Below are 72,089 nucleotides of genomic sequence, written 5' to 3'. Positions count from 1 at the left end.
AATACATTAATAATACCACATACACATTTTTTCCCTTCAAACCTTTCCCAATTTTGAAAAACCATACCACATAACCAGTTGCTGGTGGACAAGGCCACTTTATCCCCAAAGGTCTTTTCTCATGTTCATGGCCAGTAGCCAGATTGTCCAGGTCATGACCTTATGACATGACCCGGACAATCTGGCCACTGCCCATGGCCACAGGCTATACCTCAGACACCAAAGGCAAATCACTATTTTGTGTACCTACATTATGACACTTGTCAAAACACAGACACATTTGCAAAACCATGCTTTCAGGTCCTTGCCAATGCTCCTTAAATGTGTTGGAAATCCGCCCAACTTTTATTTTTTCAAAAGTGTCAAAATGTATGTACATACAATAGTCATATAACTTCTCCCACACTTGACAAAATCCATTCAGAAATTGCACAAACATTCAAGGATGGGTCCCTAACCTTTCTGAAAACACTTTTCCACATTTGTCAAACAGCAACACAGTTATAAGCCATCTAAAAATGTTCAGACCCCCCTCTAATTTAGCCCCATCTTGACAAAATCCCACCAAACTTTGCTAACACATTTACATCTAGATCAAAAATCCTTTTGCAAACTTGTGTGCAGATTCGTCAAAGAGCCCCATATTTATTAGCCTTTGCAATATTTTGAGACCCCTTCCAATATTGCCCATTCTTTCAAACTCCCCAACAAACTTTGCAAAAACATTTATATCTAGATCTAAAATCTTTTTTCAACTGTTATTTTGACTCTATCAAACAAAAAAGGAAACAAAAATGGTAGGGAGATATCGTGGTTTCTGAATAACGAAAAACTGCAGGTTCAGTCAGCCATGATATAGCTGGGTTTTCCCATCTTTAATAAGAATAACCAATGTAGGTATCGAGAACACCTTCTGTTGAAAAGTACACCATTAACAGCACAATTGAAAAAAATCGACAACAAATTTGGGACATTTTCAATAACCCCCTTACTTTATTATTTCAAGCCAAAAGTGACCCCGAAAATGGTCTATGGGGTAGAAATCTTTCCTGGTAGTGCAACAGCCGAAATCTCTAAAATTGAGTCCAAAATGCTAAAAGCAATTATCTACTGGCTTCCTAAATCTGTTCCTATTGAAGCATTGCACTGTGAGCTGGGATTAATCACGTGGAACTTTTGGGCACAGTGGCGTAAGTTATCCCTCTATAGAAGATGAATTTATGACTCTGGGGACAATTTATATAGAATTTTGGAAAGTGGCCTTAAGACTGGTAACTCAGGTCTCGACCACCTGTTGAAATTGGTGGCCTGGAGTAACGAAATTCTGCTGAATTTGGGGGTTGTAAGTGAGACCCTGATAAACAATCCAGTGCATGTTAAAAAGTTATTACAATATGCAGATTGGTCTAACACCATAGCTAAAGTGGTTAGCTCGAAGCTGTTTTGTCATTTAGTTAGTCGGGTTTTCCGGAATGAGATTATGCGATTTCGCATTGATGTTTACCTTACGGGTGAAATCCTAGAAATACGGTCTGGAAAACGACAGAGAGGATCAATTAAAACTGAGTTTCTGTGTAGGTTCTGTCATCATTCTAAAGAAAAGAAACATTACTTAATCTTTTCTTAGAATGTAAGTCTTTAATGACTGAATGGATTGAGTATTTCTTAAAATGTGTAAACTCTATTGAGTGGGTTATTTCTGATATGCTGTGGTGGGAAATGTTGCATGGTTCTGGGATGTCGCTAAAGATATTAGTATCTTAAGTTTTGTAAAGGTTTGCGTACAAACCAAAAACAAACAAAAAATAAATAAAAAAACATCTTTTATCAACATTTTGTGCAGATTCCTCAAATGGCACCACATTTATAAGCCTTTAAAATATTTGTGTACCCACCTCTAATTTTGTTCCCTCTTGACAAAACAGCACCACACTTTTCAAAACCATTTGGAATCAGGTCTAGAATGAAATAAAAAGAATTCATGCAGTTTCATTGAGTGGCGCCAAAGTTATAAGCCATCCAAAAACAGCTTTTCACCAACCCTGTAAAGCACAAATAAGCATAAATGCCCCTGAACATCTAAGATGATCGGGGACATCAAAGGACTGCACCGAACATCCAGACTGTTTTCAGACTTCGGAGTTGAAAAACACCAGTTTTGTGGCTTCTTATGGCCATCATCCCTCATCTCCCCAGAGATGGTTTAATTAGTTTGGCAAGTGCAATGTTGTGTTTTTTAATATGTTTTTACCGCAATGTTCGTGGACAAAGGGTGCTGTCCACGAATCCAACATGGCAGACATTCCCAAAAATCGGACACACCTCACCTTTTTTATTGACCAATCAGTGTGCACGTCATGTACCTCACGTCAGACCCTGGACCAACCGGAGGCCCGTCCGCACATCAAACAGGGAAGTTAGTCTGTGGACCGAACCCAGATATCACTCATTTATTTTGCCCTAGGTTTTGGTCATCGGACGTATTTACACCAAATTTACAAAAACATGCTTTCAGGACCACGCAGCCGCTCCTGCCACAAATTTGGTGAAAACCTGTCCAGCGATTTGGGCTGTAGGCGTGAGCACATTTGTTTTTCGTATGCGTCTATGGAAAAAAACACACATTTTGAGACCACCCCTATAACTATGCCCCCCTTGACGAAACCTCATCAAACTTCACAGGATCGATCTGATGCAGGCATATACTTTTTTGCCATGTTTTGTAAGGATTCGTTAGGGGGGGCGAAGTTATAAGCCACCCAAAAGGGCTCTTCCTATGGGTTGAGCAACTTAACCATAACTACAAGGCCACTACTGTAGGCCCTGTAATATATGGTAAAGCATGGGCTGGCTGCTAGTCATGGTATCCATTGATGTAGCTATGGCAAATCTGAACAGGTTCCTTTGCTACACTTTGAACATTGCAAGCATAATGAGAAGTTAGAGAAGTACAAGCTAACAACATGCTAGTTTTTATCTGACTGCTCTCTGATTTGTATGCTAATCTCAAGCATTGAAAACCACAGATTTCTTACTCATGTGCTTCCATGTGTGTTCCATTTCATATTAAACTAAAGGCCGTTTCAGCAGATTTCTTTTCATTATTCATAGTCAACTATTTGCCAGATTTTGTAGATATTCATTATATTTACATACATTCAAATGAACATGATCATATGTTTAATTGATAGCACAGTGCGATTCATTAGGATACTTATGCCCCAAATAGTCATCCAAATATTGGGACATGGCTGCTTGACCACAGATATGCAAGGCAATTAGAAGACATTCAAGGGGAAACCAAAGCTTTCTGAGCATGGTGAGTGATTATGATCACAGAGCCTGAAGAGTGCATTACCAAACAAAGGAAGCAAGGCATTTTTGGTGTGAAACAGTTTTAGAAAAACCTGTCAGGAATCTCAGAAGAGGTAATGTATTAAAGAGTAAGCATACATGTCCTGCTTTCTATATGCTGCCACCACACAGCAAGAAAGTGCATGTGTTTTTGTTGCATCTATTGGAGGGCTGTCAAAGGTTCTTTATTGTATGGAATGCATCAATCACTGCCTGATCCTTCCTCTTTTAAATGAATCTAGTATGGGGTCTGTGTCCTTTCTCCCTACTTCATAAATGGCACAATGAAAGGGGATGCAATACGTTTTCTATAGTGTGCATAAATAAAGCACCCCCCTTGAGATGAGATGTCTCCAGTGTAGGATGTTGTGATGAATTGCCATCTTGGATGGGGCAGACACCATGGCTTTATTTTTTAATTTGTATTACATATGAAATTTGCAGGTAATTCCATCTTAGAAAGGGTGGTCTGTTAAGCATACCTCCCCTTTCATTAAGCTCCATGCCAAAAGCTTAGTGACAAATGTGCCCTGCTGCATCCATCACCTGATCAGTGGTGTCTGCTCTATAGTGGCACAGAGCAGGTTGAGGGGTGGCAGGTGCACTTTTGACAGCTGCTGTGGCATCAAACTCAGTTCCACTATGAAGGCTGCATTTACGTCTTCATTTCCAAAACCTTCATCATTGTGATACGGTTTATAGTCATTCCATCGACAGCCAAAGCATCTAATGCCATACCATCTAAAAAAAAGCATCTAACGAAAAGCATTTAATGCTTTTTTTTTAATGGGGGGTCCCCCCAACCATCCTTTTTTTAACCTGTAAAACCCATTTTTATTCAACTAAACCCTTTACCATCTAGAAAAATGCATTAGATGCTTTTTTTTAGATGCTTTTTATCCGATGGTTTAGCTGTCGATGCTTTGGTTGTCAATGCAATGACCGGATACCAGTTCACATTCGTTTTAAAGCCACATATGATTTTTTACATACCCTTGTTAACACCGAGAGCCCAGACCAGACTGTCCCTTCTCAGCTAGCAGGACAAGAGATTTTGCATGATGGATTTCCCTCTGGCGCGGGTGTAGAAGCTTTGACTTTTTAAAATGGTATTAAACCGATACAATGATACCTGTAATTCCATAACGGCAAGGGAACTCTGCTAATCAGAATTCCCTTTCATAAGATCCACATCAACAGCATAGAGTACACGTGTGCCCTGCTGGATCAGTAGCCTGATCTGCAGTGCCTGCTCTCCAGTTGCACAGACCAGGTTCAGAGCTCACAGGTTCACATTTGGCAGGTGCTGTGACATTCAAGTCACTTCAGCTCTGTGAGTCCAGCTCAGCTTTGAAAAGATGATGTTTTTTCCCCCAGCCAGACTGGCCTTGCTGCTGCTTGCAAGACTGAAACCCTGGAGGGGGCAGGGGGCGTCACCTTTCTTTTCCTTTGTGGTGGTGGGTAAGAGCCCCCTCAGAGACATATCCATTCCATGGAAAGCTGTACTGGTAAAAGGAAACAAAGTGCACACTCATTAACAAAAGGAGTACCCTCACACTAGAGTGCCACATACTAAACTGGCCTTTGATACTATTGAGAAGGGAAGGGGGCAGAATTAGTGTAGACAGATGAATCTGAGACCAGCTGGAGGAGGGTTCTACAGTATTGTTTCTCTCTGCCTCTCACTTTCTTTCCTATCCCCTCGGTGGCAACGGTTAGGATTAGAGACAGACTGTGCATAATGATAGGTCAGCCAAAATATAAGTGCAACTAACCTTAATTTCATTATCATGGTATGTTTTTAATCATAGCGATGTGGCTTACAATAGACATAGTACAGGGCATTGGAACAGACTACCTGCACAAGTTTTATAAGAGGGTGTGTCTCGCACAAGGCAATAAGGTTAAAAAGACTGAATTGCTGAGAAAGCTCAGAACATTACTGGGTGCTGGGGGGGGATTGTTCATTTTAGTGGGAGACTCCCAAAACGTCCAGAGTGCAAGGAGGTATGTCAGTTGGTGGCTACCAAGGACAACCTAGTTGTCACATCCACAATCATCTGATGAGGTGAGTAAACAATTTGAGGCATTTACACATCAGTCCTTTGAGTGTTGGTGTCAGGTAACATTGACAAAACCCAGGGCATATCTAATTCAGACATATGTGAGAATACCCTTGAATAGTTAGATGGAGTCACACATGTGTTTACGGGACATAATTGACACTAAGACTGTGGAACCTGATAAGGCTGCAGGCTGGCACATGAACACTCAAGTCCAGAAAAAAAGTTAAGGCTCATGCACTCAAATCAGATGTAACTGATCATTGGAACCACAAGGAAGGAAAAGGACAGATGTTTATACCTTTTATCCAAGAAAGGCCCTCAAAAACACAGAGTAAGACCCCAGACCCATGCTAGGTCAACTCCTACCAGAAAGCAGTGTGTGGACACTACAAGCACTGGGGCACCCATAGACTCTACAACCAGGCATTGTATTTGGTTTGGAGATTTCAAGAAGTGTGACCTGGCTTGCAAAGAGAAGCCCAAGCAGTCCATTTTGGCTCTTGGTCCCCTGGAAAAGGAGGCCAGAGTCAGTGTGGGCATCTTAGCAGATGAAGTTGCACTAGACCTGTAAATTGACAACGGTTCCCTCACTCTGAGTGGGAATGGTACCGGGACCTTTGAGGAGGCCCCAGTTCGCAACAAGAATCAGATATTTCTGGGCTGTGTCTCAGGCAACGGGTACAAATCTTCCACCTCATGTGGTGCTGCTGCTAGTGTCACAGCTGTCAGACAACTGGTGAAGGTAGGGCAGTACACCAAAAGAGCAAACCTGGATGTAAGAGGGTTTAATAGTCTTAAGTACAGTATCTTTGGCATAGTAGGGCATGTTTGGAGGGGTGAAACCTCTCTGGACTGTGTTGCAGTGAAGAACTACATGCCAGTAGGGTCCCTGACCTATAGATAGTCACATGAGTTACAGGAGCCAAAGCATTGAGAGCGGCAAAGGAGAGAGCACTTGAGGGTTGTGCCCCCGAGGCTTCATTAGCCAGAGGACTCAAGGGACCAGAGTCCCCGGTAGATCCCCATCCAAGCATGAAGTACCTTGAGGTGCCTATTCTTGCATTAGAGGGCCCTTTGGCCACAGAGTTGACTATTGTGTTAGCACCAGATCCATGGATCTCTGGATCGCCTGCCTGCATACAAAATGAACCAGAAATGGTGGACAGGGTAGTTTTTAGCGTCAAGGGTAATCCAGGACTGAGTGTGTGTTCTTCAGCTAGATTTTCAATTTAGGATGACTGTTGGAAGGAAAAGGAGAACTGTTCCACTCTGACAGGTCTGCTGAGGCAGACTCCTGGGCAGGTACACAGTGGATTTTATGAACCACTCTAATGCAGGGAACAGGCACAGAAGGAAAGCCCTGGCCTATTACAAAGACAGGAGGATTCACAGTTAGAAATGTGAGAGGCAGGGTGCACTGCAACATTCCAATCCAGACCAGAAGTCCCTAGAGGTGCCTACTCTGCAAGAGAGGACCCAGGAGCAACGTAGGTGACTGTGTTAGCACTGACTTCAGTGATCTCAGGTTTGCCTACTGGCATAGAAAAGGAAGCTGAGATGGTGGTGGATAGTGAACCATCACAACTGAATATTCTGTCAGAACTGAGTGAGTTGTCTTCAGTTGGAGCCCCAAGGTAGGCTGACTTTTGCAGTATACAGAGAATCTGTCCCACCCTGCATGTCTGCTGAGGCAAACAGAAGAACAGACATAGGACAGATGTCTTGAACCACTCTAAAAAGTGGAAGAAGAGCGGAACAAAAGCCCAGACCTCTTCCAAAACTAGGAACAGGTATACAGTGAAAGCCTTGACCAGTTCAATGTCAAGGAGCACAAGAAGTCTGGAGAAGGGCACAACCAGGATTTGGTTGTTCACCCAGGTTTTAGGATGTGGATCCTTACACCCTTGCTGGTCACCTAGATGTGACTGGGATATCTGACAGCGTATCTGATCATTTTTCCAAACCCTGGTTGGATTTCACGATAGAAACTGTGCAGTCTGTCCAGTCATAGAAACTGTGCAGCCTGTCCAGTCTTACAAACCGTGCAGCCTGTCCACTCTTGCTTAGACACTGAGAGGGCAGCAGAGGCACACCAGACCTCCTTAAATTCAGGAACTGTGGATGGGTGGTCTTGAAGGAGGAAAGATAAATTCACTTAAGTGGGTTCCTCCCAGGGTGTCATAGCTGACAGGGGACCCCATATCATATATGTGGCTGTGCAGATACTACCAAAAATTCACCAGGCCTCTGCATGCCAAACTCCTTTGCAAAGCTGAAAAGCTGGCTTGCACAAGGCATCACTTCTAGGGCTCCCACACTATGGACAGGTAAACAAAAGACAGACAGGGACATGTAAAAATGGAATTTGAGTAGAATTGATGCTGCTGAGCTCAGAAGTTTCTGATTAGTCCATTGCCATCTTTCAAAGGAGGCTGATCGGACCAGAGAGCAATTGGGCCATAGTTGAGAAGAATCCAGAGCTTGGGCATTGTGCCATCTCTGTACAGAGATTTAAAATGGATATGCTGCCTGGATCTCAAAATGCTAGTGAAGATTGCACCCAGATATTTTCTCACCTTGTGGATGAGCCTTGCCCTTAGAAGGGTGGTTCTTAACCTTTCAAACATCTTGGGAAGGACACTCTGCTAATCATTCATCCCTTTAATGACCTCCATGTTTAAAACAGAGTGAACACCAGTGCCCTGCTTGATCAGTAGCCTGATCTGCAGTGCCATCTCTCCAGTGGCACAGACCAGGTTCAGAGGTCACAGGTGTCCATTTAACAGCTGCTGTGACAGCCATGTCACTTCAACTCAGAGGCTGCATTTACACTCTGTGCCTCTGTTCCAAAACTACATAGTCATGAGTACTTATTATTCTAGTTGCAGGACAATCTTTAAATATAAATCCCATTTTATAGCATGGTGAATAGTAATTCCTATAACTATAAGAAACCACATCAGTTATAGCACATATGTGTCAGCCCTTTCAGACCAGAACAAATGTGAAAGGATTATGTGTAATCCCACAATCTAGGATGACATTGCTGCTGCTAGCAAGAGTGGGCCTTGGGGTTGTCCATCATTTTTCCTTTGTGAGGGCAAGTAACACCCTCCTCATAGAAACATCCACTCCACTGGAAGTTATCCTGAGAACAGGAGTCAAAGGACACACCAATTCATAAAGGATGTAGCCTCACACCAGTGTGCTGCATACCCAAAATGTGTTGATTCTATTTCACTTCCGTAGAACAAAGCACTTTTGGTGTGATGTCAGAAGACAAAGTTCACTTGCTCTAAGAAGAGAGATTGGAACCATTAAGTAGGCTAGCTTTAGTCCAATAACCTGGGGGCTTTTAGGACCACTGCTAGATAAACACCTATATATTGCCCATACTTCAGCCAAAACTGTGGGCTTTGTCAGTGCTTGGTAATCTTGCTGATACATACATCGTAGGGAAAGCTCAATTTCTCAGTGCATAGGGATGGTTTCCCCACATAACAATGAACTTCCTTTTGAGTCAAAGGATTGCAAAACTAAAGACCAAGATGGCATGTCCCACATGTAGGACAATTATTATGCATGCGTGTCCTAAAATGCGACTGTTCATGTACAAGTATAATTACTGTCCCTGACCATCAGCAATTATATTATACAATGTGCTCCATTGAATGTACATGTTTAATTTAAGCCCATGTAAGTCAGCTATTTGCTCCCTTCTCTTTCTTCTTTTGAACACAGTGGGCCTCATTACGACCCTGGCGGAGTGGGATACCGCCAGCGGTAATCGCGGCGGACCCGTCCGCCCTACTACGAGTTCCCTTAGCGCCATGGAGGTTTTCTCTGCCTGGTTTTACCGGGCGGAGAAAACCATGGCGCTAAGGGACCTCGTTGTTAATTACGCCGCCGTACTTTACGGCGGCGTAATTAACTCCTTCCCCACTCCCATTATACCCTATGGGGCAAGAATGGGAATGGGGAAGGGTAAAATGGGGATTGGGGATTTACCGCTCCGCCAAGGTCGGCATGGGGTGGTAAATCCGCCAACCCCCATGGCGCTATCGGCGGCTTTCCGCCATGCTCCGCGGTGCATTTTGCACCGCGAATTCCGCCAGGGTCGTAATGAGGGCCAGTGACCTCTGACAGTATTTTAAAAGGTACTGGTTTTACGTCTCTTTTTCACTCTCCAAGGTAAACACATGTATAATCGTGAGACCCATTGTCAGGAGAACAAGATAGACGCTAGAAATTCTTAACATGAAGCTGTTAGAAATAATCCAGACATATCTAATGAGCGTGCTGAAATTACAAACAGCTTGACTTTTCTGCACATCACTAATTAAAAAAGGTGTTGGTTACAAGGACCTTCGCGACGCAAAGGGTGGTTTCGCAGCCGGAAAAAAATACCCCATCGTGAACAGTGGCATCGCAGTTTACATTAAAATGAGATGAAATATAGAAATGTGGATTGATTATTCTTCTCTTCACTCATCGCAGGGATATTCTGATTAAAGAAATATATGATAGCAAATTAAGCGTGCCATTAGAATATATAAATTATGAATAAAAACGAATTTACGATTCCCAGAGCACCAGCATTTATGCATCTCTTTCCCCAAGGAAACATGCTGAACATATTGCATTTTCTAATTATCACATTATTCAGAACACAACACAGAAATGTTCACAGAAAAGTGTGTTATGGGTTTATAGAACGATTTTTCTTGTGAGGAGAACTGGGTTCCCTATTTTCATATCAAAGTTTTTTTAAATGCAATTTGAGATAGCAATTTTAAATACACCCTATTTTAAAAGCTGCTCAATGCTAACCTAACGGTAAGCATTGGTAGGAGCAAAACAAAATGGGGCTTGATGGAGACTCTTGATCTCAGAGTTAGGGGTAGGCAAACCACTTTTGCCAACACTGGTCCCACTCAAGTACGGTGAAGTTGAACGTTTTCCGAAAACCTTTGAGGTCAACCAGGGAAACAACTCGAAGTAGGGCCCTGTGAGAAAGGGCTACTGACATCCACCACAGGGCCCTATAATATGCCCTATGGACCTACTGCAGCCCGACATGTCATTTGGGACATGGCAGGATCCGGTGGGAACTTTTGCTCTGTTTCCACGGGACCAGTGTGGGGTGTAGGGGATTCCTTGGGCACTTTAAGGAGATGTAAGGACATGGGTATTAACTGCAAAAGTGTGCCATTCAGTATGCATATGCGACGAGTCAAACATGAAACTGCTTTAGCAAACTGGATCCAATAGTGGGTTCATGCTGCTGATTTTATTCTGAAATGTTAATGATACATGGCCTCCATATTGCCCATTACCTGGTAATCGATCTTGCTTGTTGTAACTTAAGCCCCCCAAGCTCCCTGGGCTTGCGCTGTGTCAGATGTTAGGAACACGTGGCAAACACCATGTGATGCTTCTAATAAAAGCACCGCCCGGCTCCCAGTGTGTCAATCAATTACCATCTGACCCTGCCTCTGTGTGCATTACTGCAGCGCTGCACCAGCCCCAAACTCGGGTCAGAGGGCCTTCAACAACGTGGGCTGGCACACCATCCCCCCATAATAACTGGTGACGAAGTTTGGATGAAGCGCCTCGCCGATCACAAACAACAAGGGCTCGACCTGCTCCCGCCATGCTGCCTAAGAAAGAGCCTCCCGCCTGGGAGGAGGAAGTGTTGCAGCCCCTGCCACCACCGTAGTGTGGTCATAAGACCTTCCGGTTTGAACAAGAAGTCTGCCAAATGGGGGGGAGTGGGAGGTGTAGGAACGGGTGCTGCCACCGCCGCTGTGATCAAAATAAAGCTCCTGACAGGGGGAGAGTGGTGCTCCGCGTGCTGCCACACAGGTGTATGCATAATTCCCACCAGGGGGAAGCGAGAACAAGCAGCCTCTGCAGCTGCATTTAAATTGTTGTTCCACGCAAGGGGAAGAAAAGAAATGGAAAGAGCACTCCATGGCCACCAGTTGTCCCAGCCGACACCTGGCTCTCGCTTTCCGGGAAGGGAGACGGTCCTCAGGGAGTGGGACACAGATGGATGTAACACGTTATCCCCTTTCCTTTAACACCTTTTTCCCATCCTCTCACGTAGGACATTCTAAACCTGTGCCCTCCCTTCTAACTCTAGCACGTTCGCACAACACAAAAGACAACGGACTAAAACCAGAACTGTTTATCTGACATAACCCAATACAAGGGTCAGGTAATTGATCAGAATCACACACATGTGAAGGCCCTTTCCCTTCCCCACAGGGATAAATGTTGGAGCCAGATAGCACAGTACGAGCAAGGCGAACATGGTAGACAGCAAGACAAGACGGCTAAGCAGGCGCAGCAGTTCAAACGAAGGAGAAAGGCAGCAGGAATCGATAGTGCGGTGAGGAGGGAAGTGACCTTGCCCTTTTCATCCCAGATCCATGGAACCTTCGTGGAAGAGAGCCTAAGACCACAAACAATTGCAACAGTGTCTTGTAGCAGATGCCAACCGTACATGGGACAAGCCTACGCTAATAAACAGGAGCAAGGGAGGCTCATGTGACCACGGTACTTGCCTTGATTCCGATGTAGAATAAAAGCCAAGCAGTTCATCACAGCCTGTGAGTCGAGGGGAAAATCGATAAGAATTAGAAGTGTTGAATGAGAAGTGCAAAGTGGCAAGTTTGAACCAAGATCAATGAACTCTGTAAAGAAATGTAACACGTTTTAATGGGATGACAGCAGCAGAGGGAAATCGGCACCACGTGGGTGGTATCTCAAGAGACTCTGGTCGATCCCCATTGGAGCGAAACTACATATACCAGAACGCTGTAGGAGGGCCAGCAAAATAGGTCAAAGTGGTCATACAGAGGGTCAAGTGAAATTCCTGTACAATCGAAATACTCTGATCTTCAAATTAAGTGAAAGAAAGGGAAGTGAATCCCACAGTAAGAAGAAACAAGGGAAGTGAATTTTCCAAGAGGTACTAAGCCTTAATTCCCAAGAAACAGTGTGTTTGGAACTATTTAAAGAGACATTACCATTGGTGGAATACGATACAAGAAGGGTCAACGCCCAGGGGAGGGTGACCCATGGGTGAAGCCATCACCTTATGAGAAACTGTAATAAATAAGTGAGAAGGGTCAGCGCCCAGAAGAAGGGGATCAAGGGGTGAGGTATTGTCACCCTAACAAACTTTTCATTTATTAAAGGAACTTTTGTTTTTGTTATTTGAACACATCAGGCCCAAAGGCAAGAGACTTTCTAAGGAAATGAGAGTTGGCCATTGACGGTCCTGAGAACTGCCATTGGAACTGTCACCTCGTGCTGGAGTAGCTTGAGACTGTACTGCCCTCCAAGCTCCCATCTTACCACATTTCCAAAACATGGGGAAGGGAGACCCAGGCCAACCGCATCCTGATATATTATTTGAGAACACTTATTTTCTTGAAAACTATCCCTCACCCTTGTTTTGTATTAGTTGTGAGCTTTGGCAATAGGTTTCCTGGTATAGGCCTTTTTTATTTTGACACAACACCACTAGCACTCGCTCCATCTTAGATTTAGGTTTAGAGTAGGCGTTTTCCAACCTGCACACAGCATTCATTGTTTTATCAATACTCTTGAACTGTGATTGCTTGGGTCTTACTTGTTGTCACAATGAGTTCCTCACATATGGTGACAGAGTGGGATGTGACTCAATTTAAACTAATTGGGAACCCTACAATTTCAAAAGCTTAGTTAAAGAGCCTCCAACCCTTCCATTGCCACCAATGAATCAATAGGGTTTGATATCTCTAGCAGTAGGGAAGCTATTATTCCCCCTGGGAAAATAGGAATGATTCCTATGGATTTTGTTTTGAATCCCCCTCCGGGGTGTTACACCCAATTAGCCCCAAAATCTGGCTTACCGTTAAAGTTTGGGATAGACATCGTAGCGGGCGTTATTGATCCGGACTTCAAGGAGAGATGAAGGTTCTCTTACAGAACCATGGCGACGTCCATTTTGAGGTACGTCGGGGAGACCAAATTGCACAAGGAATTTTGGAGGGAGCTCTGTTCCCTCAATTCCAAGAAAATGTACCAGATGAAACGAACAGAGGTAACTTAGGCTTTGGAGAAGCAGATAAATCCCCTACCATTGAAGAAAGGAAAGAGAGGAACCCACCATCTATTTAGACCTAGCCTTTGCCCAGAGAAATGATCCAGCCCTCGCTGAAGCTTTTTTACAAGCCATTCCTGAAGAAGAAGGCCTAGAGATGGGATGTCCCTTTTTCTTCTTAAAACTAGGATTACTTTACAGAAAAGAAACCTACACTGAAGGGTTAATACAAACTCAACTAGTAATACCAAAAATTCACAGAAAGGTTGTGCTAAAAAATCACACATTCCCATCTTACGGGAGGACATTTGGGTCAAGCTAGAACCCAGGCGCATATTAGTGGAAAATTTTACTGGCCAGGTATCTACGCTGACATCAAAACTTTCATACAAACATACAAGACATGTCAAAAGACCAACCCGCACGTTCCATTACCTGCCGCTCTGAACCCGTTGCCAATTACAGAAGTCCCCTTTTCACAAATTGGCATGGACATAATAGGACCTCTGGAAACCGGGCAACTAGTATGTCCTGGTGATGGTGGCTTATGCAACCTGATACCCAGAGGAATTCCCAATGTGAAATAATACCACTCAGCAAATCTTGAAACATCTTCTAACGTATTTCTCTAGGGTTGGCTTTCCCAAGGAAATACTAACCGATCAAAGATTACATTTTATGAGTAAGCTTATGGCCGAAGTCAAAGAGCTACTCCATATTACCACCTTGCGAACTTCTGTGTACCATCCCCAAACCGATGGTGTAGTAGGGACATTCAATAAGACCTTGAAACTAATTCTATGAAAATTGGTAGACAAAGAGTGAAGGACAGGAACTGATTGATCCCCTGGGCACCATTTGCATTGAGACAAATACCCCAAGCTTCCACATGGTTCTTTCCCTTTGAGCTACTCTATGGATGAGAATGGAAAGATGTTCTAGACATGCTCTGAGAAAACTGGGAAGAACGTGAGGAGGCCCTTATTCCAATATCCTAAACCACCACTAGAATGCGCGAACTCATGAAATTAGTTTGGGATTTAGTTTGGGAAGGGCCCAAAACCAGCAAAAGGCCAGTTATAAAAAAAACTACATTTACAATATTTTTCTATCAGACAGAAAGTAATAGTCCTTTTACCCACCTCAGAAAACAAACTTGTCTCCAAGTGGCACAGACCTTATTAGATAATAGAAAGAATGGGAACGACCATGTATAAAATAGCTCAGAAAAGAGTTTAAAGAAAACCCATCAGCCACCCATGCCAAAGTTCTAGTCTGCCTGGTTCCCGAAGAGATAGATAACTTTGACTTAATTTTATCCAAGTTATCTAGCCAACAACGAGAAGATCTAAAGGATGTAATAGTCTCATTCCCTGATGTATTCTCAAAGAAACCAGGAAGAGTGCAAGGTACATATCATTACATTCGAACACCTAAAGGCAAAGTAGTTAAACCTTATTGTCTGCCAGAGGCATGTCAACAGGTAGATATTCAGGAAGTTAACAACGTGTTGAAGGCTAATATCATTGCACCCTCCTCGAGTCCATGGTCCTCTCCTACTCTCCTATCATGTTGGTCACTAAACCCGACCGGTCCTGGAGATTCTGCATCGACTTCTGTCAAGTCAATGCCCTATTTGACTTTGATGCCTATCCCATGACACGCATCGATGATGAAATTGATAAAATAGGAACAGCCACCTAGCTATCTACCCTAGATTTAACAAAGGGGTACTCGTAAGTCCCCATATATGGGCCAGATAAGAAAAAAACTGTGTTTTTAACACTCCTAGGGGTATTCCAGTTAAAAGACCTCCATTTTGGCCTACAAAGTGCACCAGCTACGTTCCAACATCTTATGGATAACATCCTACAACCCTATTCAGAGTTTTGTGGAGCTTACATTGGTGATTTTGTCATTTATAGTAAGACCTGGGAAGACCATTTCTTCCATCTGTATGCCATCATGAAAGTCCCTAGGAATTCTGGTCTAACTGCAAATCCAGCTAAATGCAGATTAGGCCAATCGGCCGTGAAATAATCTGGGTTCTTCATAGGAAACAGAACTGTACAGCCCCAACATGAAAAAGTAAAAGGCGTCTTGGATACTCCAACTCCCAAGAGCACAAGAGACCTTAGAGCCTTCCTTTGGTTAAAATATCATTACCGTAGGTTTATCCCCAACTATTTGGATAAAATGACATGGTTGGTTGAAAGATAAACTTAAAAATGCTGAACCCCAGACACTTCAAGGAGCGAGGACAAGGTTCAGCAGGCTTACTGTGGACCAATCCCCTGTGACACTTTGACTTTATATGGAAGATCAGCCCTATCATTTGATTCATTTTAGGGTGCTCTTCTGTGGAATTATGCTCGGAATAGTGTCTATTCCAAAGTCCTCTGTCATAGAGGTGAAGACAGAAGGCTCCAATCCAGTGGTAAGCTATGCTTTTTACCATTCACAAGGCACATTTGGGATGAAGTGTCTGTGTGGATATGGCCTACTTCAACTGAGGCCCCGCCACTGAAGGGGACTGAACTCCTGAAATTGCCCTCTACAAACCTTTCTGGTTAGGAAGGGCAGAAGATAGGACATCTCTTGCCCCTGGTCTCCCAGCATAATAGAACTTGAGGAACAACCCTAGAGCCTGCCTTGATCAGCTTCTGAGCAAAACCAAACCAGACCTCGTCTGTCTGTCACAAGATTTATTGTGCCACATGCCCTTGCTGCTTGGATCATATTGCTTGTTTTTCTTTTCTGAGCCACTGATTGTTTGGAAATTGTTTACTGTCTCCTCCATGTCAGATTCATTACACCCTGGGACATTTCCTGAGCTGGACAAGAATATCATTATGGCAGTAGTAGCCAATGACCTTGTGCATACTCTTTCGTCTAATGAGCAAGAAACTACACTACGGACATTGGAGATGCGGACTCTGATGCAATTCCTGAGGAAGCTTCTGCCCAAGCGTTGCACAGGGTGTGGGGGACAGCTAGCATTACAACTGCAGAAAATATGGAACAGTTAGTCTTGTTTGCCTTGCATCAAGATGTCGAACATTTAGAAATGTAGATGAATACTTCCCAATTTTGGAGCTCATTTCCAGTGGTATAGTCTGAGTAACATCTGACACAGTAGAGAAACACAGGTGTCCACACACTAGTGGAACACTCCCATCCCCTGCTCACCTATTTGTGTTGTGAACCAATCAAAATGTAATTTGTCTCTCACTTATATTCGAAAAGAAATAATGGCAAAAGATAAAATTTTTCTTAAAACAATCTATAATAGAGGTTTCCATCTATTGGTATATGTAGTCATACAAATGTTGTTTTGTTCGCATTTATATAGCGCACAACAGTCCGAGGACATGGAGGCACTTGTTACAGTACAATGCTTAGTTACAGAGTCATGTATCATACATATATTACATAATAAACAGTTCGAGCTGGGATACAATATATATACAAGTTTATAATGTAGTTATATTACATTTGGGTTTATATTACAATATACATGACAGGAATAGGGTAGGAAGTTGTGTTACTCGTTGAGGAAGGTGGTCTTGAGGATTTTGCAGAAGACAAATGTCATCAAAATTGACACATTATACTATCATTTCTCCAATATCCAGAATAGCATTGAACAATTCAGTCTTAGAGCAGATATAATTTGAATGCAGATGGAAATAGTTTTCTTCATTTGTCAGAGTTTGCTCCACGCGTTTCGGGAAAGTGTCATCCCTTCATCAGGAGCTGTTTATTCAAATTCCTTCCTTTCTATTCCATTTATTGTCAATGTCATCTATACAAAGAAAAATATTTCTATCAAAATTCACTTTCTTATACATATTGCTCAATAATTCTACCATGATTCTTATATTGATAATCACCTGGATGCGTTTTCTTCTAGGATTTTCAAAGGGTTGTCTTATGCAACAGGTGTCTCCCTCCAAGCATAACGATATACCTTTATTTAATTCAAACTGACCCTTTAACTGTATTATTGCCTAAAAGATGTGTTTGCACTGATAATCATGGAAGTCTTAATTAAATACCTGTTTCTTGCTGTAAGTGGTTTCCCTCTGATCCTGCCACTCGATATCTATGTTATTGCCACGTGTATCAGAGGGTGCTGTCTGGTGCCCTTCGATCAAACCACCCGCGGGTAAACCTCTTATAGGTAAAATAAATGTAAAATGTAAAAGAGGCCTTTTAATGAACTCCATAAGTGTGCATTAGATTCCCCATTAGCCAATGGTTCATCACCTCGTTTTCGAACCTGCTTACCAGTTGCTGTGAACAGAACCAGCTGATGCATACAAGGTCGACGAGCCGGTCTCACAGGTACTCGTGGAGACCAGGGAAATACAAATTCACCAAGTTATGTTCGGGGAGGCACCCACAAAGCACCATTGGTGGTTTCAAATTGCCCTTTGGCGGGTGGGTCTGGGAAGAGGGTGAAAGGGCAATCCAGGTGGAGCCAATCAGAAGGTGAGTTTTGGTGTTCCTGAAAGGCATCAAGTATACTGTGTCCTCAATTATGTCCACAGGGCCCCTCATTGGTCAGATGCCGTGTCAATGTTTCCCTTTGCACCAGCTCAGGAGTTCTCGTGTTTTTCCTATGTGTGTGGACCAATGGCAGATTAATAAAGTTGCAGAGGTCAGCACAATTCTGTAGTTTCTTTTAGAAATTAATTCAGTGGTGAAGTGGGAAGTGATATAGCACCATAAGGGCAGGTGATGAGCCAGGAGATGGCAGGTCTTTTTGCTCCAATCATTTCTAACTAACCTATGTCTAGCTATAGGGCACTGATGTGACCCTACCAATCAGCTTCATGGGACACTCGATCACTCAAAACACTAAGTGTAACTTTTTCTCACTATTCAAACTTTGTATGCGCTGTATAAAATATTTGACAGCAGTGGGTGGTTTTATCAGTTCTCATCAATCCGTTCTGTTCCACTGTGCTTTCCCTGCTGTAATAAGCAGCGTTTCTTCTTGCCTGGTGTATACTACTTTTTTGATTCCTTCTGGTAAATTACTGATTACATGCTCATATAGCATAATAACTTCATATACCTTTCATTGGGCCTCATCACGAGTTAGGCTGTATCCCGCTTGGGATACTGCCCAACTTTATTTGTGTTAGCGCCCACCCATCTGGCAGTATTACTGCCGGATCACGGGTTGGGCAGTTGCCATTACTCCTCATTCCCCATTGGGTTCATTGCATACAGTGGGGAATTGTTGGCGCCAAGTACCACGCAGTATTACCACCAGCAGTATTTGCAGTGAAAATGGGAATTTTTCCTCTCAACTTTATCCTGTAGATTGAGCTGGGTGCACCCCCGAATCTGATGGGTGGACGACTGACTGCTAAAACATCAAAGAAATCGGTCCTGAAGAAGATGACATAAAAAATAAGTAATTGAAACCGGTCAACCAGAGATTTTTTTTAGCAGATGTCTCCAAATTAAGATCAAATAACTATCATTACCGACCAGTGCCTATATGACACGATAAAGGGCCCATACGCATTAATCATGCCTGTTCCAATCACTACTTGAAAAATGCAATAATGGTTATTGTGAATTTAAGAGGTTGATATAAAATAAACAATTGATACATAAAGTATTAAGGTTAATACCTACCGAGAAAGGTTTTTATCTCGCGTCCCTCTCAATTTTTATGAATCTAAGTCCATGGTAAAGTCAGGCACACTTTACGGAGGGTTAATAAATTATACGGTCCTATACCACGTGCAAATAGTCCCACGTTACTCCACTATACCGTGGCTAAACTATTGGAATACTCATCCCACCTTGTCTTTTTAATAAAAATAGCACGTTCATTGTAGTACTAGTGCAATACTTGTTCTCCTTCCTATCCCCTTTAGATAGGCATTGCACCAGCACAACCCTGGGTGAGAACATCACAGAGGGACAGAGTGTTCTTCCGACCAGGGTGAGATGCAGGGAACTCAATAATAGATGTAACTAAATTGTGCTAAAAATTGGCTCTGTAACTTTTTTCTTGTTTTGTGTGATACTGTGAACTGTATATAGCAGGAAAGTCAAAAATCCCCATACGAGGTGGCAAAACAAATAACCTTTGTCCCTGTGTAGTTTGTATGCTTTGTGCAGTGAAAACTTTCACTGCTGGGATCATAATAACTGTAAGTGTATAATAGGAGCGACTTTCCCGCTGTGAAAAAACTTTTGGTCACACCAAGTGGCTCTCCTCTGCCCATGTATGGGGTATACGCCATATCAAACAGACATCATCTTGAACAATCAAGAGAGCAAGACTTGCCTCCACTCTCTTAACAGACTATGGCAGACAAGAACTATCTAGCATATGCAGAGTAACTGGTGGAAGGGATCTTGTCTAATCCCACCCTTTTGGGCATTAATATACCTGGGCAAAATGTAACCAAGGTAGACGAATGGAATGAGGTTGAGGTCATAAGGAAGAAACTAATAAGGGCAGAACTCACAATGGTTTAATCGTCCTCATTGAGCCTAGGATCTTTTTAGAACACCTACAGTTCCGCAAGGACTGGTCGTGCATTGCTAATAAATGCACACGCTACTGGTTGGTATTGATTATCAACACCGCCAAATTGATATCAGAGAACCTTGTACAGGAACTGGAACTCAAACTAACATCCATTAAAGACCAATTGGATTTACATCTATATAAAACAAAATTGGCTGCTTTGAATGCAACTTTAAAAGAATTTAAGGATATGAATACCTTAAGAAAAATCACAAGACTCAAGAAGGACTTGACATCTTTCGAACGTAGCAAAGTTTACCCATATACAACGGAGGACTACTTTACACCAGAAGCAAGGCAGGCCAGAAGAGATGCCTACTTACAGAACACACAAAGTGGCAAGTGGCAATAGATCCTTCAGAAGCACAAGGTCAGGCTCTTCAAATAATTCAAGCACGGGGTCCGACGATGATGCAAGACCAGCAGCAGCAGGTCGGTTTTACCACCCAAGACAATAAGTGCGCTCAGCGCTCAGTCAAATCCCAGCAATTTTGGTGGGGTTGGCAACTAACAAGCAGAACAAAATGTTTTAGGCCAGGCAGCAACAATCAAGGCAGGCCGAGGTGGCAGACCTTTTCCCCCAGAATAACACAAAGCAAAGGACAGAGCCTGCTCCAACCAACCTTTCCTTAATTATGAACTTCTCAAAACATATACTGACACCACCCGAAGAACATATATTGAAAAAAGGATTCTATAACAAGACGGAGGCGAGCATTATGCTTAACTCTTTAATTTGCCACCAACACAGCAATTCAACATTTTTAATAAACTTTTTCAAAACAAATGTTTCTTTCTGCTTTCAGTAAAAGAAATCTTTAGTTTAAAAGTTTGTTTCTCTTTCCAGAGGCTCTATATCGATCTCCTACAAAACCCAAGAGCCTCCTTGTAAACAGTAGTCCTTCCTCCACCAATCGGGTGCCTGACTCCCCTATAAGGACTCCCCGCACAAGGTTCCATCCTTTTTCTTTTTGCTGCCAACATACGAGATAACTGCTTATTTTCTCTAAGAAATGTGACTCTAAAGAGCTAATTTCGTTTCTGAATTCGATTAAAACGGCTATATTGAACGTTAGTGCGCAGCGTATTTATATATAAAAAAAATATATATATCTAGTTTTTATTATATTTCTTCCATGATTGAGTGCTCTTGCGAGTGTATCTATAAAACGACGCCATTGCACCCACTCCAAATCGTATTAAAACGGCTCGGAAGAGTCGCGCTACGAATAGAACTAACCGGAACTTCGGGAGACTGTGGAGGCGGAGGCGGAGCCGCGGGCGCTCTCGCCTGTGAGAGGCATCCGGCCCGCTCCACAGCGTGTCGCACGGCAGGCGTGCGCTAGGACCCTGGGGAAGCGGGAGGTCTCGAGCCTTCCCGTCTTCCCCAGAGCCCCTCCGGCATTCGTATTACGATCGCAAGCGAGAGGAGAAAAGCTGCGTGGAGTGCCCTCTGACAAAAAAATACTTTCTGTCACAGAGCACGTGCGATTACAGCTGCAAGTAGCAGTCAAAAAAAAAAAAAGGAAACTCTTACGTGACTCCAGAAGGCCTGCAGTCTTACAGCTGCCTCATTTTGTGAGCCTGATCTTCTCAGTCGACAAAGAGAACGTTAGCTCTGCTAACTAAAGGAAATTATGGCTCATTATGAAGGGGAACATTCTACAACTCCTGAGTATACAGAGGAAGAGTGGGAGGAGGAACCTTCTCTTCAAGAATCTGACCTGTCTCTCAGTTTAAAAAAAGTTTTGGGTGAATCCCTTTCACTAGCAGTTTCGGAAGGAGTACAACCTATTGCTCAGAGACTTGACATGCTTGAAGCATGGATATTACAAAAAGAGCAGGAATCCCCTAGGAAAAAGAGGGCGCTTAGCCCAGGCGAAGGCCCGTCGACTGGACACCCTCATAGTGGGGTTGAGCAGGGGTGTAAGGCTCGGAAGAGCAAAGTCTCTTTGACCCTCTCGAGCAAAGAAAGGAGGGTTGACCAGGGCCCCCACAAGACAGACGACCCCGTCGCAAGATTGAAAAAGGCCTTCCTGGAAAAGTCAGCAGAATGTCTGCCCAGACCCCCTGCCCCAGGGGTGAATAATTTAGGGGACATAGGCGAGGGCTACTCGCCCGACGATGAAGGAGGGGAAGAGGATGACCTTCCAGGGCACCCCGCAGCAGGAGAGGAGACTCTAGATCAAGAGGAGGACACGACGATATGTTTGATCTGGAGGCCATTAGGCATCCAAAATCATCTGAGTGGATACCTTCCCCGAAAGTGGTGCTCTACATGGCGCAACATATACGCAAACCACTTGAGAGAGAAGTAAGATCTCCCAGCGTGGAGAGGGTGCCAAGACAAGGTACTGGATTTAGCGGGTCCACTTGCGAAAATTATGGATCTGGCTGAGAAAGCCAAGAACACTCGGACCCCCATAGATCCTCTGGTCCTAGCAAACTGGGCGCAAAGAGCCATGTGCTTCTTGGGTAATGCCAACTGTGCCCTCTCTTCTGAGAGGAGAAGAGGAGTGCTCCTAAAAATTGACTCAAAACTAAGCGACTTAGCGTCGTATGAAGCAGGGCAAGGAGCAAAAGGTCTGCTTTTCGGTGAAGCATTTGCGAAGGAAATGTCGCAATTCATGGGAACCTATTCAGCCCTCGAGAAAGCGCAGAGCTCCATTAAAAGAATCTTTCCCGGAAGAGTTTTTGCCGGGACCGGACGACAAAGGGGCCGAGCGTCCGGTCGATATTCCTATCATCGCAGGCCCCAAGGCCACAGAGCACAATAATGGGAGGGAAGACAACAAGATGCCTTCTTCCCCTCCAGGACAAGGTTTCCGAGAGGTCGCAGGCAAAGAGGATCCTACAGACATGCAGGCACCACTGGTGGTGAGTACCTCGAGTGTGCAAGTGGGGGGCAGGACCCTACAATTTCTAGACGCTTGGCGCGCATTATCCAGTGATGCTTGGGTTTTAGAAGCCGTAGAAGGCTTGCGCATAGACTTTTTAGGCGACCCCTTTCAATGCCAAGAGCCACATGCGATACACCTATCAGTGCAGGAAGCAGCACTTCTTCAGAGCGGGCTAGTGAAGCTTCTCCAGAAAGGTGCGATAGAACGCGAGACGCAGTCTTCCCCTGGGTTTATAAGCAATATGTTCCTCGTCCACAGGAAAGAAAAAGTCTGTCCAGTTATCAATCTAAAAAACCTTAACGAATGGCTAAAGTACAATCACTTCAAGATGGAGGGAATCCATCTTCTCAGAGACTTGTTGCGTGAAAGAGATTGGCTAGCACGTCTGGACCTGAAAGACGCGTATCTTACAGTGCCTATAGCAGAAGCCCATCGCAGGTACCTACGCTTCCGCTGGAACAAGGAAGTGTGGTATTTCAAATGCCTTCCTTTTGGTCTTGCCTCAGCCCCATGGGCCTTCACCAAACTGATGAGGCCAGTAGCTGTGGCCATAAGAGAAAGAGGTATTCGGATCATAATTTATCTAGATGATATTCTGATCCTAAACCAGAACAAATGATCTCTAGTCAACGATGTGCGTTGGGTTTTCATCTTACTATCTTCGCTGGGATTCCTGGTGAACCTCAACAAGTCTCAATTACAGCCAGTTCAAAGAATAGAATTCCTGGGGTTTATCATAGACACAGTGAAAGCAACACTGGAACTCCCGAACCAGAAAGTGAGAGCGATAAAGACAGAGATCAAGACAGTCATAACGAAGAAGATCATCTCACTTCGATACCTAGCCAGAATAGTAGGGCTTCTGGGAGCTTCCATTCAGGCCATCTTCCCGGGCCCCCTACATTACAGAGCCCTTCAGAGACTCAAGACCAGACACTTGCAAGGAGGTCTGGGCTACCATCAATTGATAACCTTAGACAGCGAAGCAATCTCAGAGCTTCACTGGTGGCTGCAAAACATGGAAGCCTGGAACAGTCGCGCCATCTTCAGCGACGGGCCAGAGCTCATAATAGAATCCGACGCAAGAAGAGCAGGGTGGGGAGCAAGATGTGGTCAGTTAGAGACCGGAGGAAAATGGTCAGAGGACGAATTACATCTGCACATAAACTGCCTCGAGCTACTAGCAGGCTCGTTCGCGGTTCAGTCCTTCACCAAGGACAGAGTCAAGTACTCCGTACTGTTGAAGATGGACAACGTCTCTGCAGTATGATACATAAACAAACTGGGTGGTACCAGATCGAGAATGCTTACTGAACTAGCGAAATACTTCTGGCACTATTGCCTTCAGCATCAGATAACAGTAGTGGCAGAATATCTTCCGGGAGCTCAGAACGACGTAGCAGACTGGAACTCTCGATACCTGACAGATTCCAGCGACTGGAAACTGCTTCCCCAAGTCTTTCACAAATTAAACCAAGTGTGGGGTCCCCTACACACAGATCTGTTTGCATTCAGACTGAATGCGCAGACAACCAATTACTTCAGTTGGAGGATGGACCCGGGTGCAGTGGGAACAGATGCGTTTCTATAGTCGTGGACAGGAGCAGTTCATTACACGTTCCCGCCTTTCATAATGATCACGAGACTTCTAGCGAAGGTTCACAGAGACCTAGCAGAGTTGGTACTAGTGGTCCCCCTTTGGAAATCTCAGCCCTGGTTTCTAGTAGTGATGGAACTTTCCTCGGATTTACCGAGGAAGATCCCGCATCGCCCGGACCTCCTCCTCAGCCCATCCGGCCAGTATCACCCTCTAGTGGAGGCGGGCTCCCTGCATCTTATAGCATGCAGAATTTCAGGAAGAGATGGGAACTGCCAGGAATTTCACAGATCGCTGCAGACTGTATCAGAGATTCCTGGCCGCCTTCCACCTTTAGGAGCTATAGTTCGGCATGGGATGCCTGGGCGCGATGGTGCACAGACCTGCAGTTGGATCCCGTTTCAGCACCTGTAGTACAGGTCCTTAACTTCCAAGTGCACAAATTTCTCAAAGGCTGTGCTTACAGGACGCTGGGAGTTTATAAATCCGCCCTATCCGCAGGGCACGACAGGGTGGAAGGAGCTCCAGTAGAAGAACACCCAGCAGTCCAGAGGCTACTGAGAGGGATTAGATTAAAGAGGCCGCCGGAGCCCAAATACTCTACCTTATGGGACGCCCGTGACGTCCTACAGTAGTTTATGAGATGGCCAGAAAATAGTCAGCTATCCAGATCTCAGCTTTCGGGAAAACTGGCGATGTTACTCTGCCTGACAGCATGTCAGAGAGTTTCAGATGTAAAAGCATTAGAGTGATTTCCTATCCCTATTTTCCCGAAAACAAAAAGCTATGCGTAGCACAGTGCATTAAAGACTACGAGGTTGCTACAGCGCTGGTTAGGCCGCAAGGCGTCACTCAATTGCTAATTGCGCGTAGGAAGCCCCATCATGCTATAGCTACAGCGACAATCGCTAGATGGGTGAAAGAAGTGATGCAGTGGGCAGGCATTGATTTAACCCATTTTGGTGCACATTCTGTTAGAGGCGTGATGGCTTCTAGGGCCTTTTTTGTAGGAGTGTCTTTACTAGACATCATTAAATCAGCTGATTGGTCCTCAGAATCTACTTTTAAGACTTTCTATTTTAAGCCAATATCAGAAATGGCTAGTAGGGTGGTACAGAGCTTTGAACAAGCATAATGCTCGCCTCTGTCTTGTCATAGAATGAAGATTGCCCATGCTAACTGCACTGGTCAGTCTTGATTCTATTAAAGGCAAGGAGGCAAGCATTATATCCCACCCAAATGAATGTGAAAAAGATGAATTAAGATTGACATTGTAAAGTATATGAAACTGGTCAGATTGAGTCAGAACATCGCATTCCCTCCCTTACATTATTTTGTGTCTCTCGTAGGAGATGAACAGAAACCCACATAAAAGCATCGCTAGCTAAGGCAAAAGAGATCCCAGTTGTCCCGTTGGACCTTATGGATAGCAAGCCAGGACCGCAGCTGCCTCGAGGAGGAATTTAAAGTTGGAAGGTTATTCAGACTTGAGAGTTTCTGCAGACAAAGAAAGAGGAAGGAACCTTGTGCAGGGAGTCCTTATAGGGGAGTCAGGCACCGGATTGGTGGAGGAAGGACTACTGTTTACAAGGAGGCTCTTGGGTTTTGTAGGAGATCGATATAGAGCCTCTGGAAAGAGAAACACACTTTTAAACTAAAGATTTCTTTTACTGAAAGCAGAAAGAAACATTTCTTTTGAAAAAGTTTATTAAAAATGTTGAATTGCTCTGTTGGTGGCAAATTAAAGAGTTAAGCATAATGCTCGCCTCCTTGTCTTTAATAGAATCAAGACTAACCAGTGCAGTTAGCATGGGCAATCTTCACTATCATTCGTCCTGAAAGGAAGATATGATCCTTTTCAAATGCGCTTTAAAATCACACAATTGATGCGAAAAAATAAGACTTAAACAATTTTTTGCCAAAAAAACAATGGAGGTGACTACAACAGACACAAGGCCTACGACCACCATCCCAGTTCCTGCCCCCCCGCAGAATAACATGGCTGAAGCAGCCACCTTTGAACGAGCACTCATGAAGAAACTTGAAGAGCTTGTACAACAAATGCACAAAGGAACAAGTACAGACACTAAATGCCCTAGCTCAGAATGATGATATCATAAAACCGGCCAACAAGGGCGGTGCAATGGTGATTATGGACATTGATGACTATAATAAAATGGTGAACTCCTTACTAGAAGATGAAAATAGCTACAGACTGCTACCAGCAGATCCGACAGCCTCAATTCGAGGTCTGATAGCTCCAATAGTAGAGGAGGCCTTAGCAAAAGGTTATGTGACACCACAAGAAGCAGCTTTCCTGACACACCCCTATCCCAGGTTACCAGCTTTCTACGCCCTCCCGAAGGTGCACAAAGGGGTGGTATCAATACGAGGGAGACCAATGGTATCCAGAATCCCATCCATTCTGGAACCTTTGTCGCAATATATGGATGTGTTTTTGAGAGACGATGTGCCCAAAATTAAATCTTACGTGAAGGAATCCACAGCGATGCTTATCCTTGTGGGGGCTCTTACTTTTTTTTTTTTTTTTTACTTTTTTTTTGGTTTGCAAATCACATCGCAATCGCTTCAACTTCCCAATAGTACAGGATATACATAACAAAAATAATGGTTTTCTCCCACCCATTCCCATTTTGTAAAACGACATTGCAGTTTTACCAATAGTACAATTTTAACACATTAAGCATTCGTGGTAAGAGTGTCTGCATGTGGTTCAATCGCTATCTGATTCTTCTGAGTCCAATGGGGTAGATTCAAGGTAAGATCTGAATGGCACCCAGATGTCTTTGGGTCTACATGGTGAGGGGACTAGCCCTATGTAATTTTCTTCACATTCATTGACATATGACAATGTTGTAAGGAATTGCTCTGCACGCGGGGCATGGTTACTTTTCCACTTCTTCAAAATACATTTCTTAGCCACTATAGATGCTATATTGAACAGTCTCCTGTTATTTTCTGGGACTTTTCCTATGTCGTCAAATAAGTATTTATGGGGGTTGAGTTGTGCAGGAATTTGTGTAATGTCCTCCAAAATATTTGCTACTTCACGCCAGAATCTAGTTATCATAGGGCAGGCCCAATACATATGGTATGCGTCCGCTTGCAGGTTCTTACATCTGGGACAGTTTGTAGTTATGGACTGATGGAATTTTGCCATTTTAACTGGGGTGTAGTGAAGCTTATTCAGTATTTTAAACTGTATGAGTCTGAGCCCTGCATTCAAAGAAACCTTCTTTGTGAGGAGACAATATCTGGCCCATTTCCCCTCCTCTATTGTTGTGCCCATGTCCTCTTCCCAAGAGGCCTTTATGTTGTTGGATGATTTCATGTGGGTTTGGACTATGTTATATAACGTTGAGACGCCCATGCCTGTTTGCGCATATAGTGCTTGATAACAGGGGTGGACGGGCGGTTCTGTTGGGAATGTTGGCCATCGTTTAATGAATGCTGCTTTCATGCGGTGGTATTGTAAAGTGACAAGTTGGCCCCGCCCCACTGTGTCTGCAAAGTCTTCCGGGGTGACAAATCTACTGTTTGGGAACATGGCCTTCATTGTGATGTCATAGTTCGGGATCCAGGCTTTCTGTATACCGGTGTCGTAGGTAGGTGCTATGCCTGGGAAATTCCATAGTGGAGCTTGTGAGTGATAGTGAGTTTCGATGTGGAGTCGCTTACTGATTGCAGCCCATGCTGCAATTGTACAGGATGCTGGATCATATTTGCAGTCATCTTTATAAGATTTCACAACGATTATGGATCTTAATTCCGTTGGGCGGACTGAGTGTCGTTCTATGGGGACATGTGGTGTTTCTTCAGTGGGGTTCTGCCAGTATTTGGCGTATTGTGCCTGTGACACTTGGTAATATAGCTCGAAGTCAGGTGCTGCGAAACCCCCCATTTCGTAGGGTTCCACCACTTTTTCCCATTTAAGCCTGTTGGCCCGCCCGTTCCATATGAAGGTGGTTGCCAATGAGGGTAAATTATCAAAGAAAGGCTTGCCTGGCCAGATGGGGAAGTTATTGAAAATGTATAGGAGCTTGGGAAGGAATACCATTTTGAGTACCGCTATACGACCGGCAAGTGATATGGGAAGTCTAGTCCAGATATGGAGTTAAGTATGGATCGTCTGCAGTGTGGATTCATAGTTGTCTATGTATAGTGACGGTTTGTCCCTAGATACCAGGATCCTCAAGTATCTGATGTGGTCTGGGGACCATCTCAGACCTTGTGTGTGTGAAGGGCTGGTGGTGGCCTGTGTCAACTAGAACATTTCAGATTTGGCGGTGTTGATTTTATAGCCTGAATGTAGAGTGAAGTATTTTATCAATGCCAGTATAGGCTCTAGGTTCTTCTCTGGCTGTCGAACGTACAATAGTGCATTGTCTGCATACAGCGAGATGGATTGATAAATGCCAGCCATCTTTATGCCCCTCATTTGTTGTTCCTTTCTGCTTGCAGCAGCCATTGGTTCAATAGTAAGGGCGGAAAGGATGGGGAGAAGGGACAGCCCTGTCTGGTGCCTCTATGTAAAGTGAGATGAGTAGAGAGGGTACGATTTGTCAGGACCCTAGCTTTGGGAGAGGTGTAGAGTAATCTGAAGCACTTTGTAAAGTATGAGCCAAAGCCGAATTTATTGAGGACCTCAAACATGTATCTCCATGAGACGGAATCAAACGCTTTCTCAACGTCCAATGTGATGGCCACTGCCTGTGTGTCTGGCTTGATCTGCACCATGATACTAAACAGTCTACGCAAGTTTAAGGCCGTGGACCTCGTTGGGATGAAGCCACATTGGTCAGGGTGTATTAGAGTGGTCATTTTAGGGAGTAATCAATTAGCAAGTACTTTTGCATATATCTTTGCGTCTGTGTTTATTAGCGACAGAGGGCGATACGACGAACGCTCATGGGCGGGGCGTCTAGGCTTCAGTAAGACTGTTATGACTGCATCTGTGATTGAATCTGGGAGGGAGCCGGAGCTCAAGGTTTCCTCCCATACGAGAGTTAGTACTGGGGATAGTATTGCAGCATATGTCTTGTTCAAGTCAGAGCTTAGGCCATCTGGGCCTGGGGTTTTACCAGCTGCCAGTGACTTAATCGCTTCAGCGATCTCTTCCTTGGTTATTTCCTGTTCAAGGGCACAATTGTCCTCTTGTGAAAGTCTAGGGAGCTCAATCGTGCTCAAATATGTCTTGATGTTGTCCTGTGTACGTGTATCATGGTTTGCGTATAGGTTAGTGTAGTATTTAGCAAATTCGACATTCATTTCTTCCTCTGTGTGTGCAGGTTCTCCCTTGTCTGTCAGGATGCTAGTGATGGGGGCATGGTTGCCTTCATTTCGTAATATACGTGCCAGGTGGCTCCCTGCTCTATTTCCTTCGTCGTATCTACGCGCCCTGATTGGAGTGGACATATATTGTATTTCTTGGGTTGCTAGATCATTGAATATTTGAAGGTGTGCATTAATGTCAGCCAATGTGTTTTTTTCGTGTGTCATACAATAATCATTCTCAAGTGTTTTCAGGTGTGTTTCGGTTTTGTCCAAGTTCGATCTGACTTTCTTAAGGAGACCAGTGGTTTTGGACATTAGATTGCCCCTCACCCATACTTTGAACGTTTCCCACACTGTGGCCCACTGACCCTGTATTTAACTGAAAGAATTCCTCCATTTCAATATGCAGTGATTCGACAACGTTAGGATCCTTAAGGATGTTTGGGGGCATTCTCCAGCACTGAGTTGGTCATTTTATGTTCTGGAAGGATATTTCGAGTGTGACCGGAGAATGGTCCGAGAGTGTGCGGGCGAGTATTTCACAGCACACTACAGAACTCAGCAGGGCAGAGGATATGAACCAGTAGTCTATTCTAGATTCTGTATTGTGTACTGACGAGTAAAAAGTATATTGTCGGTCTGTGGGGTGTGTCCCTCTCTAGGCTTTGGTGAGGGCCAATTCCCGCAGGGCTTGATGTATAGTGGTGGCCGATTTAGTAAGAGTCCTTTGTCTACTGGAGGACCTGTCTAATAGCACATCTAGGATAGTGTTAAGGTCTCCACCCACAGAACTCATGTATCCGATGTTGGGCCTATTTCGTCAAGGAGGTGAGCGTAAAATTCGGGCTCATCTGTATTCGGACCATAGGAGTTGATCAGCAACAATTTTTCACCTTCCGCCCTGCCCCATACCACTACATATCTACCCAACGGATCAGTTTTGCTTTTTTCAGGGGCAAACCCTAAAGAGGTATGAATCAACGTTAGGACACCCCTGTTCTGTGTTGAATATTCTGTGTAGTTCCTGGTGTTGCCCCATTGTTTCAAGACACTTTCATTAGTCCCCCGCAAAGCATGGGTTTCCTGAAGCATTACTATGGTTGGGCAATGCCTATTAATGTATGCCCCCCCTTTGCTGGATTTTGCTCTGTTGTTCAGACCCTGGATATTCCAGGTTGACATTTTAAGTGTCAACCCGCTGGATGTGTGTGCCCTCTGTGCCATTTCAGCAATCTACGGTCATTCTTGGGAGGGGAGAGTGTCACCATGGGGGGATCAGCGCATGATACTGTGGCTGAATATTTTACAATAAACATAACTGCTAACTTCTTCTGAAGGTGCCCAACTGGGGCTCTCAACATGAATGACCATATAACTGGCCAACAAAACAATTCCAAGTTCCCTGTACCCACCCCCGCCCACACCATCGGGCCCAACTTGATGATGAATCCCATTTACAACTCTGTGGTTTCACTCGTGGAGGGGGACGAGTGCTGCAACTCCGCTTCCATAGCCGAGCGCATCTCATCCGGCTTTCTTTAATCATTGAGAACTGTGTTATCCCCTTCTGCTATTGCCAAAGTGTGAGTCCAGCGAGAGCAGAGAGAGATTAGGTGCAGTGGTCGGTCAATGTGCTGGGGCGAGATCTATACTGGCTGCTGTAGGAGGTTTTGATCCAGTTTGTTTCTTCCAGGTGGAAGGGGGATACCGGATTCCACATAAGCTAATGCATCTGCCGGAGAATCAAAGAAGTGCGCACGTCTGCCATGTTGTATGTGTCGCTTTGCTGGAAACAAAAGGGGGCACGGCACTTGTTTCACTCGCAGCTGGCGCTTGATGGATTCATAGGGATGTCTCTGGATTTGGACTCCCGCTGAGAAGTCAAGATAAATGTGTATATTGTCGTTGCCGTGTCTCAGAGGGCCCTTTTCTCTCGCCAGTTTCAGAACAGCGTCTCTATCTCTGTAATTCAATAGCTTTACAATGATCGTGCGGGGAGGAGCCCCTGATTTGGGTGGTGGGGCAAGTGAGCGATGTACCCGTTCAACCAAGAATTGAGGGGAGAATGATTCAGCACCCAGGAGTGTCTTCAAGAGGGTTTCAATTTGGGTTTCCATCGGACCTTTGCAAAAGGACTCTGATAGGCCGACAATGCGTACATTATTCCTTCTAGACCTTGACTCCAAATCATTTCACCTTTCAAGAGGGTGATGTCATGAGTGTTTTGATGGGTCGAGTCTTCATTTGAACTTATTCTGTTCTAGGCATCAGTGATTCTAGCACTTTCTTTGTCCACCCGGGCTTTGAGGGAGCCTATTGTAGAGACAATGTTGTTTAATTCCACATTAATTGCCAAGAACCCGTTTTGGACCGTTGTTAGGAGTTGGTCAAACTTGGAGTCCTCTGCAGTCGGGTCTCAGCAGCCAACGCTGGGTCCGAGTTCTCAGAAGTTGTTTGTGAGTTGTGAAGGAATCCATCGGTCCCGTCTTCTTGCTTTAACCACGTACTTTCCAGGCATTGTACGGGTGTCCACTTGATTATATCGATTATGGTGAACAACGTGCGTGTCTGCCTGAATTGGGGTTCACTGTGGTCCGTAAACAGGATTGCACTCATGCTGTCCGCTAGGTAGACTGACCTCAGCGGCAGCCACTGCAGGATACTGGTTCTAGTATATCACCCATCTCACCACTGTGGCAAAAAAGACGATTAGAAAGATTTGGGCAGCAGAGTTGGGTGCACTGGGGGGTACTTGCCTACATGTGCTAGCCAGCTTTGGACATGCGATTTGTCAGTTTCACAAATGTTCTCCGAAAGTGGACTGTGTCCTCCCACGTGCCTGCGTATTATCAGGGTTGCGTTGGCTGGGGTGCAGAAGTAATATTTTTGGCACCCGGGTCTAAGAGCAAGCTGCCCTATGCTTGCGAGGACTGTCATGGAGGGACGGGTGGACAGGATCAGGATAACCAACCCCCTGTGGGTTCAGCCAGTGAAAGGGAGCTTCGTCCCCGCGCAGGTATTAGCCAAGTGGGGTGGGTGGACATAGGACGGATTCACAAGGTGCCTCTTTGATATTGCCGCTCCAGGTAGTAATGACTCTGGTCAGGCCCAGGGGAAAGCCGTGTGGTCTTCTGTCTGCACCCGCACCAGTGGATCAATGGAGTGGATTGACCATGGACGGTGTTGCTACGTTAGGTGTATTTATGGCCAGTTTAACCAATGTTCTCCAGGATGGACTGTGTCCTCCCACGTGGCCGTTTATTATAAGGGTTTTGTTGGTGGGAGAAAATGAGCTCTACTTCTGCTGCTCAGGCTTGAGGGTGTGTTGCCCTCTGCACATGTTGACTATGAAGATAGGGTGGATCAATTGTACCCAAGGATGGCTGATTCCAGGGGCTTCAGCAAAGGTAGTTAGTTTTGCCCTATGCAGGTGTTGATCAGGCGGAGTAGCTTGTCCCAGAGCAAATGCACAGGACAGCTTCTTGGAGTTTCTGCTGCAGGTTACGCTGAGTCTAATTGTTCCGAGGGGGAGATTGTGCAGACCTCTCTCCGCCTCTCCCAAGGAGGGATGAAGGAGTAGTTTGTCCTTAAGCAGTGTTGTGCCCCCAAAGGTTCTGCCGGCCTGGGACCTGAGGCGGGTTCCACACGTGAGGAGAGTGTTTAGTTACAGTTTAATGTGGGCACTCTTCAGAACAAAGGGGATTTTTCTCTGTAACCCCCTGTACACATGTCCGGGAAAAAATTTGCAAAGCGTTCAAACAACAGTGTCTGTTTCACTCGTTTGCCCTTGGGCGCCCGTCAACGGCAGGCCGCGTGTATTAGGCGCGCCAGTGTTGATGCCTCGCGCGATCCCACCCTCAGCCAGCCCGCAGAAGAAGAGTCAGGCCACAGCGTTTTGTTTCCATAAATTGCCGGCTGCCTGATGGTGCTCGCAGCCAGCGTCAGGGACCCTGCATGGCCAGCGCCTCTCCAAGCAGCACAAGGGGCGCGGGAAGCCTCCAGTGCCGGATAGGGGGATCAAAGTTGGGTGCGTGCAGTGTCGTATTTATGAGCGGGGGGGCAGGCGGCGCAATCCTACCAGAGAGGACCCAGTCCTCGATGTGCGTATGGTGCCCACAGTCCGATGGCTCTCGAAGGGGCTCAGGTTGCTGGTGTCCCCATCTGCCGCCTCCACTGCCCGCGAGGTTGGTCCCGCCCACAGCAGGGCCTGCGCACCACCAGAAGCCGCGACTCCCGCGTTTGTCTCTCCGGAGCTGAGAGCGGCTCGGGGCCTCCTGTCCGCTACCCCGTCCGTATAAGGGCACGCAGGGTCCAATTTCACCCGTTGTTTCTCCCAGAGGGTGCGGGATAACTGCTACGATCAGTGCTGCTGGTCTTGTAGCTCAGGGGAAGGCAGTTTTAGGATTTATTATCAAAAGGATTATAAGCTGGAGAGGAGCTCCACTCTTAGGTGGCCATCTTGTTGCACAATAGCGCCCCCTCACTGTGGGGGATCTTACTTTTGAAGTAAATAAGCAATGGCTAGAAACAATGGATGTGAAACCCCTCTACATGAGCATTCCACAACACGAAATGGTTGAAATGCTACGAAGACATCTAGAAAACGACCCCAACCTTTCAGGAGGTCATGCAGCATTCATTAATGAAGTAACAGAGCTAGCGTTAACAAAGAACTTCTTTATGTGCGAAAATGAGTATTACCAGCAAATCTCTGGCACAGCCATGGGTGCTACTTTCACCCCAAGCCATGAAAATTTAAATGTTGACCACTATGAGACTGAGAATGTATACTCTGCCACAAATACTTATCGTGACAAAATCAAGGTGTGGCGGAGATACATTGACGACATATTCATGATCTTTGAGGGCACTAAGGGAGATCTAGAATCCTTCCACCAATGGATCAATGGATGTAGCCCACACTTAAAATTCACTATAGACTGCAATAACAGTGAGACACATTTCCTGGATCTTCATATTATAGCCCAAGATAGCAGGTTGAATTCAAAAGTCTACAAAAAACACACCAACAGCAATGCATTACTGACCTATAAAAGCTACCATCCACGTGCCCTGTGAGACAACCTGCCGCTCAGACAGTTTCTCTGATACAGACGCACATGTACTAATATTGCAGATTTCAATATACAGTCAGCTGAACACAAAAATCAACTCCTATCCAGAGGCTACCTAAAGAAAGTAGCAAAAAATACACAAAAACAGGCAAGGAATATCCCACATGTTATCACGTTACAACAACACAGGAAAAACTACCATCTGAAAACATCACAGCACTGTTGAGCTACTCCCCGATATTCAACAACCTGACGGGAGAAATTAAGAAATTGTGGTCGATCTTAAACGCTGGCAAAAGTGAACTATCCCAGCCATCTTTTGCTATGAAGCAGACATAAAACATAAGCGACAGACTGGTACATACATTAAAGTAAATGCGTAGATATAGGATGGAAGGCACCTTGGCAGCAAGTAAAGTTTAGCAATTGAAACAGCATGGGGGTCATTTATTTGATTGTGTGCCCATGCAACTTGAAGTATGTTGGGATGACCTACCGATCCGTGCAAAAAAGGCTCATTGAACATAAATCCTGTATCAGGACACAAAAACTTACAGCATCCCTGGCTGTGCATTTTAAATTACTAAAACACACTGCAGAAGATTTTGAATGGACGGTCTTAGAGAAGATCACCCTGCCCCGCAGAGGGGGAACCTATCACTACTTGTTGTTGAAAAAAGAACAACATTGGATGTTCTGTCTTGACACGGTGAAGAATGGCCTGAACGAGGAGATACAATGGAACAATTTGGCCCTAATGAAATAATCCATATATATTACAATACATGAGGATAGGGAAATAATGATGGGGACAACAACTTGATCAGCCCACATATAGACAGCATTGTAGGCTCTTCTTATCCGCCACCACTGGAAACGAAATTTTAAATCTGGAGCATAAAAGCAAAAACAACCAAAATGTATGAAAATGCTTGCATTCCATAAGAAGCAGACAAGCTGTATTGAACATACTTTATCTGAATCATTGCAGCAGTGGTCCTGCGACTCTACAGCAGCAAACTAAGAATTAGCATTCGTACACTACAGCGACCTAAATAACGGACAAGTGAGAACACCAAACAGGCACTATGACAATTGCTCATAATTTATCCTCAATATGATGATAAAAGAAAAAAAGAAGAAAAAAAACAGTACAAGCCACCTAACATGAAAAATAACCAAAAACTACTTAAATTAGGGGGACAATACTGTAGTCGAAACCCATACAAGAAACCATTAAAAGATGGCCACTGCTGAGCATAGTGAACGAAGTAGCCCCTTCTGAGCTGCCAAAATAAAAGAAAGTACAGGCTGCCATCACAACCTCTCTGTAACAACAAGCCGCGCGAGATTCCTAACGGAGCCTCGCTGCATGACTTGTACATCGACACAGGTGAATTAGGCAATCCACACCGCATATGCAGCTAATATCATTTAAAATCCTTACAGCATTCAAGCCAGCACGTACAAGATTTATCCTTTAGGCTGCGCCATGCACAATGGACAGAGATTCTCTGTGCATTGAGCATCGCGTTTTTCATGTGTGTCCGCTTTGGCCCAACAACACCGAGAACGGGAGTAAAAACACTTACAATAACGTACGCACCACATGGAATGCGGCAGGGATTTCCCCATTGGCTTCCTGTTTGCAGCGAATGCCAAGAACAAAAACAAAAATGCAAAGACAATACGGGAGAAGCAGGCTTTTTTGTTTTGTTTTGTTCTTCCGTGTTCTCAATTATATCACACAAGCCTCGCGTCTGCAATTCAAGATGACATGAATATTCGCATAGTTATAACTTCGAGCTTTACCACCAGCAGAACAAAATGAAAGGGATACATATCCAATTCTGCTTTCATCCTTCACAGTTTCACCCTGCGATTAACACTGGATCCCCAGCAAAAGTGGACGAAAATACATGTCCAATCCATCCAAAGAAGTGCACAGCGCATGTGAGAAAGAAAAAAAGATGGTAAACAGAATCATAGCTCTCAACCATTTGGGTCGCGAAGGCGGGTGAAAACACCCGATTTTAGTTTTGGCGGGTGAGACGCCCATTGAAATGAATGGGCTGCTGGAGGCTTGGCGGGTGAGTCAGCTGTTTACAAGGCGGGTGACACCCGCCAAAAGCGTGAGAGTTGAGAGCTATGCAGAATTGCCTGACAATAACAAGCCATGTTTGTTGCAGGTTAGGACTTTGCTTTCTAGAAATAATTGTAATCAGGCTTGTATCAATATACCAAGGATATGATAAAACAACACTGAGATGTGGTGTACACCTAGTGTTTGTGGGAGGGGGCACAATAATGAATGTCCTTTAACACTGTATTGAAAGTAGCATAAAATGCAAAGATATATAAATATCAAAGTTCCCTGATGCAAAAAAAGCAACCCGGACTAAAAGAAGTCACTCTTGACTTTATCCTGTAGATTGAGCTAGGCACCCTGCCGAACCTGACGGGTGGACGAGTGATTGCCAAAACATCAAAAAAATCAGTCCTGTAGAAGATGACATTAAAAAAAGTGTCATTGAAACCAGTCGACCAGAGATTTAGCAGATGTCTCCAAATTAAGAGAGATACATGTATATCAAATAACTATCATTACGGACTAGTGCCTATATGACACGATAAAAGGTCCCAGTTGCATTAATCATGCATGTTCCAATCACTACTTGAAAAATGCAATAAAGGTTATTGTGATTTTAAGAGGTTGATGTAAAAGAAACAATTGCTATATCAAGTTTTAAGATTAATACCTAATGAGATAGGCTTTTTTCTCCCGTCTCTCTCCATTTTTAGGAACTAAAGGGAGAACAATTCAATGTGTCTCTCTACGCAGACGACGTGATGCTCTCACTCACCAACAGCCAAACCTCCCTCCAAACAGCCTGAACGGAACCTGAAGCTTTTGAACAGGTGGCAGGCTTTGCTATCAATTATGCTTAGTCAGAGGCATGAGGGTAAACATGACCAATGTGATGATCAACCGCCTCCGGGGGACTTGTCCATTAAAATGGAGCTCCACATCGACAAACTATCTTGGGGTACACATTGAGGCAAACCCTAAACAGCTATATATGCAGCAAATTTTCCCCCACTGTTTAAAGACCTGCATGCTGACCGTAAGAGATGGGAGAGGCAGGAAATCTTGCTTCTGGGAAGAGTCACAGCATATAAAATGAACCTTCTGCCTAGATTCCTGTACCTATGTTCATCCTTACCAGTGCAGCTCCCAAGAAAACCCCTCATGCACCTACAAAAGCATATTTCAAAGTTGATATGGAAAGGGGGTAAGGCCTGATCCCACAAAAGGTAATGACTGGAACAGTCAAATGAGGCGGGATGGAGGCACCTAATCTCCATAACTACTATATAGCGGGCCAATTAACCAACACTATTGCATGGGTCTGGAGCCCAAGTCCCCTGAGGTGGACACACATCGAACAAGCCAAGAGCCCCCCTCCAATAGGCTCCCTACTATATATCTCAGACTGGGCGTGCCAGCACTGGGCAACAACACTTTCCTCAACCAGAGCCACTTTAGGTTCTTGGGACTGGGCGCTTCGGAAGAAGAAGATCCCCAAGGGGCTGAGCCCACTTTCCCCAGTCCTTCAGAACCCAGACTTTTCCCAAGGCTTGGAAACCGCAAACTTTAGAAATTGAGCCCGAACAGGCTAAACATAGGCGCCCCCTATCTTTTGAAAAGTGTAAAAGCCATTTTTCCCTAGTAGAAACAGACAGATTGACCTATGCCCAAATCAGGCATTGGATCTCCCAGCCAGCAGTCAAACAAGAAGCCACGAGGGAGCTCCACCCCCTGGAGATCACGCTGAAGGAGGGCCCATGTTAGGGTCTCATCACCAAGTTATATAAACTGCTACAAGACGAGATGTTAACCACCAGACCTGCATACCTGTGCTGCTGGGAAGCTGATTTAGGGCATCCCATAGATGACCAAACATGGGTCGATATGTGGAATAGAAACAACTCTGCTTCGAGATGTATCACCAATAAGGAATGCACTCTCAAACTCCTCTACCGCTGGTACTATCCTCCGGAACGCCTACATCACTTTCAGAACTCCCTTGACCTGACCTGCTGGAGGTGGTGCAGCACCCGCGAGACCTACTTTCACATGTGGTGGGAGTGCCCGAGGGCACAGGCTTTCTGGGAGAAAGTGCTCCACTCTATTGAAGCGATCACCAATTGCAAATTGCCACTGATCCCAGAGGTGGTCTTGCTGGGAGCTGCATGGCCGGAGTACTACCCAAAATCAGGAACGGCCGCTAGGCTACTCACTCAGCTGCTCCTAGCGGCAAAGATCACCTTGGCTCGCAAGTGGAAGGCTCAGGAGGGCCCCCTACTACCACTGTAGTGGATTAAAGACTGGGATATCCAAGTAGCTGAAAAATTCACGGCAGCTAAAGAAGGGGTACTACACCTCTTTACAGACTGCTGGACCCCCATCCTGGAATACCACAGAATGTTCCCAGCGCTATCCTTTAAACTACAGATAGTGAAATATTTTTTACGGCCTTAGCGGCTCCCACCCTCAGTCTAGGGAGGGTCACAGCTGACAAGAGGTTTCCTGAGCTATGAACTTGAGGTGGGGAGAGGAGTGGATGGGCTCAGTCTACGAAAGGTGATATCGCATGGCTGCCTCTCTTGACGAATATGTATGTAATCTGTTGCAACTGGTCCTTAAAAAAGTTGTAAAAAAAGTTGTAAAAAAAAAGATACGGATGATCAATAACATAGCTGCAGTCATTGCTTGCCTTTCGGGGCAGGGAGAAATTTGGTCTACTTTGTGATGAGGCAAGCAATATTCAACATATATTTCTTATTGCATGATGCCTCAATACTGTTGCTGCATATTCTTCCCTAGCAAACACATCCTCAAGGATTTTCATAATCATCCCAGCACACATGTCCCAGCCAAATTTCCTCTCCACCCACCGAGATAGCAAATCTACAAAAACGATGACATATTCCGCATCCACCTAAAATATCCAGATGACCTAATATGTTAACCCCCAACTCTTCCCATATGTTCTAGGGAACAGGAGAACATATCATGGATCTCACATATGAACGTAGCCTCTTACCACTCTCCTCATACTAAAGACAAGCCTCTAACTTCCTTTCTACCATCCAAACTAAACCTGGCAAACAGCAATCAGCCTTCAACACCCCTTTCATTTTGCAAATACCAGCATGCCCTACATGTGCCATGTCCACCAATCTTTCATATAATCCAAACGTGATAATCGCTTCCACCAAATGGTAAAGTACCCCATTTTCTATGTTCAATCCATCTCGAACTTCCCAATAGGTCCGGGTATCTCCTGATATCTCCAACCATGCTATCCTTCCGTGGCCATTCAAACTGTAACCCCTGCATCGCTGTGACAATGTTCATATCTTGTTTCATTTCCAATATTTACTCTCCCTTCCCTATAACCACATCATGAGTTTCAAACATGTTCTTGCACCATTCCTCTACCTTAGTTTCTTCTGTTTCCTCCTAAATGTGACAATCAGAAAATGAATTATCCTTCCCAGCAATCACTTCCACACTAAATGAATAAGACTGCATTCTTGCTACTCATCCTGCCAATCTTCTAGATATCTTATCTAACCCCTTTGACTCAAAAGGCACTTTTAAGGGGTGATGAGCAGTATGCAAAATAAAGTCAGAGTCCCAAACAAAAGTACAACCTTTTTCTACCGCCCAATGAAATTGCCAATGCCTTCATTTCAATAACATAATATCTCTTTTCTGGACCTTTCAATACTTTTGATTCATGCACGATCACCTTTCCCTTTCCACCTTCACACTTCTGAGACAGCACTGCTTTGAGACCCATATCACTAGCATCCATTGTTATAATAGCCTTTCTCCATGTATCGAATTGAGCTGAGCAAATCGGAAAATATATCTCTTTCTTTATCTTGCAAAACTCACTTTTGCACATCCAATTCCCCTCAAATCCCACCCCTTTACACAATAACCTCCTTATTTCTATTATTTTCTCTGCAAAATTAGTTGCACATTGTTGATAAACGTCCACTGTACCCCGAAAGGAATGTGATTCTCCCTTACTTTCTCATGTTTGCATCTTCTTAAAACCTTCAACTAAATCTGTTTTGGTCAGACACCTCCCTGTAATAACACATGCTCTTAATATTCCACAGCCACCATTCTAAAAACACACTTTTCCTTGCTCAACGTCAAACCTCTCTCATCCAATACTTGCAAAACCAATTTAAAATGTGTGTCATGTTCCTCATTTGACTCCCCAATCACCAATATGTCATCCTGAAAGGAAAGCACCTTTTGCATGTCATGAAGCAATCTATGAATTTAGATCCGCTTTCAAACTGTCTCTCAAAGTCAAGGGTACTGATCGAACTTTGGATGCTACTGCTACACTGCCTTATTTCAGAATGACATGGTGTACCATCCCTTTTAGTCTTCCAATTTACTTGTCAAACACTAACGCATGCTCTCTCTCTCCAAACTTTCCTTTGCTTGTCTGTAGATGCAATACTTTTCCCTTAGTATAGGGATCCAAATTCATATGCAGGTGTTTTTGTTCTCTCAATCCCCAAAGAGACACACCATTATGTGTCATATCAATCTTTCCTAATGACTTTGTGCCTTTGAATTCAAAACTCCCGATGAAATATCACAGGAGTTCCATGTGATCCATATTATACCCTTCTGTTTTAATTTCAGGAGACACCTTCCTATCAATGGCAAAACCAGTGCCACACATGGCCCATATATAATGTAGGAAACCCTTCTTCCACTGGCTCCATTTGATTCGTCGACAATGCAATGAAGGTTGGGAGAGTGAAGGCAATCTTTTCAACGTAAGTTTAACCGTAGTGCAGATAATAAACAAGTTGCATAGAGAGCACCCCCAGCAACATCTCACGTCTTTCAACGATGCTCAACCACTTTCTCCAAAATTGCTCGTCCACCAACACTTCAAACTTCTAGGACACCACTAACCTAGCTACAACTCTACCATATAGGAACATAGTTACATAGATACATATTTACATGACACCGCCATTCCATCATTCTTCCTGGTGACACAGTGCCTTTCATCTGGTGAGTCAGCACATCTCGGTTGATTGTGCTGAGTGTGCCTTTGACATGCAAATCACCGATGTTAATGTATGTATTGGTCAACTGTGTCCCAGTGATAAACCCTGCACACATCGTAACCAACCTAAATGGCCATTTAATCCTTGCTCCTGGTAAGTTCCCCCAGCTGAAAGAGCTGTCGCATACCCAATTGAGTTTTCCCCTCTTACACCTTTTTGCAAGCATCTTTTCAGTCTGTTGTTGTAATGGTATCTTCACTCCCTCTGTGCAATTGGCAAACTGCATTGTGACCCGAAATGCAGATAAAGTGATTGAGACTTATAGTATTTTACAACAATAATTGAGAGCTTACCTTGATATAATTAGAATACTCTGTTAATTCAAAAGCATGTAAAACCAGATGCTGAATCATAGGGTATGACTTGTTTCCTTCTCCTGTGCCATACTGAGATAATACCCTGGACCCCTTGGTGCACACTCACACCACCTCAGTATTGTTCCTGAAATGTAAGGTGGTCGCTAGAAAAAAAATCAAAACAAAAGTGGTGATGTCTGGAAGGTTTAGAATAAATCTTAACCTCTGGCTTTGCTCTGGGCAACCCTCCAGACAATCGTTCTCCACCTTCTTAGCCATTACAAAAGGGGAAAGACCATATTCAAATCAGTCTTGGTCCCACCCAAAAAGGAGTAGTCCAGACAAAATTGCTTGGTCACAGCTCTTCTGTACGGGACCACAGGCATCCCCAGACATGTTTCTTCCTCATTCTGCCTCATCAGTGAGGAGTAACTTGGGTCTCTAGGCCCAGGAAGCATGGGGCCCACATCTGGGCATACTCACAGAGGTGACCAAGCAAAACGAAAGGGGTAATGGCTGGAAGGTTTAGAATAAATCTTAACCTCTGGCATTGCTCTGGGCAACCCTGCGGACTGTTGTTCTTCATCTACTAAGCCTTTACGAAAGGGCAAATACCATATGTAAATCAGGCTTGGTCCAACCCTGAAGGGGTAGTCCTGCCGGAACTGCTTGGTTACATCCCTTCTGCAGGAGACCATACGCATCCAAGACATGTTAGAATAAAAAACAATATCCCAGCATCATTAAAGTCCTTTTCTAACTTAATTTCCTGTCTGAACACACTGCAGCTACCTGGTAGAGCAACCAAAGTGAAAGCTGAAAGGTATGTCATCTCCTTCACTAGAATTGTCAATAGTTTCTCTCGGACCTGGCACCCTTACAACTGTTGCATTGATTTACCCATTTCAATTCCAATAGCAGATCAACAAATGTCCTGCAACCCTTTTCTGTAATTCAAAACAAAAAAAAAAACAATACTTCATCTATCAGAAATGTGGGTTCGCTCTGGTAATACAATCGTTTTCTCAGTAGGTTGAATGCTATGAGTTTCAGTGTTATTTTTCACAACTGGGCTGGCAGTCAATAATAGTTGTTGTTCTGCAGCTAAGGCTCAAGCATAACTCTGATCTGAAAGCCATTTGGGAGGTACATCATGTGGATATGGGACTTGACCTGGTTGGCATTGTGTTGATTTTGATAGAAACGCTAAAAGAAGAATGGTGCCACAGTCTCAGCTCCCATTAAGAACACAGATGCCCCCATGCCACAGAACAATGTACCTGCAACAAATCCAGGGCCATGAATTTACCTCTACAGCTGTCACTACGTGAGACAAATTGATTTTCCTCCCAGGTCCATGTCACATTGTGATAGACTGCAGATTTCTTAAAGTCAAAGACTGGCTTGACAAGTCAAGTAAACATCAAAGGGTCACAGTTACTATTCACTAATATGGATAGACAGCACACTTTCAATGAGTCCTGTGGATTCAATTAGGAAGCTCATGAACCTACAATGTAGTGTTAATAGCAAAGAATACCTCAAGGGGTGGCCACCACCTGGGTGCCGATTCAGTCTTTCGTTGAAAGCTTCTGATCAGTACAATGTCCCCAGGCTCCAGACAACGGCAGGCTTCAGTCGGCTTCTTTGGAAGGGCCTCCTTCGCAGGTGCATGAATGGCATTCACAGAGCGAATTAGGCTCTTAACGTAGTTGATAAAGATTTCAAGAGACAAATGAATATTCATATGTACAATTTCAACAGGTGGAGAAAAAGGCAGTCTTGTGTGTATTCAAAAAATAATTTCATGACAATTCATTCCTGTTTTGATTTTTGGTGTGCTACGGATGGTGAGCAGAACTGAAGGGAGGGTGCTGGGCCACATTAACCCAGTCTCTTGACACAGCTATGACAATCAATGTTTAATGATGCCAGGTGGCGCTCTAGCACACCTGTAGAATGTAGATGGTGTAGGTAATGGAGATTATGATGTACAGTAAGAGAAGTTAGAAACTAATTTAATGACAGGACCCTTGGTCAATATTTATGGTGACCAGGACTCCAAACCTTGGTATAAAGTCTATGATAAGAATGTTTCCTACAGTTATGGTATCTGCTCATCGACATGGGTACATGTGTAATCCTCAACCAAGCCAGAAAAAAATATGAAGGATGACTAACACATATTGGAAATTGATGCAATGAGGCAGTGGAAAGCAATCCCCTTGCAGTCGTTCTGTTGTGGCTGGGGCAGGCTTTCACGCATAATATCAAAGGCATATGATGCAACCATTACAAGTATTGTGCTAGTTTTGAGAATACAATCCACTCTTCCCTGTATTTGTTTGTCCATGGTGTACTCTGACTTAATGTGATAACAACACCTGTGGAGCCAACTTGCACCCAAATCTTTGTTCTTTTTTTGTTTTTTATCAATGGAATCTTCATGGAGCTTAAACCCTTTATGTGCCTATGGGCTACTCTGAAGGCATTCCAGGAATCAGTGTAAACATTTACTGCTAGTCTGCACAATCTAGTAAGTGCTACACGTTTTGCTACTTGGGCTGAGGTAAAGTGTAATAGTTTCACCAATGAAGCATTTTGATCGCAGTGACATAACCCATCCATGAAGTATTTAAAATCTGTGTGGAGTAAATGGGTGCCATTCAAATCGTGTTGGGTTATTAAAAGGGAATTTTTAATAGCAACACAGCCTTCAGTGTCTATCCAATCTGGTTCTCCATCATGAGGAGTGGGAAGGAGGCATGCACGGTTTATCACATGGCATCAGGTTAGAGTGACATTAGAAGACTTCACTGAAAAACTCATATTTGTTAGCTCACGATACAGACATGTGTTGCAAGTTTTACTCAAGCAATAACACCACAGAGAGGCACTGCTACGGCACAAGGAGAACCTGATAGAATGTGTGTGTTTTACTGTTGTTTCAGATGCAGCAACAGACAGCAGGCAAGGTGGCAATGAAGATCAGCAGCGAAGATGCAGCATCTGGAAGGATGGGTCAAAGCGGCATTAAGCGAAGTGTGGATCGTAGAGGACCACCAGGGTCAGTTCCACAGACAATGGTGCAGTGAAGATGGTGATGACTGGATGTGCAGTTTGAGTCATCAGCTCTTGGGTGGTATTCAAAGACCACAGTTTGAAGGTTCTCCCAGGGTCTGGTCAATTGTTGATTAAGATGTGGAGTGAAAATGTTGATGGTTCAAAAAAAGGTTCGAAGGTGACGGGTGCACCAATAAGCTTTAAGCGCAAGCTGGATAAACAGTGTGCTCAGCTCGAACAGAGCAATGGTGAACTGCTTCGAGAGTGATGAACAGCGACTGCAAGATGGGTCATGTGCCAAAGACAGCTGTGGATGGTCCTGGTGGATCAACTGGGTTGAAAAAGCTCAAATCATATCCCATAGCGGTCAAAATGGCAAAAAAAACAGGGATCCTGGTTGTTTCTCCTCACAGGTTGCTTTGAGTCCCAATCCAGGAACTCAAGTATAACATTAGTCCTTGTTCTCGTGCTCCCACCACTAGTAGGCTGGCACACACTTCCAGGGCTCCTGTAGCACAGTGTGGCTGGCAGAGATGTAGGTCTTGATCCTGCAGCTGATCACCCCAATGTGCTTTGGGGATGGTTAGGGATCAGCGCTTGCCTATGCACTGGATACTCAGTCCTCACCTCCAGGATAGGGCTTTGGAATGTCAACTCTCCCAAAGGAGAATAAATTAATGCAGTCTTAGGTGTTTGTTCCTAAATGAATCTAAAAAGGAGTGGGAGACCAATTATATTAAAGCCTAAAGCCTATAGGTGATTGAACAAAAACCAGCCTGCTTTAAGGGTCTAATCCCTGTCCTTGGAGAAAGTGGATTTTTCCTTCTGACATCGCACCCAAAGTGTTCTGTGCTACAGGAAGTGGATGGGGCAGGAAGGAAAGATAGAGGCATTGAGAAAAAAAATGGTGGAACCATCCTCCAGCTGTGAAGAGCTCCAATTATCTACACAAAGTCCACCCCTTCCCTTTCTCAATAGAATCAAGGCCTCTTTTAGTGTGCAGCACCCTGGTGTTAGGCTCCATCCTTTGTGAATGTGTTTGCCCTTTGATTCCTGTTCCAAGGAGAGATTCCTGTAGAGTGGCTGTTTCTCTGGGAGGGTTGTTACCTGCCATCACAAAGGAACAAAAAGAGACAGCCCCCATGGCTACAGTCTATCTGGGAACAGAAACAGACAGCCGGGCTGGGAGAATACACATAACCCTTCCACAGCTGAGCTGGGCTCACAGTTCTGACACATGTGTGATATTAAATTCATGTGGTTTGGATAATTATGAGAGATGCTAGCAAGCAAACTGCAAAATCAGCTATGTCTTATATTTAATGTTAATGTGCCACCAGGATAGCAATCCCATACATATGTAGTTTATGGAACATTGGTCAATATCTTAAATGAAGCCACTACACTGCAGTGGCATAATTGTAACAGCATCTGTCAAATGGGAACCTGTGACCCCTGAATCTGCTCTATGCCACTGGAGAGCAGCTGATGCATATCAGGATACTGATCATGTAGGACACAGGGGCACATCATGCTTTTGGCATAGAGTTTAGGAAAGGGAGATCTGCTCAGCAGATTTCCCTTCCTGAGATGGAATTGCCCACTTAATTGAATTACTTTAATAACACTTTTTTAAAAATCCAGGGCTTCTACACCCTCATCAGCTGACAATCCATCACACACCCCCAGCCAACAGGTTTGGGAACCACCAGGGTTAGGTACAAGCACGTTGAGATCCAGATTCAGACAGTATGTCCATTTTAAATCTCTGCAGCGAAATCACACAATGCCCAGGTACTGGATTTCTATCAACTATGGCAAAGTTGTCCTCTGATCCCATCAGCCACCTATTGAGGTAGGCAATGGTCTGGTCAGCTAATTCTGAGCTAAGCTGTACTCATTCTACTCCAATACCAGTTTTACAGGTAGCTGTCTCACCTTTATGTCCGTGTCCAGAGCCTGAGAGTCATAGAAACGATGCCCTGCTTAAACCAGCACTCCAGCACTGGAAATGAGGTTGACAGGCAGATGCCTGATACTTGGTCTGTGCTGTCTGCAGAGCTATAGATGGGGAATGGGGTCCCCTATCAGCTATGATACTTTGGGGGATCCCAATTGAGAGAAATTTACTTTCCTCTCCAAGGTCCACCCAACTGCAGGAAGTGGATTTAAGGGGTCCTATGTGCTTCTCCCCGGTTGGTGCCTAGACAAAACAGGACTAGGTGCACAGGTTCCTATTTTAAATCCACACAGGGATTGACCAACAAGGGTGTTAGGAGCCAAGTCAGGTAGGAAACTACTGAGGCTGAGTGAACAATCGAACAATCAACTCCTGGATGTGCCATGTATCAAAAAATGTTGTTCCCCGTCTCCTTGAATGGGTGATGGCTATTGCCTTGTACTGGTTCTTGGTTTTGGAATAGGGCAGTATTTGGGGTACAGACGTGTCACCAATACATTGAGATTCCCTCCAAGAACTCTGCCTTGGTGTGGGCTTGTTGGTGGTCTTTTGGTACCTCTTAAATTGAACTCAGGTAATTGCAAAGGGATTTAGATCAGAAAATGTCAGTGGAGATTAAACCAAAGTGAGCCCCTTTTGCACCAAAAAGAAAGCGGGAGAGTAGTGTTTGGGGTTATCATAATTATGACCTCTTTAAAAGAGGGTGTTTTCCATATTGTCTCAAAATAAATCACGGGTCCTAGGAGATTCTAGGGGGTGCCACACCAGGCGTGAACCTTGAGAAGATGCTTCATTGTGGGCTAGTTTGAGAAGAACACGTTACTCACCCCTGGTAACATTCTTTCGACTGGATGTTTCTCCTACGTATTCCTTATCTTTGATATTTCCCAATATCCAACTTGCTGCTTCGGAGAAAAAACAATTCCCAGTAGAGGGTGCTGTGTGTCGATACCTGTCGAGTCGATGTCCCTCGGAGACCTCTGTGGCGAAATCAACGTCATCACAGGTATAAGTAGCATGCACAGTTTCCGTTGCTCAGTTCTGTTTTGAGGCGAAGGAGCATCGTAAGTTAGATGGTTACTACCCTTGAGGGAGCACAGACTGTAATCACAAGGGAAGTTTTTCTGCAGGGTAGCAAGGGAGGGGCGATAAGGAATATGTGGGAGAAATATCCAAATAGATTTTTTTTTTTTACCAGTGGTAAGAAATGTGTTATTCGAATGGATTGTGTCCTCCCACGTATTCCTTATCTTTATACTCTCCCAAAGCACTAATATAATCAGGAGGAGGGAGTAAAAGTAGAGTAATTAAGTCTGCACAAAGTGCAATACTGCCTTTCCAAATTTTGATTCTTGGCTTGTGGAGGAATCCAGGCTATAGAATTTTGTAAAGGTGTGTGCAGAGGACCATGTGGCAGTCGCACAAATATCCTTTAATGGAACTTCTCTCTGAAGAGCTGACAAAGCTGCAATACCCCTGGTTGAATGGGCTTGTATGTGTTCTGTAGGCTTTCTACTGGCCAATTTACAACTTTCTGCAATTGTTAAAATGTTCCACCTAGAAATGGTTTGTTTGGTGATGGATAGACCCAACCTATGAACAAGAAATTGTGGTAAGTGGTGCACACATAATTACTTCAGGTAAAGCTATTTAAATTCTGGTGCTTCAGCAAGTGCTGATTTCAAGAACTTCAAGGTGTGTGGGAGGAAAAAAGGCCTTTCCACAAATCCCCACTACATATAAGAAAAGAGAAAATGACCCAAATATGGGATCCTCCCATCCGCTGCGCACTTTGTACATGCGCCCATAGGGGGGGTCAATCATTCAAATATCTACAGGTCATGTATACTTTAAATCACAATTTGGTTCAACAAAAGGTTCTGTAATAGACAATTTTATAAAAGCTATGATTTAATACATCAAACATGATCAATTCGAGGAGAAGTGCATTACACATGGGGGGGGTTCAATGTATTTGGCCAACACATTTCGAGGTATCCCTCTTCTTCATAAAGGGCCTAATTTGGCTGTTGATTGAAATCACAAAAGGGAGAAAGCAAAAACAAATAGATATTTGTTAGAACCCAATTCAAAAAGATCATCGATATAGCAGATGGATATAGAGAAGTTGAGCTTTGAACAAGGAGCACTTACATAAATCTTATCTGAATATTATAATGCCCCTTGTCACAGACACTAGCTGGATTAAGGTGGAAGATATAAAGGTGACCTCCTGACTCTACCCAGTGATCTGGAATGTTTAAGAAATAAGCAATCATACAGGAGAGAGGATTATAAAGTTGAGAGACAACTGGTTATAGAGATTGTGATACTAGTGCCTTCTAGTGCTCAGAGATGTGATTATCAGAATTCCTGATGGTGTCTAGAATTCCAAAGAGAAATCCATTAAATTCAATATATTGCGTGAAATATAAAATTAACCACTAATGCTAATAGTGCTACTTCAAAATAATCTTACTGTCCTCTAGGATTGGGATGTATCCTCTTGGTTCCAGATTGAGGAACTCTTGTTACATGCCCTGATATATCACAATATCGCTGCCTGGATGGTCTATGAAGCATTCAAGCATTAGTGGTGAGTTTTATATTTCATGGGATATATCCTCTCTTTCTGGAAGATGAATCGGAGGACAGATGGACATGTCTAGAAGGTCTGGGTACCATGTTCTCCTGGCCCAATCTGGAGCAATTAGGATCCTGGTTTTCCTGAACCTCCTTATTACATGAGGAATGATGGGGACTGGAGGAAAAGTGTAGATGAGTGGAAATTCCCAGTCCACCACAAACACCTCTCCTAGAGCTCCTCTCGGGGGGGAATTCCCTGGGGCAGAACAGTTTGAACTTCCTGTTGGCAGTGGTCGCAAACAGATCCACTTGAGGGGTTCCCCAAAGGGTGAAGATCTCGTGAAGGACTTTCTGAGCAATTTCGCATTCATGGAAGACTGCACTCGGCCTGCTCAGAGCGTCCGCTGAGGCCGATTCATGGAATAATTAGCGCGGCGCAAGTGGGCAAAAACGTGCGATTCGCAGTGAAATAGCGAAAATCGCAGTGAACGTGCGAAAATCGCACGAAAAGCAGCGCACGTCGATTCATGGAAGGCCGTGCGCGAGAAAACCAGCGGATGTGCGAAAAAAAAGTGCGCGGCGCACGTTGGCGCACGTTGGCGCACAGGCCATCTAACAGCGTGCGCCAGGTCACAGCGAAAATCGCACAGGCCACAGCGAAATTCGCACATAGCGCGGCGCACGCAATAAAAGTAGGCGGAACACGGGCGTAACACTCGGAATGGGGAACAACTTGCCAAAACGTGGGCGTCACGGGGGAAGTACAGGGCACAAGTGCGCGGAACGCCCACACGCTCGCCTACAACACGTATTCATGGAATAGAATAGGGGAAAAAAGCGCACGCTCAAACCAGCGCACAGGCACAAACACGACCGCCACAAGAAAGGAGGCGGTAGCGTCTCTGCGGCTGTAAGAAATGTGCGCCAAAAGGTGCGCCAACAAATAGCACCTATATACTGCCATGATGAATGTCCCATACTGTGGCCCTCCAGGAAAAATGACGTGCAAAGGGGTACCCACAAACACGGACACCCGCTGACAAAAAATACGTGTGCATGTATACCGGGATGCGCGGGAAGTGTCACACGCGATTTGCAGGGTACGTGCATCACAGGGGTTCGCGTGAAGTTATTCACACGATCGGGCCTGGGGGAGCGGGCTACGTGTATTACAGGGGTTCGCGTGAAGTTCCTCACGCGATCGGGCCTGGGGGAGCGGGCTACGTGTATTACAGGGGTTCGCGTGAAGTTCCTCACGCGATCGGGCCTGGGGGAGCTGGCTACGTGTATTTCAGGGGTTCGCGTGAAGTTCCACACGCGATCGGGCCTGGGGGAGCGGGCTACGTGTATTACAGGGGTTCGCGTGAAGTTCCACACGCGATCGGGCCTGGGGGAGCGGGCTACGTGTATTTCAGGGGTTCGCGTGAAGTTCCACACGCGAATAGGCTGGGCGCGTGTATTTCAGGGGTTCGCGTGAAGTTCCACACGCGAATAGGCTGGGCGCGTGTATTTCAGGGGTGCGCGGGAAGTTCCACACGCGAATAGGCTGGGCGCGTGTATTTCAGGGGTTCGCGGGAAGTTCCACACGCGAATAGCCTGGGCGCGTGAATTTGAGGGGTGCGCGGGAAGTACCACACGCGAATAGCCTGTGCGCGTGAATTTGAGGGGTGCGCGGGGAGTTCCACACGCGAATAGCCTGGGCGCGTGTATTTCAGGGGTGCGCGGGGAGTTCCACACGCGAATAGCCTGGGCCCGTGTATTTCAGGGGTGCGCGGGAAGTCCCACACGCGAATAGCCTGGGCGCGTGTATTTCAGGGGTGCGCGGGAAGTCCCACACGCGAATAGCCTGGGCGCGTGTATTTCAGGGGTGCGCGGGAAGTTTTACACGCGAATAGCCTTGGCGCGTGAATTTGAGGGGTGCGCGGGAATTTCCACACGCGATCGGGCCTGGGGGAGCGGGCTACGTGTATTACAGGGGTTCGCGTGAAGTTCCTCACGCGATCGGGCCTGGGGGAGCGGGCTACGTGTATTACAGGGGTTCGCGTGAAGTTCCTCACGCGATCGGGCCTGGGGGAGCGGGCTACGTGTATTACAGGGGTTCGCGTGAAGTTCCTCACGCGATCGGGCCTGGGGGAGCGGGCTACGTGTATTTCAGGGGTTCGCGTGAAGTTCCACACGCGATCGGGCCTGGGGGAGCGGGCTACGTGTATTACAGGGGTTCGCGTGAAGTTCCACACGCGATCGGGCCTGGGGGAGCGGGCTACGTGTATTTCAGGGGTTCGCGTGAAGTTCCACACGCGAATAGGCTGGGCGCGTGTATTTCAGGGGTGCGCGGGAAGTTCCACACGCGAATAGGCTGGGCGCGTGTATTTCAGGGGTTCGCGGGAAGTTCCACACGCGAATAGCCTGGGCGCGTGTATTTCAGGGGTGCGCGGGAAGTCCCACACGCGAATAGCCTGGGCGCGTGTATTTCAGGGGTGCGCGGGAAGTTTTACACGCGAATAGCCTGGGCGCGTGTATTTCAGGGGTGCGCGGGAAGTTTCACACGCGAATAGCCTGGGCGCGTGTATTTCAGGGGTGCGCGGGAAGTTTTACACGCGAATAGCCTGGGCGCGTGTATTTCAGGGGTGCGCGGGAAGTTTTACACGCGATTTCTGCACGGTACGTGTATTTCAGGGGTGCCGGGGAGTCCCACATGTGATTTGACAGTGTGGGTCCTCCCAGGTGTACCCTGTACACCCTCCACGGCCCCTGCAGGCAGCCCACACCACAGGGGACTACCCTGCATCCCTGGTCATGTCCCGCAGGCAGCCCACCCAACATGGGCATGCCCCCCAGCAAAGGCACATGTCTCCTTGAACTAATGAACACCAACACATGTCCCCTTGCACCCCCACCCCCCAGCACTGTGGGGCACATGCCAGCAGTCCCCCACCCATGTCCAACTCATGTCTCCCACCACCCCCACCCCCCAGCACTGTGGGGCACCTGCCAGCAGGCCCCCACCCATGTCCAACTCATGTCTCCCACCACCCCCACCCCCCAGCACTGTGGGGCACCTGCCAGCAGGCCCCCACCCATGTCCAACTCATGTCTCCCACCACCCCCAAACCCCAGCCACCAGGGTCACCCTCCACCAGGGCCCCACTCATGTCTCCCACCACCCCCACCCCCCAGCACTGTGGGGCACCTGCCAGCAGGCCCCCACCCATGTCCAACTCATGTCACCCACCACCCCCAAACCCCAGCCACCAGGGTCACCCTACACCAGGGCCCCACTCATGTCTCCCACCACCCCCACCCCCCAGCACTGTGGGGCACCTGCCAGCAGGCCCCCACCCATGTCCAACTCATGTCTCCCACCACCCCCACCCCCCAGCACTGTGGGGCACCTGCCAGCAGGCCCCCACCCATGTCCAACTCATGTCTCCCACCACCCCCACCCCCCAGCACTGTGGGGCACCTGCCAGCAGGCCCCCACCCATGTCCAACTCATGTCTCCCACCACCCCCACCCCCCAGCACTGTGGGGCACCTGCCAGCAGGCCCCCACCCATGTCCAACTCATGTCTCCCACCACCCCCACCCCCCAGCACTGTGGGGCACCTGCCAGCAGGCCCCCACCCATGTCCAACTCATGTCTCCCACCACCCCCACCCCCCAGCACTGTGGGGCACCTGCCAGCAGGCCCCCACCCATGTCCAACTCATGTCTCCCACCACCCCCACCCCCCAGCACTGTGGGGCACCTGCCAGCAGGCCCCCACCCATGTCCAACTCATGTCTCCCACCACCCCCACCCCCCAGCACTGTGGGGCACCTGCCAGCAGGCCCCCACCCATGTCCAACTCATGTCTCCCACCACCCCCACCCCCCAGCACTGTGGGGCACCTGCCAGCAGGCCCCCACCCATGTCCAACTCATGTCTCCCACCACCCCCACCCCCCAGCACTGTGGGGCACCTGCCAGCAGGCCCCCACCCATGTCCAATCCATGCCCCCCTGCACCTGGGTCCCAACATTCCCCAATCATGTCCGTAATGCCCATCCTCCCCTGCCAAAAGGCCCAACCAACTATCACACCCACCCACATATCAAAGGCAATTACATGTTACACCCCCAATGTAAATAATGCAATTTAACACATGTCTGTCACACACAATGGCTGCAAGTGAATGTCAAAACACCCAACATGACATGCCTGAAAGCAATGAGATGATACCACACATTGAAGATTAAAAAAATAATATGTATTGAACAGCAAATAAGAAAAAACACAAAGCAAATCAAACAAAACAAGATGAATGTCCATGAAAAAATTTTAAAAAAATAAAATAAGCCAATCAAGAAGATAATCCTGGGTCCATGAGCCCTACCAAATTAAACCTAACTGACTACTAACTCAAAAGGGAACTATATACAAAAAAGTGGTGCATTGTCCAATCGCAACCCAAAAAAAATTCAAAAAAACAAAGGAAACCTAACCCTAACTATACAACTATATACAAAGGCAGCGGGCTATTCGGACGGCTCACTGGTTGTTGTCATGGGCCAGGGCATCCTCGAACTCCTGCTCAATGGCTTGGAGGCGGGCATGTTCCCTGGCCCCGAGGTCCCGCAGGGATAACGCAGTGTCAAGCTCAAACTCCCTGCGAAGACCCTCGAGGCACTCAGCCCGCCTCAGCGCCCTCCGCATGGAGTCCTCCGCCCTGACCATCGTGAGCCGTTCCTCCTCTGCCCGCTGCCGCTCCGCACCTATCCGCTGGCACAACCTCTCCCACACGGAAGCCACTCCCATTCCAGGGTTCTCCTGCCCTCCGGCCGATGCCTGCACCCCTGATGTTGATGGCCCCGAGCCATGATGCCTCCCACGTTGAGCCTGCTGCTGCCTCCGACGCAACTGCCTGTGCCAGCACGACGGCATCCAGGCTGATGGAAACCACCGACGCCGTCGTGCACGTGCCCTGCCCGATGATGCCGTCACATCCTCCATCTGCTGGGGTCCAGTTGCTCTGGTGTCCACCCCTGCTGGATCTCTGACTCCCGACTGTGGCAGGGATGGGATCCCCACCGAGCTGGCTGCATTGGTCGGGGCAGGTCCACAGGGGGCCCTGGTGGCATCTGGGCTGGAAGACGGCAAGGAGAACGACTGGTGGATAGCCTGCACAGAGGAGGAGAGGGCCGCCACATTGGCCAACACATGCAGGAAACCCCCGAACATGGCCGATCCCAATTGGGCCACGTCGGCACGGTGCACTTCGTGATGACGTGCGTGCTCCTCCCGGGAAGCACGCACGGCATCACGAATCGCAGCCGTGCGCAACGCGACCCCAATCAGGACCTTCTCCGCACGGCCAGGGGTTCCCACGTCCGCAGGTGGAGGGGAGTCAGGTGACATGGACATCCCCTCTACCTGCGGACAGGCCTGGGACGGGGCATCCCTGCTGGTGCATGGTGGTGCACTCACAGGGTCAGGGACAGCGACATGCACAGGCCCCTCCACGGTGACCTGTGCTGCCTCCTGCCCCTGGCCCTGGACTGCACCACTTGCACCAGCAGGGATGCCCCCACCAGGCCCCATGTGTGCCCCAGTGGCGGCCTCCTCCTCCTCTGTGCAAACCACCAACCTGGATGGCTCCTCACCGTCTCCCACCGTAGCAGGCCCCTGTGGGGGCTCACCCACCCCTTCCGCTGCAGCCGTGGGGGCATCCCCGCCGCCTTGCTCCACAGCGCCGTCTCCGCCCTCTTCTTCACTAGCCGCTGCGTAGAGGGAGACAAAGAACACAAGCATCAGGGCACTGTACAATGGTCCCCTAGACAGGAAGTAATAGCAGATGAGCACCACTGTCAAAGTACACGTCCATCATGTCCCTCCACAACACATGGGCCAGTCCAGGCAAAACACACACAGTAACAGGCATGGTGCATGCCATGGACATTTCCATGCATGTCCAATGGACTCTTGAAACATTCAATGATATGTAACTCACATGCATCATGGCTCATGGCCATCACATGCACACACATCACCTCAGTCACATCCATCTGGCCCCAAACACACCAAACACAGCGGATACAAGGGTAATTTTGCTGCTTTACTGAATCTCTGCATTGTCACACACATGTGTCATGCATCCATGGCATGCACAAGTCACAGACACGCAGGTCAGGCACACAGACATGGCTACCATATATGTACCTGGCATCAGCACCCATCCCTCACCCCCACCCATGTTCAGGTACAGAGACTGGCATGCTCTCATGTTCATAATCTGATTAGGGCTCCCCATGCGGCATTTCAACACATGCAACAACCATGTGCATCACACATCACTGGTCGCACATGCATTACCATGATGTCCCTGCACACATACATGCATACATGGGCTATGGCACACATACAGGCAAGTATCATAGAACCAGCACACCGCAACATGCCCTGTCACACACAGTAATGCATGGACACTTACCGCTCAACTCCAGACGGGCCTCCCTCTCAAGGATCTGGGCGTGGAGCGCTGGGCGTACGCGTTCCAGGACCCTCATCTGGATGGTACTCATGCGGCCCCGGCCCCCCTCCACGAGGCGCCGGGCCTTCACAAGGGTCCTGGACCTCAAGTCCTCCCAGCGCTTCTTGATCTTCAGGACGTCGCGGGTTGCCACCCCCTCCGCGTTGATGGCAACCACACAGTCGGCCCAGATCCTCTGCCGTCCTTCCTTGCTGGCGCGGGACGATCCAAAGAGGGCATCATACTGCCCCAGGACATGCTCCACCAGGACACCAACTTCGGTGACAGTGAAGCTGGTGCCCCTCTGCCCCTCTGGCCTGGGGTTGCCACTGGTGCCAGATGTGGAAGTGCCCGACATGGCAACCCCAGAGGCAGGTGTGGGTGGGCAACTGGGTCCTGGGGCTGGGCTGTGGAGCGATGTAATACCAGTCGGGAGTCTTCAGTTCCAGCAGGGGTGGACACAGCAACTGGACCCCTGCAGATGGCTGATGTGCAGGCACCAAATGGCAGGGCACGGTGGCAGCAGGCAGGCAGGCAGCAGCAGATGGCACGTGGGAGGCTGCTCGGGGCACTGGGGGGCAGTAACTCGGCCTTCTGGGCAGGAGCGTGGGCTTCCGTGTGTTTTCGCGTGGCCAGCTTGATACGGAGTGATTTGGCACGTGAAAATCCTGCACGTCAGCGTGAAATCCGAGGAAAGGCCCTTAGCGCGTAAGCGCGTCAGCACGCATACGCGATTCTATTGGACCAGAGTCCCTCAGCGCGTAAGCGCGTCTGTGACGTGACCCGCACGGGTGTTCCCCACTCAGGACGTGATGACGGGGCACACGTGGAGATACTGCACGTCAGAGTGTCATCGCGTGTAATTGGACAAAAGTGCGCGTACACGCGATTGGCCTATGTACGTGTATTCAATGGGTGCGCGGCCACTTACACACGCAAGTACGTCAGCGAACCGGTATCCCGTGGTGCGTGTGAATTTCCACACGCTATTGGACTGGCAACAGGATTCCAGGGCTGCGCGGGTCACACGCTGTATCCCGTGGTGCGTGTGAATTTCCACACGCTATTGGACTGGCAACAGGATTCCAGGGCTGCGCGGGTCACACGCTCGCCTAGAACACGCGCTAAGCATAAATCGCGGACTTTAACAATAACAAGCTCAGACGCCAGGATGAACATACCGTTCCTAGCAGCAGTGGCAGTGGGCTACCAAAGGAGGAGGAGGATAGTCAGGGCCAGAATATTCACACCCAGAACCAGCCTTTTCGGGATGCCTGATGACCAGGTGTATGGGAGGTACAGGTTTCCACCACACATCATACTGGACCTGGTGACTGAGTGGGAGGATGACCTCACATCACCCACCCTGTGCTCCCAAGCACTCAGCCCCCTGGAGAAGGTCCTCAATGTACTGCACTTCTTAGCCACTGGATCATTTCAGCGGACAAGTGCCATAGTGGGTGGGGTGTCACAGGCCACCCAGTCACGCTGCCTACACCAGGTCTTGAACATCATGACTGCACGCCCATCAGTCCGCAGGCACATATACCTGCCCAGAACACCTGCAGAAAGGCATGCTGCCGCCCTGGATTTTTACGCAGTGGCACGATTCCCCAAAGTGCTAGGTGCCATCGACTGCACCCATGTGGCTCTACGTCCCCCCAGGGCATCTGAGCACATCTATAGGAACCGCAAGCACTGGCATTCCATCAACGTGCAGGTAGCATGTAATGCCAAGGGAATCATCACCTCAGTATATGCCAACTATCCCGGCTCCACCCACGACAGCTTCATTTACCGAATGTCCACCCTAAGCCGGGACCTAGAAGCTGGGCGGCATGGCGATACATGGCTGCTTGGTGAGTATGTATGCCACTGCACATGCATGCATGTTGGATACTGAGCAAGGTCACAACCTCACCAATGATACCAATCCCCACCTCCACAGGGGACAGTGCCTACCCTCTCAGCCCCCACATGATGACGCCAATTCGGAACCCCACCACGCCACCCCAGGTAAGATTTAACACAGCCCACATCACAACCAGGGGCATAGTGGAGCGCACATTCGGAGTGCTGAAGTCACGCTTTCGCTCCCTTGACCGTTCTGGCGGGCAGCTGTTATACGCTCCCCCAGTAGTGTGCAGGATCATAGTGGCAGCATGTGTCCTGCACAACGTTGCAACGCGCCGGGGCCTGGCCGTGGACATGGTGGTGGCCCCACATCCCCAACCACATGCACAGCCGCTGCGCATGGGAGGGGAAAGGGCACGGGGGGAGGCAGCCCGTACACAGCTAGTGGCTAATTACTTCACATAGAAATCACACCCCTGTGGAGTGCACACTGCCCTGGCACATTCCATCTGACAATCAATGATGACTCAACCTGACACTGATCCTGAATGTGTGGAGAATGAACCGGGAATTCCATGTCAGCCTGAGATTGTTCACCTGGAAGTGTCACAATGTGTGCATCCCTACCCACACAGACACCACCAATGCAGTTTTGTGAAGTTACACATTGAAGCAGCTAAAATGAATACCCACTTGCAAAATGCAACAAGAGGACAGTGCCATGTCAGCCAACCCAACCCCAGCACTGCCACACGACACACCGTGCCATGACATGCTAATTGCAGGTAAACAAAGTAATCCACACAACATGACATCACTCTCACTATGTACAGTGGCACTATTAGAAACCTGCAACACCTGAAATGCTCACAGCAATGCCGGACCAACAACATACTTGAGCACGTAGTACCATTAACATGACATCAAAAATGTAACATATTAGTAGTCTCACCACCTGGAAATGCCTGCACTCCCACCACTACCAACTGTGCAGTGTTGGCGCCATGTAGAGTTGTAGGTGCACTGCTGCCAACATGGTCCCCATCGCCAGACTAGAGGTCCTTGTGTGGACTTGAGGAAGGGACCTGCAAATTGGGAGGTAGACACAGAAGAAGAGTTACACATCAATGCAACATGCAGTGTACAACACAACAGCAATATGCACTAGGAATGTATACACAGTATTGACTACAGACTGGCCACACAGTTAATGGGAGTCCAACGTCACTGTGTAATTCACTGTCACTTGGGCACACCCTTTGCAAGCCCATGGAAACGGGAAGCAGGAGGGGTGTGTGTGACTCAAACCCAAGCATCTGAACCAAATACATTACAAGCCTGCATGTGCCCAGCCACAATGCAGCGTATGCCCACAGGAACCACGGGAGCCAACAGATCGGAGCCAACAGATCGGAGCCAACAGATCGGAGCCAACAGATCGGAGCCAACAGATCGGAGCCAACAGATCGGAGCCAACAGATCGGAGCCAACAGATCGGAGCCAACAGATCGGAGCCAACAGATCCTCCCAAAAAAATTGGGAATAAAAGAAATCAAAATAAAAATTAAAATAAGAAAAAATCAAAAATGGCCATTGATGGGCCCGGGGGGGTTGGGGAGGCCACCCAGGAGGTCCGAGGACAGGATGCACACCAGAACCCACCTGCGTGGATCCTGGGAAAATAAAACACCTCCATGGGCTCATGGCCCACACGGCTACCCTATTGTGGGAGTGTCACTGCTGTCGCTATTATCACCCTGTGCAGCTGCATCCGGAGGTGGTTGCACTATGGGAGGCAGCCCACGCAAGGCCCTAGTCTGCTCCTCCATGGCTGCAAGCATGCGGGTGTGGTAGGTCTGGTTCTGGAGGATGAGTGTGCGGAGGTCCCCATGCAACAACTCACGGGATGCCCGGACCTCCGCCCTCGTTGCCTGCATCTCAGCTGAGAGCGTACGGGTGAGACGCTCCAGCTGCTGTTCTGTCCTTTGGTGTGTGGAAGCCTCAAGCTCAACAAGAGTCGTCCTGAGGTGTAGGAGCTCCTGCCTCAGGGCTTCCCTGTGGCCCTGGGACTCAATGGAGATGGCCTCCTGCAGAGTCGCCAGTGCCGCCCGCCTGTCCCTGTTGGACCCCAACATGTCCTCCCTGTGTGACTGGCAGATGGAGTCAGTTGCCTGCTCTAGTCGCTCCATCAGCCTTTCTGGGGGGACAATGGAAGTGGCCACCCTATCCATGGCCTGAGCCATCATCTCGGATGATGCAGCCTGTTGGGTAGCCATACCGTAAATGGATTGCTCCCATGCGGTATTGCCAGGTGGCGTACGGCCACCACGTCGGCGGGCACCACACCTGTCTGGGGCAAGGCGAACTGCGCCTTGCTGTGCCGGCACTGCCTGAGGCTGCAGGACTGCATTCCCCCTCTGATCTGCTGGCCCAGGAACAGGATCAGATGTCGCGGAGTGTGACCCTGCATCCGTAACCACCAAAGGCGTAGCTGCCAACACTGACATCCCCATGGAGGGTACTGACCCTGGTGCAGGTGGGTGAGACAGAACAGAATCCCTCCCTGGAACACTCACCAGCGACGGCACGTAGGTCTCATCCGAATCAACACCTGAGTACAGCTCGGGGGAGGTGCAGCCAGAGACACCCCTTGAGAGCACGACCTGCAGCACTTGTGGGTTCTCCCCCACCACCACACCACGTCCCTCACTGGTGGTTGGTCGGCCCTGGGACACCTCCTGGGTCTGCACCATCTCCACAACCCCAGCAGTATCAGGTGCGTCTTCCCCTGCAAAGACATGAAAACAAAGTAATGGAAACAGGCATTAGCACCATGGCACACATTGAGGGCTGAGAAGCAAGAGAACCAGTACTTGATTGACATGTCCCACATGACTAAAACCCTCCCATGCATGCACCCTCACTGCGTATGAAGTGCAGGCAAACAGCACACACTGATGACACCAAGATGGAAGATGAACAAATTTTCTGCATGCTGCCTGGCAGTGGCATCACACATTGGCCTGTGATTGGCAGGTGAAACACACATGCCATCACACAGATGGCATGTACCATTGCTATTGAGTGAAGATGGAGAGGAGGGCAGCACCTATTCATTCAGTCCAGTTCCCGCATGTAATAGCTTTTCTGATTCTGACAGGTCAGATTTTTCACCTGGAGCTGCCAGTCTGTAATGGTCAAATTGCACAGGGACATGTGTGTACAAATGATATCCAGGTAACAAAGTCACTCCCCTTTACCATACCCATGTCAGACATGTGACTAGTGGACAGCGACATGCCTAGTGAAAGTGGTGGAATGCAAACAAACTGACTGAATGAACAGTGAAAAATAAGCAAATCTGTTGTGTCAAGGTGACACTTCAAGGGCAACTGGCGTGCAGTTGTGCTAGATGTCTACTGTTGGCAGAAGGGATACTGCTATGGCCAAATGCAGCTGCGCAGGAAGTATTGCATGAAGCACATGGCTGACCCATACGACTGAGGCGCACACACTCTCTCCTGGCACCCAAACAGAAGCCCTCACACACACACCATGCACATGTATGACACACACATGCATGTGCACTCACCGGACAATGCCTCGTAATCAGCCAGATCTCCCACGCCTTGGATCTGTTCCTCCGTGACGTAGGTCCCAGCGACTGACTCATGTGGAGTGAGTTCCATGTCTACTACTGGAGACCCACCTCCAGTCACTAGAGTTGCGGCATGACTTGAGGCCAGCTTACTCTTTGCCCTGCGCTTTAGGTCATTCCAGCGCTTATAGCAATCATTGGCTGTGCGCCTCACGATTCCAAGGGCACTTACGATGTCCGCAACGGTCTGCCAGTGTGCCTGGCGTTGTGCAGGTGTGGTCTTGGATCCTGCAACAATGACCATCTCGTTGTCATGTCCGGACACATACTCGACAAGTGCATTCAGTTCGTCATCCGTGAAGCTGGGCTTCCTGGACGGGCCGGACTGTGTAGCCGTGTCTGGGGCATCAGCCTGTGCCGGACGAGCACTCTTCCTCTTCCGCTTGGAAGGTGGTGGTGATCCTGAGTGTCCTGCGCCGCTCTGGACACTAGGGGCAGGAGCCCTGGTGGACTCTGTATCAGGAGTGTGGGATTGCACACTCAGCATGGGAGTTGGTGCAGGCATTGGCTCGAGTGTGATGGTGTCAGGGGGAATGTCAGCAGCATGGACTAGGACCGACACTGTCCTGGCTGGGTGTGTGAGGGCTGGGGTGGATGGAGCCGCAGCTGCCCCTGCAGCCACTCCGCCCTGCCTCCTTGGTGCAGTAGATGACCTTGCAGCCCCAGATCCACGTGGCATGATGGCATCAACGTGCACCAGCGCACGTGTCGTAGCCCTGCTGACCTGGAAGTCAGCCATGGAGTCAGCCAGGTCTGGTGCCACAATGGGCTGGTCCAACAAGGGCTGAGCATGGATGGTGTCAGCCACTTCAGCCTCAACGGGAGGGGGGGAGGGGGGGGGGGGATGATGGGTGCCCTTGACTGGTCCTCCACACATGGGGGGTCAGGCTCACCCTGCAAGTTACGACCACGTCCCCTACCGGATCCACCACGGCCACCACTTGTGGCTCTTCCACCTTTGCCACCCTTACGGAATCCTCGCCTCCCAGCCATGGCACTGATGTTAATGTGCGTATGGGAGTGGCTGTAGACAATTGTCCTGGGCAATTGGGGGTCAAAGGGGTTGGGTACCAGATGGTAATTGTACCCTAGTGCTCTAGCACGGCTGATTGTAACCCCTGGGGAAAGATGACGGGTCACGCAACGCACAGGAGGCCCAAAAAAGGGAGATGACGTGCACGCAACCCCTCCTAGACCACGTGTGCAGAAAGAAAAACCTGCACTACGCTGTGGCACCCAGTAACACAAGAATGAACGTATGCGTGTCACACGCAGCCTAGAATGACCTCTGAAGGGGTAGGCAACACACGGGGCAAGCACAGAAGTTGGATACGTGCGTGACTCACCGTCTGCCAGGTAAAAGAGCGTGAAGAATGAGCGCGTTTGGCTGGCTAAACCCCCGCCAAAAGAAGATGTGTGCGCTGTCTGAGAAGACAGGACAACAGTAGAAGGGGACACTGTTTGAGGGAACAGGCCCAGGTAAACCAGTAAAAGAGAAAAAAGAGAAAAAGCTGTCAGAGGTAACAGGGAATACGAACTGGAAACGCCGTGAAGTAAATCGCGTGTGAAACGACAAGAAGTACAGATTTCACCCACTCGCTCTCCACGAAAAGCACGTACAAGGAAATGGTGTTCTACATGTACCTTATATACAGGCCCACACGTACAGCGTCACTTACGCGGCGTGTACGTTCACCAATCACACGCTTTGTCAGTCCTGCGTGTAGATCCATTTTCACCAATCACACGCTTTGTCACTTCTACGTGTACATCCATTTTCACCAATCACACGCTTTGACACTGGGACGTGTCACGCAACAATTTCCTGCACGTGCAGGTGACTATAGGCGCGCATATGCTGTTGACGGGTTTACGCGCTAAGGCCCTTTGCTGACGTGTGGGATTTCACTACCTATCAGGCTGTCCACGCGTTCACACACGAGAGACTACGCTCCTGGCCAGGAGGCGAAATTACTGCCCCCCAGAGCCCTGAGCACGCTCCCACCTGCCATCTGCTGCTGCCTGACTGCCTGCTGGCCACGTGCCCCACAGTGCTGGTGGGTGGGGGTGTTGGGAGACATGGGTGGGGGCCTGGTGGAGGGTGCCCCTGCACTGGTGGGGGTGGTGGGAGACATGGGTGGGGGCTTGGTGGAGAGTGCCCCTGGTGGCGGGGGGTGGTGGGAGACATGGGTGGGGGCCTGGTGGAGGCTGCCCCTGGTGGCGGGAGGGTGGGGGTGGTGGGAGACATGAGTGGGGGCCTGGTGGAGGCTGCCCCTGCACTGCTGGGGGGGTGGGGGTGCAGGGGGACATGAGCAGGTGTGCAGGGTAGTCCCCTGTTTTGTAGACTGCCTGCAGGGGCCGTGGAGGGTGTACAGGGAACACCTGTGAGGACCCACCCAGCCTAATCGCGTGTGATGATTCCCACGCACCCCTGTAATACACGTACCCTGGCTAATCGCGTGTATAACTTCCCGCGTACCCCTGTAATACACTTACCCTGGCTAATCGCGTGTTAAACTTCCCGCGTACCCCTGTAATACACTTACCCTGGCTAATCGCGTGTTGAACTTCCCGCGTACCCCTGTAATACACGTACCCTGGCCAATCGCGTGTTGAACTTCCCGCGTACCCCTGTAATACACGTACCCTGGCTAATCGCGTGTTGAACTTCCCGCGTACCCCTGTAATACACTTACCCTGGCCAATCGCGTGTTAAACTTCCCGCGTACCCCTGTAATACACGTACCCTGGCCAATCGCGTGTTGAACTTCCCGCGTACCCCTGTAATACACGTACCCTGGCTAATCGCGTGTTGAACTTCCCGCGTACCCCTGTAATACACTTACCCTGGTCAATCGCATGTTAAACTTCCAGCGTACCCCTGTAATACACGTACCCTGGCTAATCGCGTGTTGAACTTCCCGCGTACCCCTGTAATACACTTACCCTGGCTAATCGCGTGTTAAACTTCCCGCGTACCCCTGTAATACACGTACCCTGGCCAATCGCGTGTTGAACTTCCCGCGTACCCCTGTAATACACGTACCCTGGCTAATCGCGTGTTGAACTTCCCGCGTACCCCTGTAATACACGTACCCTGGCCAATCGCGTGTTGAACTTCCCGCGTACCCCTGTAATACACGTACCCTGGCTAATCGCGTGTTGAACTTCCCGCGTACCCCTGTAATACACTTACCCTGGCCAATCGCGTGTTAAACTTCCCGCGTACCCCTGTAATACACGTACCCTGGCCAATCGCGTGTTGAACTTCCCGCGTACCCCTGTAATACACGTACCCTGGCTAATCGCGTGTTGAACTTCCCGCGTACCCCTGTAATACACTTACCCTGGTCAATCGCGTGTTAAACTTCCAGCGTACCCCTGTAATACACGTACCCTGGCTAATCGCGTGTTGAACTTCCCGCGTACCCCTGTGATACACTTACCCTGGATAATCGCGTGTTAAACTTCCCGCGTACCCCTGTAATACACTTACCCTGGCTAATCGCGTGTTAAACTTCCCGCGTACCCCTGTAATACACGTACCCTGGCTAATCGCGTGTATGACTTCACGTGTACCCCTGATATGCACGTTTCCCGCTTTGCGTTCCTTGTTTGGCAGCCCTGTAACTGGTCCAGGGTTAGCGCAGCCCTTTGCGATGATTTAGCGATTTTGATGGCTTTTCCTTGCGCAAGGGCGTTCTTGGGGGCGTTACTGGCGCTGCTGCAGGGTCGCTGCGATACTCTGCGCCACGGCTGGTTTGGGAGCATGAAATCCATGAATACGCTGTGCGCGGAAATCGGTTTTAGCGCACGTGCCTGGCGCAGTCAATCGCACGCGGACACTCTGCGCCAGCCGCTTGCGACACTTTTCAGCGAAATTCTATGAATTACCTAAAAGTCCTGCTTTAGCACTAGCCAATTTAAATAACATTCTTCTACATGGTACAGCAAAAGACCTACTTGAAGAAATCCACTATATCCAGAAAAAATATTTTGGAAGTGAAAGCTACTTACAAAGTGAAATAGCTTTAAACCAAATTAGCAACAATTCGACGCATGGCAACCTTTTACTAGACATATACAAAAAAGAAATATTAAAATTTAAAAGTACATCAGCTGAAGTACCAAATCATGTGTGTGTGTGTTGCCGTAGATCTTTTTATAAAAGTAACACAAAAACTGTAGATTTATCATACAAAATAGAAGACAATGAAGATTCTAAATGGTTTGAATTAGTTCTCTACCTGATAGCAGAAAACAAATATGAAATAACTGACCCCTTAATACTTTGCAGTTACTGCACTACAAAACTTGACAACAACCAAACTCCTTCAAGTGCTATCACAAATAATTTGGAATTATATCCACTACCAAAACCCCAACAACAACTTAATTTATATGAGAGCATCATAATTCAAGCAGTACACCCATTTCAAGCAATAATATGCCTTCAACCAAAAACAGCAAAATTACCTCCCTCTGAATTAGTGAAAGGTATTCATGGAAAAGTAGTGTATTTACCATTAGATCTAAAAGGAAATGTGCACACTCTAGGAATGCAACGTCCAATGCAGCAATCTTTAATTATCTTAGTAAATGGAGTACCTAAAAAAGACAAAAAAATATGGCAACAGCTGGTAGATTTACATCAAGTTAGACAAGCCTTGCAATATCTTAAAGAAAATAATGAATACTACAAAGAAATTAATATTGAAGAAAACGTGAAGGATACAAGTGAAATAATTCAAGAGACACAAGAAGCTGGTCAATTTGAGCTCCTAGATCCTGCTACAATATCAAATACATTAGAGCATTATACAATTAATTAATTGCACTCTAATGATACCATAGAAGATAGACTAGAAACATACCAAATGCGTCAAACAAAAGGATCACCAATCAGCATATGGGAAAAAAGTATAGAAGCTCGTGATTTTCCTCTACTCTTTCCTACTGGCAAAGGAGGAAGGTACGATGATATACCTATTCAAATATCAGCATCAGAATACCGCTCATTACGGATGTATTGTGAAGATCCCAGATTTAGACAAAATGTGGAATACATATTCCACCTTCTCTTTGAAAGTGAACTAGCAACTTTATGTTACGGAGTTGCACACACATTAAAATCAGGATCCCACTTTCAAAATATGTCAGCTACACAATTATTACAAAAAGTGCAACAAAAAGATGAGGTTTTACAATCAAATATTACAAATCTATTAGCAAATATGCGTGGTACTAAAGAGTACTGGTTTTGATGTCATGGAGATGTACGTTGTATGATCAGAAACCTTGGCCCACCCACTTGGTTTGTTACAATAAGTTGTGCAGAATATGCATGGGAAGATTTACATGATTTGCTACGCATATCAAACAAAAACAAAACAAACATAGATATACTAACAACTGGAGAACTTTATTCTCTGGAACCTGTTAATGTTTTAAGATATTTTCACCATGGCTTCATTGCTATGCTACACTTTATTTGTAATAAAACTGTTCCTCCCCTTGGAGATGTGCAACACTTCTTTTGGAGAAAAGAATTCCAAGCCAGAGGAGCACCACATATCCACATGCTTTTATGGATTAAAGATGCTCCTAAATTTGGTCAAGACAGTGATGCCACTGTTTTACAGTTTATTGAAAAATATGTCACTTGTGAAATTCCATCAGAAACCACAAATAGTGATCTTCATGCACACATTTACAATTTCAAAGACACAAATGTGGCAAATATTGTCATCGCAAATACAAAAACAAAGGGAAATACTATACCAAATGCCGCTTTGGTTTCCCTAGACCGGTAACAAATACAGGTCAAGTGAACAACGTCATGTCTTCAGTTAGACATAGTTTTAAAGTTAAGTCACCTAAAAATACATATTACATAAAAAGAACAGAAGAAGAAAAATATATCAATGATTGCAATGGAATCATTGCCGACTTATGGAATGCAAACATAGATGTGCAGTACATTGCAGACAATTCCACTGCAGTTGCACGATATGTTACAGCATACCTAACCAAAGCAGAAAAAACAGAGCTCCAAGAGCTCTGGAATGAACTGTCATCAGGCAAAACAGTGTCTCAGAAATTATACAGCTTGGGCATAAAAATGGTCTCCCATAGAGAATGTGGATCCTATGAAGCAGCAGATCGTTTAACTGGTACTGCATTGTATGGTAAATCTGAAAATATAGTATGGCTAAGTCTTGGTCCTGCTAAATCTAGAAAAAGAGTTCTAAAATCATACGAAGATTTAGAAACAATAGCCAAACTTGATCCCAACAGCCAAGACATTTTAAAAACAATTTATTGGACACATACTACCCAAACAGAAGTATTACTTTGGAAACCTCGGGCCTCATTACGAGTCCGGCGGTTACCGCAGCGGTAAAACCGCCTGGTTACCGCCGGACTCGTATTACCATTCCGCCTCCGTGATTCCCGGAATTACCGTTGCATTACAACCCCGGTTACCCGGGAATCACGGAGGCGGAATGGTGTTAATCCCCATTCCCATAGAGTCCTTTGGGACTCAATGGGAATGGGGATCATGGAAACACTGGCAGCATCTCGTAATCCTGCCGGTGTTTCCTCGTCTGCCTGCAGGCGGGCGGTGCTAAACCCGCCAGGTCAGACCTGGCCGGAACATCACCTCCTGCCTGCAGGAGTTGTGATCACCCGGCATGCAAACAACGGTGGCGGCGGGTTTACCGCCACCGTTGTTTTCATACCGGGCGATTAGTAATGAGGCCACATGTGTCTATACCACATAGCCCAAAACTTCACATAGAAAAATAATATTAAACCTGATGAAAAAAAAGGTAAATACAGAGAGACAAAGTGTGAAGGCATCTTAGTAAAAGTCACCAAACCAAATGTAATTAATCATATCAAATTGTCATTAAAGACTCCTCAACCTTAAGAACTATATTACATGTCCCTGCTACAACTCTTTAAAACATGGAGAAAAGATTAAGAAATACTAGATAACTACGACTCATATGAAGACGCTTTCAAAGCAAATGAAAGCACTATAACTGATGTAAACTTTACACAGTACAAAACAATGTTGACCAATGAACAACAACACGAAGAAGAACTGCAGGCCCAACTAGATAAGGACAATCCTGACAGTAGTCAACCTTCTGTAACAGGAAGACAAGAACCACTGGGAGAACCACTAATAACAAATGAGGCAGAATTAGCTATGACAGAAGTAGAAAACACCATGTGTCAGTATGAAGATAAGGACGACTTAACTATACTACAATCAAAACTAAACAATGAGCAACGTAGCATTTTTCAAGAAGTGACAAAAGAAATTGCACATGGTGTAAAACATGAAAACAAAGAATGCACCTGCCATAATACAAACCTATACTACTGTACGTCAGTGGTGAAGCTGGTTATGATAAAAGATTCCTAATCAAAATCATCAGTAAGTTCCTTCAACAATTGACAAACAACAAACTGTCAGCTGTTGTCACTGCCCCCACAGGTTTAGCTGCCTACAACATTGGTGGTGTCACTTTACACCGATCACTACTCCTGCCAGTAGAACACCAAAACAAATTAGACTATTACAAACTTCCTACAGAAGCTGCAATGGAACTACGCAGAGTATTAAAACAAATGAAAATGCTACTAATAGATGAAGTGAGCATGGTGTCCAACCTAATGTTGTCTTTGATTCACCTCAGATTACAAGAAGTACTCAAAACAAACTACGAAGAGCTCTTTGCAGGAAAACACATAATTGTTTTCGGAGATCTTCTTCAATTGACACCAGTAAAAGGTGAGCCTATTTTTAAAACATTAGGACACAAACTCTGCTGTAGAACTGTTGGCAGCATTGGAAATGTCAACCTTTGGCAACATTTTCAATACAGAAAATTAACAGAAAACATGCAGCAATCTGCAGATCTCACTTATGCCAACATCTTAAAAAGTATTAGAGTTGGTATACTAGCGAAAGAAGCACAAGCAATATTGAAAACCCGGCACATTCATGCACTTTATGGCGATAATGCATGTGCTACAGATGTTATGGAACAATTAGCCCATACAAATGTCAATTGTATGGCCTTAATGCCAACTCTTGCAAGCTGTTTCAAATTCAATGAAATAATGTTAAATAAAGAAATGCAACCAATAATGGAAATTAGTGCCACAGACAAACTAGATGTATATGCTATGACACTACCCATCTGTGAGCAAGCCACAAGACTAAATAGTTTAGAAAATTCAATCTCCAACACAGCTGGGTTGGAAAAGATATTGAAATTATCCTTAAATTGCAGAGTAATGCTTAAACGTAACATTAACGTGGACCAAGGACTAGTTAATGGAGCACTGGGTACAGTTGTTAGATTTCAAACATACCCACGTGACAACAAAATTCAGTTTGTCAATATTCTCTTTGACAAACTTTCAGAATTAAAAAGGATAGGACGCTCAACAGCTTGATTCCTTCTCTTCAAAGACATGTATGTACGCAGAGAACAATTTTCTCTAACTCTTGCATACGCAGTCACCATTCATAAATCACAAGGTCTTACCCTAGACAAAGCAATGATAGACATTGGTAACACAGTCTTTAAAGAAGGCATGAGCTACGTAGTACTATCACGCTTACGTACACGTTTGACGGTCTATTTCTAATCAACTTTGATGCAAGTAAAGTAAACGCTGATATTCCTTGCATTTTAGAATACAATAGACTTTGCTCACTATACACCCCTATCTAAACACATATTCTGTTCCACAAAAACGTTGTAAAAGAAAACTAAATCAAACAGAAATGCAACAGGATGTCACTGCAAATCCTCGAAAGAGAGTAAAAGAAACTAAAACTTCATCAAGTACCACAAACATAAAAGAACCAATTAGGGAAAGCAAACCAGGTACTTCGTCAAAGAAGAAAGACAAACTAAAAAAAATCAATCAGATACAGAACTATCTGGTCCATTTAAACTCTCAAATATAGTTGGAGTAAGTTGCTACGCAAATGTAGCAATGAATATTCTATTTCAATTGCCACCAATTGTTGACAACATTTACTTACACAGTACAGACCAATTGTGTCTGCAAATGTTAGTACTTCACAGAAACGCAACAAACAATCCTGTCAACATGTATAGTGTTTATGGAATAAGACAACAATTAGACTAATTTGCTGGAATGGTTAAATTCACTATAAACTCACAGGAAGATCCACAAGAATTTCTCATGTACTTACTACAAGTCCTGGAAAATAAAAACATAAATATAAATGACATCTTCCAGATTTCATACATGTGGAGACATACGTGCACTCTCTTCAACAATGTGACACAAGAACAAATCCCCAATGAACGCTTTGTATATATATCAATACATAATTGTGAATCCATTCCATTTCAGCAACTTGTACAAAATGCAAACCATGGTAGATTATGTACTACCTGCAATTCGGATAATCGCTCCACCTTAATAAGTACACTTGATGGACTATTACTAATCAACTGGAGCACTTAGTACAGTTGTTGGCTTTCAAATATACCCACGTGACAACAACATTCAGTTTTTTCAATATTCTCTTTGACAAACTATCAGAAGTTAAAAGGATAGGACACTCAATAGCCCGCTTCCTTCTTTTCAAAGACATGTATGTACGCAAAGAACAATTTTCTCTAACTCTAGCATACGCAGTCACCATTCACAAATCACAAGGTCTTACCCTAGATAAAGCATTGATAGATATTGGTAGCACAGTGTTTAAAGAAGGCATGAGCTATGTAGCAGTATCACACTTATGTACACTTGATGGACTATTTCTAATCAACTTTGATGCAAGTAAAGTAAATTCTGATATTCCTTGCATTCTAGAAAACAATAGACTATGTTCACTCTACACCCCATCTAAAAACCTATCCTGTTCCGCAACAAGCAAAACTTTGTAAAAGAAAACTACTTCAGACTCAAATTATGCAGGATATCACAGCAATTCCTCCAAAGAAATTAAAAGAAGCTAATACTTCATCAAGGACCAC

This window comes from Ambystoma mexicanum, chromosome 7q (genome assembly GCF_040938575.1).
Source record: "Ambystoma mexicanum isolate Mex_15411 chromosome 7q, UKY_AmexF1_1, whole genome shotgun sequence".
NCBI classification, from domain to species: Eukaryota; Metazoa; Chordata; class Amphibia; order Caudata; family Ambystomatidae; genus Ambystoma; species Ambystoma mexicanum.
Note: the sequence above shows the minus strand (reverse complement) of the source record.